This window comes from Glycine soja, chromosome 19 (assembly GCF_004193775.1).
Source record: "Glycine soja cultivar W05 chromosome 19, ASM419377v2, whole genome shotgun sequence".
Classification (NCBI taxonomy): Eukaryota; Viridiplantae; Streptophyta; class Magnoliopsida; order Fabales; family Fabaceae; genus Glycine; species Glycine soja.
Genome location: NC_041020.1, coordinates 33,410,352 through 33,473,483, shown reverse-complemented (window position 1 = coordinate 33,473,483; position 63,132 = coordinate 33,410,352). Strand labels below are relative to the sequence as shown.

The 63,132-nt window shown below is 36.2% G+C and overlaps 2 protein-coding genes and 1 long non-coding RNA gene across 10 annotated transcripts; 1 reads left to right on the top strand and 2 right to left on the bottom strand.

Moving 5' to 3' along the window:
- Positions 1-5,162: 5,162 nt before the first annotated feature.
- On the bottom strand, positions 5,163-8,072 carry LOC114399983. Of its 2 annotated transcripts, none has more exons than XR_003663878.1 (3): positions 8,003-8,072; positions 7,848-7,910; positions 5,163-5,966 (listed from the first exon to the last, which is right to left on the bottom strand). It is a non-coding gene; the product is annotated as an uncharacterized LOC114399983 (long non-coding RNA). The 2 variants fall into 2 exon arrangements; XR_003663879.1 differs by having other exon boundaries at positions 5,163-5,625.
- A 7,083-nt stretch (positions 8,073-15,155) lies between these two features.
- On the bottom strand, positions 15,156-53,745 carry LOC114399540 (ABC transporter I family member 11, chloroplastic). Of its 7 annotated transcripts, none has more exons than XM_028361744.1 (10): positions 53,466-53,743; positions 53,220-53,299; positions 53,007-53,058; positions 52,753-52,886; positions 50,578-50,692; positions 50,322-50,408; positions 50,105-50,153; positions 40,078-40,162; positions 24,610-24,730; positions 15,156-15,533 (listed from the first exon to the last, which is right to left on the bottom strand). In XM_028361744.1, the coding sequence occupies exons 1-9, from the start codon at positions 53,601-53,603 to the stop codon at positions 24,652-24,654; spliced, it is 819 nt and encodes a 272-aa protein (XP_028217545.1). In that variant the 5' UTR covers positions 53,604-53,743; the 3' UTR covers positions 15,156-15,533; positions 24,610-24,651. The 7 variants fall into 7 exon arrangements, 6 of the variants coding, with proteins under 6 accessions (XP_028217545.1, XP_028217543.1, XP_028217542.1 ...); XM_028361742.1 differs by lacking the exon at positions 15,156-15,533 and adding an exon at positions 18,955-19,266 and having other exon boundaries at positions 53,466-53,742; XM_028361743.1 differs by lacking the exon at positions 15,156-15,533 and adding an exon at positions 22,554-22,936 and having other exon boundaries at positions 53,466-53,742.
- On the top strand, positions 20,618-23,935 carry LOC114399539 (protein LAZY 1-like). The gene is made up of 5 exons (XM_028361740.1): positions 20,618-20,795; positions 20,875-20,941; positions 21,543-22,312; positions 22,674-22,959; positions 23,742-23,935. The coding sequence occupies exons 1-5, from the start codon at positions 20,790-20,792 to the stop codon at positions 23,759-23,761; spliced, it is 1,149 nt and encodes a 382-aa protein (XP_028217541.1). The 5' UTR covers positions 20,618-20,789; the 3' UTR covers positions 23,762-23,935.
- Positions 53,746-63,132: the final 9,387 nt, after the last annotated feature.

Here is a 63,132-nt window from a genome sequence, read left to right as displayed (position 1 = left end):
TTAAGATTAAAAATAATAGGCAGATGAAATTAAAATATTTAAAAATTCAAATTAAAATCTTATATAACCATAAAATCTTTAAAAGATTCATGAAACAAAAATTAAAGCTATATCTCAACTATCACTTCTTAAAATATCTCAATTATCATGTCACTATTCTTCAAGATTATCATAAACTCATCACCATCAGAGCTTGGACTTCATTTATTCTTCATAGGATTCGACAGGTCCTAGGAGAATCTCTTTACAAAATAGATCTCAGACACAAAATTAAATGAAGTCTTAAATGTCATCTTTAATATCTTATCAGATCATGATTTCATCTTATTATCGTTTGAAACATTAGACACAGACTTGTGAAACATGTTTTGATAGCGCTTAAGATGCAACTTTTAACCTTTGTACTTGTGTACATATAACCAAAATAATTAAGGGTCTTGATTCATCTTAAGACACAAATGTCTTTTGACTTAACAATCTCCTCCTTTTTGATGATGTCAAACAAACAAAAATTTAAAAGTTGAAGATAGACTTATAAGATTGTACATTAAAGCGTTAGTCAGTCTTATCATATGTAGATAATATATATCATAAACAAATCATAATGCATCATAGGACTTTGAGATAAAGTTTGAACAAATAACAGAAAACATATTTTTTTTTTCATATATCAATTTTCACATCAAGAAGATGTGTTTTGAGAGTAAAGTAAAAAGTTTTAGGGCAAAAATTTAGACTCCCAATCCTGGAAGTTTAGACTCTCCTTAGGTACCTCTAGAAAGATTTCCTTAGTATGAAAAGACTCTCTAAACTTGGTGCGATCCCATGGAAGAACAACATTGAGGGCACAAATGAGACCCATCAATTGTTGAAGATTCAAGGGACTAGAGAAAGGCATTTCAAAAGGCTTAGCCTCTCTAATTTTCTAGACAGTGGCATTAGGAGGACAAACTTTTCTTCCTGTTGACTGATGCTAAAAAAAATAAGATTGTCAGCATTAGGAGCAACAATTTGTCTTAGAAGAAACTCCTTGATCATTGGTTCACTGTCTCTATATAATCTAAGTGCGTATTCTTCTTCTTCAGGAAAGGTATCCTAAGATGAGTAAGTAAAAGGATCAATACTTGGCAAAACCTGCCTTCCAAAGCTTCATAAGATTGAGCTTTTCCAACTCCACTTTATACCTCTCTGGGTGAAGAATATGATTTCCAGTGTCACTTTTTATTTTCAGAATTTGTTGCAAGTCTGCCATTCTAGAACTTTATATCCTTTGAACCTATGATACAATCTGGTGTGAAGATTGGGATGCACTTGAATGTCCAGTTGCTTATGAACAAGTGGTATTGAAGGTAAGATCCATGTTGTGGCTTCCTGTTTGGCTAGCTTCATTAGTCTTCTGTCAAGCCTATGAAAGAATTCTGACACTTTAATAGGCTATTCACTTATCATTATTGTCTTTCTTGCTTCTAGACATTCCTTCATGACTTTGATGGAGACAAATTGTGCTTCATATATCTCTTCTAAACGTCTAAGCCTATCTTCATCTACTGTATCAAACGGAGCAACAATGATTTATTCATTAGCATCACCGTGGACAAATAGGAACACTTCTAAAGTCTGTCTCAATAACATCATCCTTGACTTCTATAAGAGATGCCTTCAACAATAGTAGCCTTCTCCATCTATCTCCATCATAATAGCCTTCTCAACACTCTTCCTTTGCTTTTCCTCAACAAATAGAGTCTTTAAAGATTCTAGAATGACATCATCTAGGATTTCTTCAAATACCTAGCCTACTAAGGCAGCAAGCTTAGTCTTTAACTAACTCCTTTTTGTGATCCTTCTTAGATAGTGTCATCACAAACACAATCACTCTTTCTTCCAACTTAAAGGCCTCATTCTTTTCAAGAGTCTCATCCAACTTGGACTTTTTACGTGCTTCATTTAGAGACTGCTTTTTGGCCTTATCAAATGATGCAACTTTTGTTTTGCTCAAATAGGTCAAGTTGGTCTAGGTGAGGGTTGAGAGGTTTGAGGTGGAAGGGCGAGGGAAAGTGAGGGTTGAGGTGTAGGGGTTTTAAGAATCGCATCATCAGATTCTTGGTTGAGGTTTAGGTGGTGAGGGAGGTGTAGGTTGAAGTTGAGGATGTTTGAATTTGATGTTTGGCTGTTTGGTTGTTGGTCTAGATTCAGGTTTAGACTTATAGTTTGGAGCCTTCCTCTTTTGTATGGTTCTCGAGTCTAAGGGTTTAGGGTTAGAGGGAGGTTGTTTCTTGGGATTTTTGACTGGGTATGAAGGATTAGGTTCAGATGAAAGGGGGGGGGGGAGGGTCTTTTCTTTTTGTGGGTAGTTTGGACCAAGGTTGGTTGGATTGAGGTTGGGATTTCTCCCCTTGTGCCTGTTGAGACGTAGTTTTTGACTCAGGATCAATAGGTTAATCCTGAGTGCCCATTGTCTGTCCGACCGTAGAGTGTGGTTCTTCCTTTGGTTCCTTCTTGACCTTTTTCTTAATATGCTTTTGAGCATATTTTGGGAAATTGTCAACAATTCCCAACTTCACAAAGGTCACTCCTTCAAGATGTGAAGCTCCAACAGACAATTCCATGGTAGAGACATTCACTCCAACATTCCTTAGGATTTGAGTGAATAACATTCCAAAATGAATATGGTTCTTCTTAACCTTGGGGTTGAGCTTGTCCTTGAAGGCCCGCATCTAGTAATAGAATATGACTTCAAGCAGATTCACCTTCTCTCCTACCATAACCTTGTTCGTGTAGAATCTATCCCTGTCACTGACATAGTCTTGCGACCACAATTTTGGCATCACCATGCTGAACAAATAGCTATGATTCAGTCTACACATGTAGGTTAGGTTAGTGGTTTTATGGAAACTGATAATCTCCTTCTTATTGTCTGTGACTGGGCGTGGACCACCATAAAGCATAATGTCCATGGTTTTTTTGGGTCATCTCCTTCTTTTATTCTTTGTAAAAAAATTAGACCTTCTTAAGCACATTTGGACGCAACAACAATGGTTGTCGGAGAGATTACCACTTCTTTTCCATTGAAGGTTCCCCTAATGTTGGTTTTTTTCTGTTGCATCATTCCCTAGAACAAGGCATATGGGCCATAATGCTAGGTACTGAAGTTCTCAAGGAAGGTAGTCCATCCAACACAGTTAAAAAGTCCTTTGATAGGGAAACCCTCTTCTTCTAGGCTTTGGAAGTTCACCCATCATCTAGGGATGAAGGAATCCAGTAAGAAAGCATTCTTGGCCTCTTCCTCGATGTTGATTCATGGAATCACATCAACTTCACTTCTCTTTGGTGCCATTGTTCATAAAGATTGAAAATTTTTGAAAAAAAAATGGGAGATTTTTTAAAGTTTGAGTTCTCAAACGCAAGCAAAGACAAATAGCTCTTTGTTCATCAAGACAATCTTACCACATAGTCTTTTCTCTCAAGATAATCAAAGTGTTTTGAGAGAAATTCTAAACTTTACAATAATTTACACAAAAATATTTTTACAGAAAGAATTTGAATATGAGCGCTTCAGTTCGTTCTTCATGTCTTCAAAGTTTCTGGCATTTATAGGCCTTCTTCAATCAAGTATCAACTGTCTCTAAACAAATATATTTCTTCTATTAAGCTTGCATATGAAGAATTTGATTGTTGGAGCATTTAATTCTTGCATTAAATGCACATACTTCTTCATGTTGGAAAACCATTCTTCTTCGCTAACTTGTTGAACACTTCAACAGGAAACCACTTCCTTTTGCATCAGAGTAGGTCTGTGCAGTAGAGCGCTCCTTTTGATGGTGATTAAGGAATTTCAGAGCTTGAGCTTCATTTACTCTTCATAGGATTCGACAAATTCTAGGAGAATGTTTCTACAAAATAGATCTTAGACATAGAGAATTAGATGAAGTCTTAAATGTCATCTTTAATGTCATATCAAATCATGATTTCATCTTGCTATCGTTTGAAACATCATACACACACTCGTGAAACATGTTCTGATAGTGGATAAGTTGCAACTTTTAACCTTTGTATTTTTTTACATCCAATCAAAATAATTAAGGGTCCTAATTTGTCTTACGAGGTACATATCTTTTGACTTAACATATAAAATGAACAACAAATTATATAACAATGTTATAGGTTTGTCTTGCATGTTAGGGAGAGGTTGGGAGGCCATAGATAGTGATGGACGAGCATAATCGCTAGGGTCAGAATTCTGGAAAATGCACTTTAGCTTAAGCAAGAACACTTCCATAGAGCAAGCCTTAGAACTCTAGCATATGGCAAAGGATAGCAAATTTAAAAATATATTTAAAAGTTTCTTATGTTATTTATTATTGTTCATAAAATATACTTTAAATTAAACTAATTAAATAATCAACATGTATCTTTTTCTTTGGTATAGACCACATGTATCTTCCACAAGAGACAATTTTGCTTAAGCTGGATAGACTATCATGGATCACTTATTATAATTAATTAAATGTGATAAAATTAAAAATTTATATAAAACTTAGATGAATAAAAACATTTAATTGATTGATATTGAATTATATAAACTTTATAATTAAGAGTAATTTACGAAGTTAGAGTATAATATTAATAATTAAGGTTACAAACAAACCTCTTTACTAAAAATCATTGCAACTTTAATCATTTATTTATTTATTTTTTAGGTTTAATTAATATTATATTTAAATTCATTTAAGTAATTTAAATAGAAAAATTTTATTTAAAAAATAAGTATTAATTAGATTTTCATATGTATTTTTATCCTTTTCTATTTACTCATATATTACGTGTTAGAGTTTAATTTTTATCCACTAACAATGTAGAAAAACTTACATGATCAATTAATTAAAAATGATCTTTGTAACATCCTTAATATAACCTTGCAATAACTCGTTAATTTTACTTAACCAAAAGATATACTCAGTTCTTATTAATGTTAACTTAAATGTTAGAAAAGGTAGGGGAAATTTTTGTCAAAAAGAGAAAAACTTTTAAATTCATTTCAAAGAACATCATTTGATTTTTAAATCGTGCAAGGTAAAACGTAGTAACCATTTGGCGCATTAAAACTTGAATCGACGAGTAAACAAGAATTAAAATAAATTGTACATGCTTACAGAAGAAATAGATGAAGATAAACAGGTGAACCTCCATGCCCACCAAATATAATAATAATAAGTATCATATGCCTCAAATGAACCTAGGAGTAACAAATACAACCGAAAATAATAATGTAAATAGTAATGATTGATAATTACAAAAGGTTTGAGCCTAGGTCTATCCATCCCCAAAATACATATATAAGGGTAAAACCTAGAAATCCAGAGCAATCACCTACACCCAAATCCCATAATCAGTCGTATCCACAAAAAGAATCAGTTAAAGTTAGATAGAGGAAGGTCTCCTAGTAGGACTCCTCAAACAAATCTTGTGAGGAATCTTCCTACATGATCTTAGGCTATGTGGTGGGGTCCTCATCGTCCATAGATGGATCCTCCTCGTACGACGTGTCCTTCTTCAGATTCTCTCCCTCATCCTTCGACACGAGATCCACCAAATCCACCCCGAGTGGTACCCAAGCCTTCAACAACACTGAAAAAGGAGGCATCAAGGAAGAAGAGGAAATATTAGTACCTTGGATAAGGAGTTAGAATCAGAAAAAGACATCGCAATGTTAGTAGACAACGAAAGCATCTCGGGCGAAATGACCACTTTGAGCATGGGCATTGTGAAGGATGATAGAAAGGCATAAGCTGGGTCCATGAAAAGAAAAAGTCAATGATACGAATCCTATCTCCTGGTACATCTGGCTTACGATGGCTATGTAGGAACCCAGAGAAGTGATCCACATGGAGCATGTCATCATGTTCCCACTTGGTCTCAATAACATCAATGTAGAACAGGGGAGACAACACCGTGTTTATCATCAGGTCCTAAAAATGGAAATAAGGGAGTGAGTACTCCATCCCTTTCGGAACCACAAACATGGACATCATGTCCCACACATAACCTAACAACCATCACATGCAGTTAACTAGCAAACAGCACTCACGACATCCTACTCTGCATTTTACTCTCACAATGTTCTTACCTCGGGCCAAACACTGCCACTAAGCCTCCCACACCTTCATGGTCTTACGCAACATATGGATGACGATTAGGAGAATATATCACATGTGGTACATGACATGACACTCTCACTAACCATGGATATAACGCCGCTTTAGTCAGGAATGCCAAGTGTGGCCTGTGAGTCCCCCACACTAACTGGAAATAATGCCCTTAGTTGGGTTATCACCATTCAACATTTCCCCCAGGTTCCTTGGAACTATTCGGACCATCCCTCAGTGTACCTATTATATGTCATCCACCCTCACTTAATGAATCCTCACTCATTCTTCATGATGAGCAATGTGAACGACGGTTGTGTTGGTACTTGTGACTAGACATTAGAAGATGTACTCCCACTGAGTTAAGGTTCGTGCCCCACTCCCAATACAACATTCACTTTAATTCTAACACAATTATGCTACCTCATTTTTTATCCTTTCCTCGTAATATGTGTTGGTCCTCATGAAGTCCCTGATTGTGAGTATTCACCATTGCACGCACACACAAACATAATAGGAGAAGAGGGGAATTAATCCTCTTCCCTCTCTAGGGTCACCATCAAAATGGCCCCTTAAGTGGACATGAACACTTGCACATTCATCATTATCAATCCAAAAGCTAATCCATCACAAGACATCCAAATAAAATTTTCCAAGGGTTAGACACCTTCGGACCCAATCCCAAACTACAACAATTCATGAACATCATAATAATCCATATCATGCAACATGCCTCGCCAAGTGGTCACACTCACTTGATCTTACAAAACTTAATCATAACAATTCAAATCATGCAACATGTCTTGCCAAGTAGTCACACTCACTTGGTCTTACAATTTAATCATAAAAATTCCACATAATAATTCTCAATCAAAGAAATTAATTAAGCCCACAAGCTATTATCACAATTTCCATACAATTCTACACATACAAACACTTTCTCATTTGGAATTGCACCTAATCACCCACTTTCAAAATCAACATTCCCATTATGTAAAAATATATTTGAGGCAAACCATATATGTTTCTCAAGGTTTTTGGATTTAAGGAATTCTGTTTTGGACTCAAAATCCTCCAATTCAACTCCCATTTGGTCAGATTTCAAAAATTCCAAGAGTTGTTTCCTAAATTCCAAGAGTTGTAGAAATTCATTTCATGCAAAGTTTATATCAAAACCTATGTTTTAAAACATGAGGAAATCAATTCCATGGTAAAAATCTACATAAAACAGGTTCATATATACAATTCATTCAAAACAGTGCAGGATTTACCGAAAAGGCAGAAAACTTGAAATCATAGTTCCATAGGCTATACTAACTCAAATGAGGTATATTTTATGTCTATTCGTAGGCTCTTGGACCTAATAAGTTTAATTTTTAGGTCCATATCAACATATTACAACTTTAAATTCAAAAGGATACGAAAACAGAGCATGATAAACATATATATTGCCCTAACTTGAAAATTAATTTCCCAAGGCTACACAAATCCAAATGAGACATATCATATATGCTTTCCTGGATTTTTGGAGTGAAGGAGTTCAAATTTGAACCCAGAATTCACAAATTCAATTCACAAAATTCATAGCACCACAACTACAGAGTTACAGGATTTGTGTTAAACATGCAAAATCATCATATAAATGAAGTTCTAGTGCCTAGCAACATAGTATGTGTCCTACGAAATGAAATACCCCTCCCATACCTCTTTATTGACTCAAGGAGGCAAAGAAAAGAGTGTGGGTTGGGCTAGAAACTTGAGTCCTTCCTAGTCATGAAAATGGAGAATGAAAGGGAAGATAAGCACTTAAGCTTCAAGAGGAGAAGAAAATGGTCATGAGCATGAAGAGAAGGACTCACCTACACCTCCAAGAAGCTTGGGCTTCCAACAATGGAGGAAGAAGAGAAAGAAAAATCAAAAGGGCTCCTCTCTCTCTCTCTTGGGTGACGGCTCAACAACAGGGGGGTTGCTTCTCTTTTATAGAGGGAAGGGTTTAGGTTAAGTGGGGGCCCCACATGTGGATCCCCAAAGGTTTTTCCTATTCAGACTAATTACACTTACAGGCTTAAGCTCTCAATTAGTTCCTAATTAATTTCTAACTTCTAAATTATTTATAGAGTGAAAAGTTCATTTATTAATTTCCTTTATTAATCTTAAGTAAAAATAATTAAAGAGGATGATAAAATAATTCTCCTTTCCTTAATTATTTAAACTAATAGTTTCTCACATTTAGACACATACATGTTCTAAACTTCTATTAATTTGTCTAAATCTCTTTGTTTGGCATAAAAACCTTTAATTACTAAACTACCATTAATAAGAGATCTCCTTACTTTGACTTTCTAAATTATAGTTGATTGATGGTTTGACTAAGGGTTCTATGTGTCTAAACCACTGATCCCTAGACAAAGGACTTAAATCTAAGTCACTTGACTGTCTAATGATGATTCTATCTCTTATATGCATGATTACATTAAGAGTAATACTACTACAGTGCATATCAAACACAAGCAATTTCTACATTGGAGTTCCCAATTTAAGAAAATTGAGTTGTTACAATCTAGAACACAACTTTTAAAAGAAATACACTATCATTCAATCACATATTAACATATATGATAAGTTTCTTGACTTTAATAATAACTATAAAAAGTCATACTTACCATGATGTTTTATTAGATAATAGTGTAAAAATTGTTATACTAATAGTGCATATAAATTAAATTAATAAATAACATAACATAATTAAATATTTAACCCATTAACATTGAGACTTGTTTAAGAATGAATAATGATTTCATTGGTACTATATTTTTTAATAGGATTTTGACTGGTAGTATTTTTTTAATCATAGGAATCAAAAAATAAATACCAAAGAGTTTACAATAATTTTCACACCCTGTTCAACCATCTATTGACTCCCTTGGTTGTATTTAACGAATTGAATTTGGTGACAAACGTTTAAGTTTGAGTATTTATAATGTTGGCTAAATTTTTTATTTTATTTTAAAATGAACTTGTCTTTATTTAATGATTATATATATATATATATATATATATATATATATATATATATATATATATATATATATAGTTGGTTGGTCAACTTTTTAACTATAATTTTTTTTAAAAATTAAGTCCCCTTACTATCATAAATACTCTCTATACCCAAAATACCCCTATATCATTATTTTGGAAAATAATTTCCGAAATACAAAAATTTAAACATCATTCCATATAGTAATTTTCAAAATACACATGTTTTGAAGAGTACTTTTTGAGATACTATTTGAATTTTTGTATTTTGGAAAGTACTTTCTAGAAGTAAAAAAATTTCTAGAAAATAATTTTTGGAATTTAATAAAAACAATGTTTTGCATTTGTTCCAAAATCTAAAAAGACAATCATCTCAGTAAAGTGGCACACAAAGAAAGCATTCTAATGTGTCTATACCCCATCTTTTGAACTTCTAACCAAATTACACAACATGTGCAAACTATGTATGGAGATCCAAAGCTTGTAAGTATTTTTCCTAGTTTGTGGCAAGAGAGTAAAGCTATCAAATAATTAAAACCAAGAAAGTGATGAGCAAAGGAAGATTGAAGCAAGATATCAAATTGGAGTGACAAATGGAGTGAAAGAGAGGAAGGATTCTAATGAAAGAAAGGGAGAATGTTTAGTTGTCATGGAAGGAATACATTGTTGGGAGGGGAGTGTGCGACTATGTGAGGGAAAGAAGAGCATTTGAAATAAGAAGGTCATTTAAGTAATTTGAGTTTAAAAAAGAAGGGAGTTTACTTAGAAAAAATGGAGAGTGGATATTGTTAGTGAAGGTTTCAAATAACGAGATTCTCTTATTGACAGTTAAGCAATTAGTTAGTTGAAGGGGGGTTATTAGTATCTTTGTTACTTGTTATATAAGGCAACAATTCTAAAGTGTGTTGTAGAGTGTAACCTCATCTATCATAATCAATATACAATTACAATTTCTACTTTAACTCACTTAAGTGTATGTGTGAGTGTGTATAAAGTTGAGTTTCTTTCCCAACAAAATGGTATCAAAGCTTGTATGATGTTGAAACCTGTGAGGCACGCTGCAAGAGTGATTAATCCTATCATGGGGAGGGTGTGTGTCAAGCGCGTGTATCTCTAAGTGAAGTGCTTGCAGAATTTCAAGAAAAGTAACATGACAAGTGCGAGTAGTGCAGTTCCTGATTCTCTACCAGTACTTGATGGAAATAATTTCAATGATTGAAGGGTAAAAATGAATGCCATATTTGGCTTTCAAGATGTTGAATATGTTGTAAAGGTGGGATTTCAGGAACTTGGGAAGAATGCTACTGAAGAATAAAAGGTAGCCCAAAGAGCTCAAGAGACTTGATAGCAAGGCATAGTTCTTGATCCACCAATGTGTCGATGCCATAGTATTTGGAAAAATTTCCAAGGCTAACACTGTAAAGCAAGCCTGAGACATCTTGATAAAGAGATATGGTGATGTTGATAAGACTAAGAAGGTGAAGTTACAGACCTTGAGGAGGCAATACGAGTTGTTGTCAATGAATGATGTTGCTGTGGAAATTGAGGAATCAAAGGATCTTGATTTAATGAGTGTTGAAGAGTTGCAAAACTATCTTGAGGCACATGAACAAAGAATCAATGAGAGAAGGAACACTGAAAAGGCTCAAGAATAGGCTTTGCAGGCTCATAATAGCTTCAAGAACAAAGGGAATTGGAAAAGGAAAATGGAAATGGGAAAGAACTTATGAATCAACAAGTGGCCAAGAACAAACTGATCAAGATCAAAGTGAATCATCCAATAAAAAAAATGTTGGACAATCAAAGCAAAAAAGGTGGCAGAAAGAAGTTTGATAAGAGAAAGATTCAGTGTTACAACTACAACAAGTGGGGGCACTTTCCATATTAGTGCATAAGTGGAAAAGAAGGTAAAGGAAAGTCCAAAAACTAGACAAACCTTGCCCATGATGATGGATCAGATTCTAATCCTGTGCTATTGATGGTTACCATAAGTATAGAAGCCGAAAGCACCTCATCTTGGTATCTAGACACAGAATGCTCCACTCATATGTCTGTCAGGAGGGATTGGTTGATTAGCTTTGATGAATCAACAAAGAACAAAATAAGATTTGTTGATGATAGCACACTCAAGGAAGAAGAAATTGGTAAAGTGCTGATCAAGAGGAAGGATGGTAAGAAATCCTTCATTTCTGATGTCCTATATGTGTCTGGTATGAAGAGTAATTTTTTGAGTCTAGGAAAGTTATTAGAAAAAGGATTTGTGATGAATATGGAGAACAATTTTTTGAAAGTGTTTGATAGTAAGAGAAGACTTGTCCTCAAGGCTCACTTATCTCAAAATAGGACATTCAAGGTTGGAAATGATGTCATGAAACATAAATGCCTAGCTAATGTAGTATGCAAGTCTGAGCAGCTTTGGCATCACAGATTTGGACATTTAAATTTCAGAGATCTAAATCTGTTGAACAAGCACAATATGGTTTATGGATTCCCACATATGGAAGTTCCAAGTGAAGTGTGTGAGGAATGCTTGGAGTGCAAGCAAACCAAGAGTTCATTCAACAAACAGATTCCAACTAGGGCCAGTGATAAGCTTGGTGTGATTTACTCTGATGTGTGTGGTCCTATCCAATTTGAGTCTCTTGGTGGAAATAGGTCATTTGTTTCCTTTATTGATGACTTGACTAGGAAGGTATGTATTTACTTGATTAAGAGAAGGAGTGGCGTGATTGAAGTGTTTAAAAAGTTCAAGTGCCTAGTTGAGAAACAAAGTGGCAAATCTCTGAAAGTTTTAAGAACAAATGGCGGTGGTGAATATGTTTCTGATGAGTTCAATAGTTTGTATGAAAGAGAGGGAATAATTCATGAAGTTATTCCTCCTTATACACCATAACATAATGGAAATACAAAGAGGAAGAACATAACCACTATTAATATGGTGAGATGTATGCTTAAAAGCAAAGGTTTGCCATATTATTTATGGGGTGAGGTAGCTTCAACAACTATGTATGTACTGAACAAATCACCTACAAAGAGACTAGAAGGGAAGACACCAGAGGAAGCTTGGACTGGACTCAAATCTAGTGTTTCTCATTTTAGGATCTTTGGATCAATTTGCTTTAAGCATGTACCAGATCAATTGAGAAAGAAGCTTGATGATAAAGGAGAACATATGAAACTTATTGGTTATCACCCTACAGGTGGTTACAAGCTATATGATCCAAGGAATAAGCAAGTAATAGTGAGTAGAGATGTGGTGATTGATGAGACAAGAGGATGTGATTGGAAACTTGAAGCTGGGAGTGGATCAACCAGGATGATAGTTGATACTAGTAATCCTATTGAATCTGAAATGAACACAAGTGCCCCTACAGAACTCAGAAGATCAACAAGGGTAAGGTAGCTTCCTCCTAACCTGAATGTTTATGATATTGTACCAGATTCTTTAGTGGATTCAGAGGGTGAATTGGTGCACTATCCACTGATGGCAAAGGCTAAAATAATTGAGTTTGAAAAGCCAGTGCAGGAACCAAAGTGGATTAATGCTATGAAAGATGAAATCGGTTCAATTGAGAGGAACCAAACCTGGGAATTAGTAAGCTTACCTCATGATAAGAAGCCTATAGCCTTAAAATGGGTATATAAAGTGAAAGTGAATCCAAATGGTGAAGGGATCAAGCATAAAGCCAGATTGGTAGCTAAAGGATTCTTGCAAAAAGTAGGAATTGATTATGGTGAGATTTATGCACTTGTTGCAAGGATGGAAATAGTGAGATTGGTGGTTGCAATTGCTAACTTGAGAGGATAGTCAATGCATCAATTAGACATGAAGTCAACTAACCTAAATGGATCACTAGATGGAAGTATATGTGAGTCAACCACTAGGATTTGTGATTCAAAGGCACAAGGAGAAGGTGTACAAAATGAGAAAGACCTTGTATGGCCTTAAACAAGCTCCAAGAGCCTTCAATAAGAGGATAGACAATTTTCTTAGCCAAATTGGCTTTGTTAAAAGTATATCATAACATGGAGTGTAATTTGGCAACTGAATTAGGCTCAGCTTCAGACAATCAACAGACGCAAAAAGAAGACAAATTAGGCTCAATGATTACTTCTCTAGCAAGCCTATAAATACCATAAATTTGAAGTACTTTAGTTATGAATTCTGAATGAAATTATCTAGCAAGAATTCAAACTCTATGAAACTCTTTTCTTAAGCTGTAAAAAGCTCCCAAAACAACTTTATATTTGGAGAGAAAAAAGATTGTATGCTTAGCCTTGAATATTTGTCTGTTAGATGTTAGCTTAAGTCTATGGGTAGCCAACCTTAAACAAATTTGTTGATTTGTGTAGAACTAGAAGTGGCTGGGTAGAAAGCAACACTTAGGGATATTAGCTTGGAGAGGCTAGTGTAAAACTACTTGGGTTGATCCAGGAGTGGCTATGTAAAACAATACTTGCATATTTGTGAGAAAGATAGTGGAAACTTGGTAGATTGCCAAGAATTGGACATAGTCTCGGTGGTAGAGACAACCAATATAAAAATCTACGTGTTTTTGTTCTCTTATCTTTATAAGCTTAACTTACTTGAGTTGTGATTTCTATTTTTAGAAAAATAAGTTTTCATATCATCTTTAAACCTTTCGTTCGAACTCTTTTATCTAAAACTCTTGTTTTGTATTTATTTATCAGACGATAATTATCTTTGCGAAAAGTTTTCAATAACAGTTTAATCCTCCTTCTTGAGATTTTTGTCTTTATAGTTTGGATTAGTTTCATTTTTTTGAAAAATATTTTGGTAACCTAAACCAAACCAACCTGATCACGTTTGGGTGGATCACGTTTGGGTGGGTTCATATTTGATCATCGAATCACCTAATAAAATAAAAAGTTAAATAAATAATAAAATAGAAAATCACAATAAAATGAAAGAAAAATAATAGAAAGTGTTATAAGTGAGAATTATAAAATTTCACTACATAAAAATTATAGTATTATAAACTTACAAAACTTAAAAAGTTAAAAAATTTAATGAGTTCAAGTTGGTTTAGATTTTGCATTCTCAAATGTAATATATGAACTGATGTCATTGACTCTAATTTTAAAATCCAAACGAAACCGATCATTCAAAGCTAACACAATTTTTTATCTTTAGTTTAATTTAGATTCATTGGATCATTTGTTCAGGTTGAATCCATGACCACACTTAACCTAGAAGCACACATGCACATGCACACACAATGTCACCAAGCAATGCCGCAAGGCTAAAACACTTACATAAAAAATATTTAGGTTTTTCATGGAAGAAAAATTAGAACAAACAAGAGAGATATGAACTTGGAAGAGGAGTGTTCCAAGAAAAAACTTTGCAAAAGCATAGGAAAAGTTATTTTAAGGTTTCTCTAAAAAAAAGTTATTTTAAGGTTTTTTTTAAAGATTTGTAATATAATTACATTTTAACAACTTTTATATAAATAATGTTTAGCCAACTTCTCTTTTTAAGGAGAATTAAAATTAAAAACAAGTTAGACCAAATACCATATTAAAATAGTGTTCCATAAATTAATTTCTAGAAAGAGTATTTTCTGACAAATAAAATGTAATAGGAAGAGCAACGATAGGTCAAGATAGCAAGTTTAGGCTTTCGATATTTACACCTCTCCTAATTACTAAGTATACCCCTTCCTTTTTTAATATATTTTTATCACTAAAATATCCTTATTTTTGCACTCCATTTTTGTTATTCTTAAAATTCTATTTTTGCAAGTTAAGTTTGGACGACCATTTGCCCTTACCTTAGATTGTGATGATTAACAAAGAGTATAAATTGTTGATACATTAATGAGGTTTTGACAAGTGAACATGACCAACTTTGATAAAAGTTATCTACAAATCTCATCCATACTCAAAGAGGAAAATGTTCTGTTAATTATTAATCAATGTCTAATGAGCTATAAAACCAAGAGCATTCACTCGTTATATTAACCAATGTTATACACTGATCATGATCAACACTAGCGTCCACTTGGTATAAGTGTCATACATACTATCATTACGTCCAACATAGTATGAAAAGGTCATACTAGTCAAAAAGGAAAGTACACATATTCTCGCTCTTAAAAATTCATTTTGTCTCTCTTTATTTGAATTACTAACATTTGAATTTAAGGAAATGACAGAAAAGAAGAGAATAGAAGGTCTACACAAAATACTCCTTAAGCGCCGCTTTCATCAAGGACAAGGAGCACATGTAGCTGTCTGTAGCTTTGTTCCTTTCCTTATGAATCAAAGCATGCCACGTAGTCTCATCTCCCAATGTGAGACAACGATCACTTCAAGGACTCAGCACTGATCCTGTAACAGATCCTTCACTTAAGTCTATAAAAGGTAGACTTTACCCAAAAAGCAAGACAACTAAAATATTAAGATAAAACGAGAATATCTCATAAGCAAAACTCAGCAGAAATTGTTGAACAATTTATTTAAGCTTTCATTGTTTATCATTTGCTAAGCTATTTTACCTTGTAGTTAAGCTTTATTGTTTATCTACTCATTGAGTGTTATTGAATACTTGTATTCATTCAAACTACTGTTTGTGAAAGCCAGGAGTGGTTTAGTCTTAAACAATACTTGGGTTTTCTTAAATTTAGGAAGAGTCTAAAATAGTGCCAAAAGTTGCTAGAAGAATACTTGTATAACCAGGAATGGTAAGACATGATACTTGTTTTGTAATCAAGTTTTTGATTAATGGAGACTTTTATTATTGTGTAAAGGAGAATTGAACATAGCTCTGTTTGAGAGAACCAGTATAAATCAAGCATTTCTACGTCTTTCCTTAACGTTTTTTTATGCATTCTCTTAGCGCTATCGGTCATTCTTTTCATACCATGTATTTGCTTAAAAAACTATTTTAGAGCTCTATTTTATATAGTTATTGGATGATTAAACTTAGCTTTATCAAAACTCGTTTCCTTTCGGTGGACAACTCAACAACACACACACACACACACACACACACACATCTGTTTGAACTTTTGATAAACGTTTTAAAAATCATTATCTTTGATTAATACATTATTCAACTTTCCTTCTAGTATGATTTTTATTTCATTGCATCCTTTATCTTTGTTATTCTTTAAATCTTATTTTTTGCACCTCATCTTTATTAGTATTTAAATCCTACTTCTGCACCCCTCATGTTTATTTTTAAACTATTTTTGCACTCTTATCTTCATCATTCTTTAAACTCTTTACACCTCTTCTTCTTCTTCTTATTATTACTTTCAACTAAATTAACCACTTTTTTTAATCTTGATAAATTAGGTAGTTGGGTCTTATAAATTAAAATGGAGGAAGAGGAATTTTACCCAAATTTATTCCCTACATTGAATCGAGTGTATGAATTAATGTGTTTAGTACATTTTTCATCAATCTTGCTTTTGTGATCTTTGTAACAACTTATAAGTAAATGTTTATAGTATGAAGGATCAAATTGTAATACTACACAAGGATCATTTGAAGATCATATAATTATACATGAATTATTAAGATTTAATGTCGTATGATTACTTAAAAAGTCATGTGGCTTTCTAAAAAACTAACATAACTTGGTGTGTTTCAATCTTGACTATTCAAAATAAGATCTAATGCTCTAGCTTTATTTCTCTCCCTCTCGTATAAGAAAGGCCCTCTCCCTCCCTCTCTCTCTCCCTGTCCCTCCCTCTCTCTCTCTCTCTCTCTCTCTCTCTCTCTCTATATATATATATATATATATATATATATATATATATATATATATATATATTCATTCTTCCAAAGGAATGCTATATCTTGTTTGGAATCAAACTTGAGACAATTCCAATCATAGTACACCACAACAAAAAATTAGTAAAGAAAGAAATATGACAAAATGAAGAGTTAAATAGGGCAATACCAATGTTGCCTAGAAAGAGAAAATTATTGAAGATGAATTGTAGAAAAGGACAACTATTGCACTCCATGCATTAGATGAAAACTTAACATTTATTTTGTCCTACAATCTTTAGTTACAAGGTTCATCTTCTTTGAAACATTATACAAAGGAGTCAATTATTGAAGATGAATAGTAGAAAAAAAAAGAAGAGGGGGGAGGGGGGAGGAGGTAATGTAATTTTCATTATTAGAGAATGAATCAAAACAATTCCTCTTTGTACTCTTCCACATTCCTTCTCCTTTTGAGTTTTTAATCTGCGGATTGCTTAGCAAAATTGTTTTTCAAAATGTTTTTAACTTAATTATTTCAAAAATTGTATTTAGACCACCAAGTGCGTGGGACAATTGACATGAAGATGTTCTAACTTAACTAGTGGTATTGATTTTGAATCTTGAATATGTAGTTGTGTTAAATATTGAGGAAGAATTGTACCAATAGTGATCCTACTCAACTTGAACATGATTGCCTCTAATGGGGATACATGTAGTTTAGAAAAAAAAAACAAATTATATTTGGATATATCACGAAATTCTAGACAATCCCTTTTTAAAACTTCAAGTCTTTCAAACTTACTTCTAAATGACATTTGCACATTTGTTTTCAAGAAAAGCTTATTTTCTACAAAACTTTGGAAGAACAATTCAATTCTCCCTCCTGTGTTCAACTGATATAAGGAATTGACAATTTGACATCATAAAAGTTTGTAAGAAAATCACATTACATGTGTCGTGCTCATGGTCTAGGGTTGATAGCCATAAGCATCAATTCAATTAGTGAGAAAAAAGATTCAACTTTAAAATAAATAGTGGTACCTTTTTATTTCAGTAGCATAAAATAAGTATATAAATTACCTACAAACACTGTAGGAAAAATAATAGGCGTATTACCTTGATAATTAATTCCACATTCAAGGCCTTTTTATCTTAAGCAATAATAATTTCCATTCAAAAGAGTGGGAAAAAGCTTGTAACTGAAAGCTATTATTCAGTGGTTGCTAGAAAAGACTAAGTTAGACCATTATGTCAACCAAATCCAATTTCCTTAATCACGTGGAATTCACATGGTCAATATCTATGCTTTATATGGGTCACACCTACCCTGCACTGACTAAGAAGTGACCCATAATTCCGAGGACTTAGTGTTTGTTTTGGATATTACTTTTTGAATGGCTGACTCGGCTTTGTCCTTACTAGCAAATAATGTAAATCCTCCAAATGTGGCAACTTTCATGTTAATCTGCCCGACGTGTTGCTAAACTTGTAGATGCCATAACACAAAAGTTAAGCTCATTAGTGGGGTTTGTTTGAATCACCTTAAGCCTATCTGACCTCTTAATAATTGGGTTAGGACTTGGGACATATTTCCCTGTTGAAACGTAGTGAATTAATGTCGTGATGCCAATCAATTGTTTGTAAAATGGGAACGTCCTCAAGGTTAGTCAAGTATTACGCCTTGTTGCTGCAGAGTAAATAGAATATGTTGTCCATGTAAACCACTTGAAGGAAAAAATCAAGCACCAAAGTTAAATAAGATTTGAGACCATATTCCTGAGAAGCAGGTAAGCATATGACAAACAAATGCAGTTGATCCTGCAAGTGTGATGCCGACACTGCCCACTTTTTATCAACCAATCCAAAGGAGAATATATTTGGAATGACACATCAACAGTAAGCCAATCGTACTTAAATCAATAATTCAACTCTTTTTCTGACTTGTACAGGAGCAATCCAGTCTTCTGTAGCGCACTATTTTGCCGAAAATTATTAGTTGATGCCTCAAAAATTGACTAGAAAGAAAGGTCCATCATGAACTAAAGGTGTTCTAATTAAGTATGTTCAATATATTGAGCTAATTCAATTACAAATTACCATTAATGGAGAAACAATAGCTTAAGCATGTTTAGCTTTGAATGAGCCGCAACAATTATTTGTCCCTATGCATAGAAAAGTCCTCAAAGTTACTGCAGCACATTCGTGTATATCTTATAAATGAACATTGCTTAATAGTATTCAGGCCTGAACTTTACTACAGTTTTCCCCTGGGAAAATATGACACCCATCGCTTTCTAGGCATGAGGTTGAACTTTCAAGAACAGCAATTATCTCCTGCAACATGCTGTGCGACAATAAAGGCAGTTCAGAAGGCATAATTACAAAGAAAAATGGCTCAGATATAAATCCTAAAAGATTGAACCACGGATAGCGTCAAACGGGAAGCGTTCCTTGATTTAGAAAGATGCAAGAAGTCAAGTCACATCAAACAAAGTGCTGAGTGAGGGATTAGCATCCCTTCCATAATCTCGTTCCCAAGTGTAAAATCGGGAAGAGGACCAAATCCATGATCCCTTAAAATCTCATGGCAAACCATACCGACATTATTTTTGCTTTTCTAGAAGACTTTAAGTTCACTTTTAATTAATCTGCAATGTGCTTCTGTGGAAGTGTGAAGAACTAGAAAGGTATGAAGAGTTTTATCTAAAATTACCACAGTTAGACCTCACAACCAACGTCTATAACAATCCAAAATTAACACAATCATAGTCAAAGAGCTTTTAGCTCAGTTGGTATTGGTCTTGCTGTGATAATGATTGAAGGTTGATATTCCACTAGGCCATCTACCCCCCTTCTTTACCCAGGTACTTGCACCTCCTATCTAGTATATCTACATAATAATAATAACAACAACAACATGATGACGATGATAATAATATAAGCACTTTAATATATTAGCAGAAAACTTTCAGGCACATTCATCACAAAAAGAGATTTCTTAATGCTTTAAGCACATCCAGAAGCTTCGCACCCTAGCCTTGCAAAGAATAAAGTCTACCATTCTAATCCTAACTAATATTAGAAGTGTCCACTCAAGTTCTCAAGGTTCACATAACACAGTGACAGACAATTCAAAATACTGGAACTATAGACTTTATAAGTTAAACTTGGAAGAAGTTTATCAGTTAACAGCTAATACTTAAAGAAATATGGTTTGCACTTTGCACAAATAAAGTACAGAAAGTTTTAACCGTTTAGTAGAAGTAGGACTTTTGAATTGAACAGCAGTCTTTCCAACAATAGCATGTCATCAAAAGCACGTCCAACTACTGCAAATTTAAATTTTCACTAATTGCTTCTGTGATCCCTAACGGGTAAAAGTATATTATTAGGTACATTTGTAACCATAATAATAGAGTATATTTTTCTGCAACAGTTAGAGTGCTTTGGCTTCTTCATTCAAAATTAACGGTGTCTGGGATCAACGATTATGTATTTACATCTGAAGAGTGATCTAACTCCATTAAGTTCATACAGAGACAAAAATATAGACAAATAGCAATTTGTTGGTACCTATTCCACACCCAATTCACAATTCACCCTCATGATTAGATTTTGAAAAGAATAGCCAACCACATTGTTGTATCTATCTAATTATTTTTCTCTATGCACACATCTAACTTAGACTCTTCTAGTATAAATCTACTTCCAACACATAATGAATCACAAAGAAAAAGTATTTTGCTTTTTCACTTTATCCATCATAACCACCCAATCCTAGAGATATTTTTCCTTGCACATATATATCTACCAGCATAATCTGTTAACTAAGAAATATTTGGTTATCAAACTAGGAAAGAGATCAAAATGAAGGTGAGTCTAAACTCTGCCCATTGAAAATGAAAAATTTATTCCAGTCCTTACACTTCATCCCTGCCTTTCCTTATTGCAGCTATTTCAATGGGTGCATCGAAAACTTCGGCAGAATAGTATAGATCCTTTCAAGGATTTCACACTTGGTATTGAGCTGTCCTTACTAATCTCTTGGAATTCAATTTTTCCTCTTTTTTCTTAATGGGAGTGAATGAAAATGGAACAGAAGGTTGGCAATGAAAATGGTCTTTAAGGAACTCAGTGAAGGCTAAAAACTGTCACCAGTCACACCTAGACACAACTAAATTGTATGACTGACTGACTGGTAACTGGCCATCAATGCAATAGCACAATATGTGTATTGCATTGACTTTTCTGAGCTCTAGATTCTGAATAATAATCTAGTCAAAATGTTACGACTTTGACTAAATTAAACATAAGGTGTTTTGCACACTAGGCTTTTTAAACAGATAAAGACCACCACTGTGCTTGAAACATCTGCATCCCGCTTTATCAGTTTGGCTGCAACCACTAACCTACTGAAGATAAAAAAATTGCATTCATATCACTCTCAAAGACCCTTGTCCACATTCGATTCATCTGATTATTATCCTTTTTTTTTCTCATGTTCCGTATTCCTCTTTCCAGAGGACAAGGAGAGTAATAGCAAGAAATCAATGTTTCACCAAGTTATGTAGCATGTATATCTATCATTAATTGATAATTTCTTTTGGACTCCAATTTCAGGAAATCCCTGTACTTGCCTTACAGTGCAGCCAACACTTGACAATCAATATTCCCAGTCAAAGCCAAGCTTCAGCTCCACAAATCAACCCAGTTTCTCAAAGCCACACCATCAGGAAAATCAAACATCTTACTCTGGGTTGGTTGATAGCAGAGAAGATAAGTCTCAAGAAGAAACACCTGCAATAATCTCTGAGCTCTTTGAAGGTTTTCTAACAATTGGAACTCTTGGTGCAGAAACAGTCACCAATGAACCAGGAACACCAACATTTGCTATGCCTTCAGAAAACATAACATCGAGAAGTGAAGAGGTGACAGGAAATGAACTGAAGCTCATAAGTTACGAGCTTGAGAAATTTCTTGAGACTGAAAAAGAAGAAAGTTTGTATGATTCATCAGGAAGAAACAGCTATGTTAGCATTATCACACTTAGTGAAAAGGAAATAGATGGACCCAAAGCTGAAGATTACAGAAACAAAGCTGTATGTCCACTGCAAGGATATTTACTGGGGTCCTCATTTGAACTACCAGAAACAAAAGAAGTAAGGAAAGAAAGAGCATCTCTTGCTGAGCTACTTTATAAGACAAAGTCAACAAGTCAAGATTGTATAGACACAGGAATACAAGGAGAAACACAAGTCAAGAGAACACCTAAGTCTGCTGCCATGCATATTATGAGAAAGATATTGAAAAGGGTCCACAGTTCTTCAAAAAGCTGTAACACTTCCAGGAATGATGCTGATTCTGCTTCAACCAATAAAAAACTCCAAAAGGTAGGTCTATTACTAGATCTTCTAAACCACATTTAACAACAAATCCCTTGGTTGTTAAATCACCCATTACCTATGATTATTGCCTTATCATCTTAGCAAAATATAGCCAATGAAAATTGAAACGTGTGTTCATTTCTTTAGTCACACTAGAAATAATCTAGAAAAGGATGAAGCCCAACACAACCTATACAAACCAGATTGTGAGAATCATCTGCTTCTCAGATTTATTAGCAAAATAATATCGACGAGATAATAACAAATTTATTGATTGCTTGTTTTCAATACAAATGTCTTGAAAATATAGAGAATACTAACTATCATGTTATAATAAATTATTTAGTTCGTTCATCTGGATATGCAGGTTCAACGTATGTTTCACAAAAAAGTCTATCCTGAAAGCCCTGTAGACGGAAAAGATTGCATTCAATCCCACAAAGGTAAGATAAAAAATGTCCCTCATGAATACTTTCAGGAATATGAAAATGGGAAGTTCACAAACCCAGACAAAGGCAAAAGATTTCATTCAGATACCAAATCAAGAAAGTGGTCCCAACACTGTATGACCAATTGGAACCCACCACAGCATGGGCTAATTTGCAGTAGCTCAACTGGAAACAATGAGCACTGGATCAAAACAGATGCAGAGTGTAAGTACTTCATTAATCTAGTTAGGATGCAATTCCTTACACTCTCACAAATTTGATAAATATCTACCATTAGAATCATTTCAAGTATTCATAAAAAGTCTAATCTCAACAACACAGAATATACAGTACAAATTGCAAAAATAAAGGAATGCCATGTTAGTCCTATGATGGACCTTTCGCACATGTATATAAGACAAGAAAAGAGAGAGAGAGAGTTGGACCAAGGGAGTGTTGAGTATTATTGTGCAACAGAGAGAGAAAAGGAAACTGTTAAATTAGAAGTGGGTGAGAAATTGTAGGGAGGCATAACAGAGTTTTGGAGAGTGATTTGGTTGCTTAAGCCAGGGAGGGCAGAGTCTGTGCGTCAACTCTGATTGTATGCTCTTCTGCGGCATTTTTCTGCATTTCCTCTAGTGAATGCTTTCAGCATTACTGCCAATTACTGTTATCCTACCATTATTTACTTATCCAAAATACAAATTACATTAGAAATTCTTGTGCTTGGATACTTATAAAGATAAAAAGGATCTACCATCACTTCTCTTTTCCACTGCCTTTACAATGACCCTACTAAATCTATCAAATTATACCCAAACACCCTATCAATAAGTATTTTGAGTAAAATGTTTTACAAGATGTAACATAACACCAATCTGAAACTAATCCTCAGCAGGTTTCTAGATTTCAATACAAATTAATATATCATGAAGTATCATAACATATGCACCACTGAATTATAATTAGTATATTTATGTACTCATTAATGATTTTTGGCATTGTAGATTTGGTGCTGGAGCTGTAGCAACTTAAGCTGTACTAAAGTCGTGATGAATTGAGCCTCTATAAGAGAGACTTGTCAAAACTAGTATTGATAATTTGATATTATGATCGTGTTATGCATGTACTTGGAGTGATCATGTATTCAATAAATCTGAGTTTCGTGAAAGCTTCTTAATAAATAGACATGTTTGGTTTACTTTTACTAGTCAGTTATAAATGCTTGAGAATCATTTTTGCTTCACAACTCAAGTAAGACCAACCCTAATTAGGAGTTTGTACAGAAGTCAGCACAAATTATGTCAGCTGTCAAACTTGATGAAGGTGAATGTATCAATATCACTACTTTTAACTGTGTCATAGAAGAGTAGAGCACAAATGAAAATGAACAAATCACCCACAAAAAAAATAAATGAATTATTAACCACCAGAATGGATTTCCAGAATTTGTTATTACTTATCAGTTCAATACAAACACTCTCCTCACTAGGGTTTAAGAGAGCACGCAATTGACGCTCTGATAGACCTAATGATACGATTGTACTGGCAACTAGTTATGACAAGAAGCGTAATTTACTTTTTAAATGTTAAAATTTTTAGTTATCTTACACACATATTCTTATATCCTTATTATACAATTATATCACTATAATTACCCCATTCTTTGGCCTTTGGCTTGAAACATGGGTAGAGCATAGGCATGCTGTAGGCATATGCTGAAATTTTAATTTAATTAGGAAAAATGAGAGTAGCTAGAATTGAACTCCTGACTACTGCTAAAGTACAGTTTCTTTTTTCTTTTAAAATTTTCCAATCTAAGCATCAAAGGTATAGTAGAAAATATATCAAGCACTTGAAGATAAAGGTTTAAACCTCATGGCATCTCATGCTGATTAACAAGGCAATGAACATAAATCATAATGGTAGAAATTCCTCTCTAAGGTTGCCACCCATTTCCATTCTCCATGATCGATCAACAAGACTTGCGAACTCTCTGAAATGCACATACAAATCTCCATTAGTATGTAACAAAGTATTGGGATAGAAAAAGGGAGACAAAAAATTCTCTTTCTCTCTCTCTCTTGATAAACAGAACTTATTATGATAGAGGTACAAATGTAAGAGGACAAAAACTCTTAAGAACTATATATACCATATTAGAGTATTGTAAGGAGCTGCAGTTATTCAACTGCAAACTCACCTAGCTATTAGTATAAGTCAGTTAGATAGTTAGCAGTTAGTTAGATGGTAACTGTTAAACTCTCTTAACAAAACTGTCTATAAATAACCTTTTGTAAACTTCAATGACTTGGGTTAATGAATAACATTTTACTCCTTTCATCTCTTACTCTCTCTCTCTCTCTCTGTCTATTCTCTTAGATTAGGAATTCTATGATGGTATCCAGAGCTTAGTCGATCATCAAGGCAACAAACTCTGTTTCTTCTGCTTCCGCTTTTCCGAGTTCAATCTCACAGAAACTTGATGATTTGAATTTCTCACTATGGCGACAGAAAATTGAGCCTGTCATCAAATCCTACAAACTTCAAAGGTTTGTTACGAATCCGCAAATTCCGTTACAGCTCCTCACTGAGGTAGGCCGCGATGCAGGGATTGAGAATCCTGCATATGAGGCCTGGGAACAGCAGGATCAGGTTCTTCTCACCTGGTTGCAGTTGACACTATTTACATTGATTTTATCTCGAATCATTGGATGCGTCCATTCATATGAAGTCTGGGAACTAATCCATGATTATTTTCACAAACAGATGTGAGCCAAAGCAAGACAACTTCGAACTGAATTGCGTGCGACGATGCTTGAAGACAAGTCGATGCGTGAGTTTCTGCTTAGAATCCTAGCCATTTCCAACTCACTTGCCTCTGTCGGAAATCCAATTTCTCTTCAGGAACACATTGATGCTACACTTGAAGGCCTTCTGCAAGATTATTATTCAGTAATCTCGATTATTGAAAGCAAATTCCAACCTCTTCCTATTGAAGAAGTTGAAGCGTTGCTTTTAGCTCACGAAGCTCGATTGCGGAATTTTCGAAAACACATCTTTGATTTGCCTTTGACTATTGGGAAAAATCCAAGTCTCACATCTGCTAGAGATACTGCCAAGATAGAGTATATAAGTGGGGGCAACCCTCACCCTATAAACTAGCTTTTGGGATTGAGTTAGGCTTAAGCTCACATTCTAAGATGGTATCCAGAGCAAAGTTTTTGTTAAATTAAGAAAAGTGTAAGGCAAAAATTGTTTCTTTTCCTGTGTATTCCCTTATAAATATTGCTTATTACAAATAAATACAAGCTGATTTTCAGCCCTGTAAATTAGCAAAACTACCATAAATCCCTATACTTCAGCTGTTATATTCGAATTAAGGAAAGAATCATAGATTTGCAATTACAAATAGGCTTTTAAATGGCTTTAAATATCCAGCTGTATTTTGCTGCAATTAGAACATTTCAATTTCCATTGATACCCTCAAATTGATGTTGGTGAATCTAAAAGCATCAGTTTTCCAACTAGGAAATCGTGACCCTGACAAGTTAATGATTTGGTGAAGATGTCAGCAAGTTGGATAGAAGCGGAGACATGAGGTAGAGTGATAACTCTGCGGTCATAGGCCAAGCTGGATAGAAGTGGAGACATAAGGTAGAGTGATAACTTTGCGGTTGTAGGCCTCGCGGATTGAGTGACAATCAACTTCTATGTGCTTTGTGTGTTCATGATAAACTGGATTTGATGCAATTTTAATGGAACTGGTGTTGTCTGCATGTAATGGAGTTGGTTGAGCTTGCGTAAAACCAGGTTCTGTAAGAATGCCACGCAACCAAATTATCTCAAAGCAGGCAACAGGCATGGCACGATACTTAGATTCAGTGGACGACTTAGAGACAAAGTCTTGTTTCTTGGATTTCCAAGAAATTAGAGCATCACCTAGAAACATACACCAACCAGTAGTGGATTTTCTTGTGTCCGGACATCCAACCCAGTCAGCATCACTAGGCTCGAAGTTGGAGTGAAGAACCAGCAGGAAAATGATTGGAGGTGCCAAGAAGATATCAGATGATGTGATGGACTGCTGAAAGGTGGAGATGCTGAGGGGATTGCATGACCCCACTCATTGTGTGGATAGCAAATGACATGTTAGGGCGAGTTATGGTTAGGTAGATAAGACTACCAACCAACCTGTGATATAAAGTCGGGTCTTCAAGAAGATAACCTTCATCACGACTGTATTTGATATTAACTTCCATGGGGGTATCAACAGTGCTTGCATTGGTGAGACCGGCTAATTGGACCAAATCTTAATTATACTTGTGCTGATTAAAGAAAAGGCCTGCTGGTTGATAACAAACTTCTAAACCCAGGAAGTAAGTGAGTTGGCCAAGGTCTTTCATGTGGAAGGTGGAATGCAACAACTGGTGAGTTGCATAGATAGCTGTTTGATCAAAACCAGTCACCACAATGTCGTCCACATAAACAAGAAGAATCACTATGCCTTTAGAAGTTCTTTGTAGAAAAAGAGAATGGTCATACAGGCTTTGAGTGAATGAAAAACCAAGAAGAGTGGACCGAAACTTCTCAAACCACACTCTAGGTGCCTACTTCAAGCCATATAAAGAACATTTTAGTTTGCAAACAACATTAGGTGAGGGAGTTGTCATACCAGTGGAAAGTTTAATGTAAACTTCCTCCTTGAGGTCACCATGGAGGAATGCATTTTTGACATCTAATTGGTGTAGTGGACAAGATTGAGAGGCAGCAAGAGCAAGAACAATGTGTACAATAGTCATTTTTGCAACAGGTGCAAAGGTCTGACCCAATGTTGTTAATGGCGGATGGCGATTCATGGCGAAAAACCAAAAATCCGCCATAAAAATATGGCGGATGGCGTAGCGGCAAATGGCGGACGTCATGGCGAACAAAAAAAAACTATATATATATATTTATATATACATATAAATATTAACAAAATAATAGATAAAAAATAAATATAAATAAAAAATTAAAAAAACAATGGATTACATTCATATAAACTAAAAAAGTTTCGTGAGTTCACACAATAACCAACACCCAATAAACTCATTCAAGAGTTCAAAATAACAAAATGATAAAAGTATAATGCAAAGTGTAAAGTAAAGGTTGAGGCTCTAATCATCTTCTCCAATCCCAACATAATCCTCTTCATTGTTATCATAAGTGTTATAATTATGTGTATCTTTTGATAGATTTTCTGTTTTTAGCTTCCCTAGTCTCCTGCTTAGCTTGTGGTAGAAGACAGCAGTATGGCTTGTCTTGTCAAGCTGTCTCTATCCCTTTTTGATGTATATATATATGTATTATTTGAATGTAATAAAGTAAGCAAGTGAGTGAACAGTTTTCTTCCTCACATATTCAAGCTTCAAGTTGGCATCAGAGCTGGTTCTCCGGCCACCATCGTCGCCGCCGCCGTCCGCCGCCAGCCGCCGCCGTCCGTCGCAGCCGCCGTCAAATTCGCCGGCAAGTTCAGGGTTTTGTGCGCCTCGAGGAGCGCGACACAACCCCGCAAACCGCGTGGCCAGATTCGCTGCCACGCGCCGCTCTACAGCAGCGCCTCTTCCCGGTGCGTGAAGCCCACGCGCCGACCTCCGGCCACCGGAATCGCGCCGGACTTGTCTCTAACGGAGTGCCGTCTTCCCCTGCATTCGTTCCAGCCTCGGGTGCAGTGTTTATGTGTCATTTTGTGCTTCCTCCTCTCTACTCCGTTAGGTTTTTTGTTTTTCCTTGACAAAAATGGCTTCTTCCGGTCCTGTTTTTTCATTCTCTGGAACTCCCACCATTACTACTGCCAAACTCAACTGGAAAAACTATATGTCTTGGTCTGCTTCCGTGGAGTTATGGTTTCTCGGCCAAGGATATCATGATCACTTGGAAAAGGGAGTTGATGTTGTTCCGAATGACAAGAGAGCTGAATGGGAAAAGCTGGATTTTCAGTTGTGTGCAGTGCTATGGCAATCTGTTGAACCGGATGCTTTGGAGATCCTTAGATCATTCAAAACATGTTACTCTTTTTGGAAGAAAGCACAAGAGATATTTGCCAACGACATTCAAAGTTTGTTTGATGCAACCCAGAAAGTTGCTGCTCTCAAACAAACCAGCCATGATATGATTGCGCATGTAGGTAAAGCTAGAGCAGCAACTGAAGAGATTTCTTGCAGCAAAATCGTTGGAGGAAGTGAATAGGAAGCTGGACAAGTTCTACATGGTCCTTATCTTGAGAAGTCTACATTCAGATTTTGATCATGTGCGTGATCAAATTCTTGCAAGTGACCAAGTCCCGTCAATGGACTCCCTCATTACTAGACTTCTTCGCGTGCCTCAAGCCTTGAAAGAAGAAAATTTAGCTGAAAGTGTGGAAACATCAGCTATGGCTGCATCTCGTGGAAGAGGGGGAGGTCGCAACAATAGAGGAGGCCGTGGTGGAAGGAGTGGACACCCTCAATGCACATATTGCAAGAGGATGGGTCACACTCAAGAGAATTGTTATTCCTTGCATGGCTTCCCTGACAAAGTAGCTCAGGTAGCTCAGACCGAAAAATCAGAGCCTAAGTTCTCTGATACAGAGTATCAGGAGTATCTAAAGCTGAAATCCGAGAAATCCAGTAGCCAGGCTTCATCTTCCTCTGTACCATGTTATTCAACAGCATGTATTTCTCAATCTATTGACGGTCTCAATCCTTGGATACTTGATTCAGGTGCCTCTGATCATATTTCTGGTAATAAGTCCTCTTTTACATCCATTTCTTTTCCAAAAATTCCTCATCTTGTCACTGTAGCTAATGGTTCCAAAGTTGCAGCTCAAGGAAGTGGTCAAGTATCTTTATCTTCCTCATTGAAGTTGGACTCTGTTTTGTTTATTCCACAATGTCCCTATAATTTAATTTTATTGAGTCAATTAACTCGTTCATTAAATTGCTCAGTAACCTTTACCGCTAATTCTTTTGTTATCCAGGAACATGGCACGGGTCGACTGATTGGAGAAGGACATGAATCACGAGGACTTTACTACTTGAAGTCCAACTTGTCTGTCTCCTGTTCAGCAACTTCAAATCCCAAACTTTTGCATGATCGTCTAGGTCACCCAAGTCTACCAAAACTAAAATTGATGATCCCTGGTCTGAAGAATCTTCGAGTCTTAGAATGTGAATCTTGTCAACTAGAAAAACATGTTAGGTCATCATTTCCACAAATTGTTCAAAGATGTAATTCAGCTTTCTCTACCATTCATTCTGATATTTAGGGACCAAGCCGTGTTACATCTTTTGGTTTTCGATATTTTGTAACTTTTATTGATGAATTCTCTAGATGTACTTGGGTCTATTTAATGAAAGACAAATCTGAACTTTTGCCTATCTTCATGTCCTTTCTCAATGAAATTGAAAACCAATTTGAAAAAACAATTAAGATTTTCAGAAGTGATAATGCCAAAGAGTATTTCTCTCATGATTTCTCTTCTTTATTATCTTCAAAAGGCATTCTACATCAATCTACATGTCCCCATACACCACAGCAAAATGGTATAGCAGAAAGGAAAAATCGTCATCTCCTTGACACCGCATAATCACTAATGTTAGCCTCTCATGTTCCTTTACACCATTGGGGGGATGCGGTGCTCACTGCTTGTTTCTTAATTAACAGAATGCCTTCCTCTTCCCTTGAGAATCAAATTCCTCACTCAATCATTTTTCCTCATGACCACTTATTCCATGTTCCACCCAAAGTGTTTGGCTGTACTTGTTTTGTCCATGATCTCTCCCCTGGTTTAGATAAACTTTCTGCCCGAGCAATCAAGTGTGTCTTTTTAGGTTATTCTCGTTTTCAAAAGGGTTACAAATGCTACTCTCCATCTACCAGGCGATACTATATGTTTGCAGATGTAACCTTTGAAGACACACCTTTCTTTCCATCATCTACGGACCATTCTTCTTCCATCCAAAATGTTCTTCCGATTCCCTCTCCATGTCCTCTAGGTACCTTAAACCAAGATGTCAGTGAAGTTCCATCTTCTCCACCACATCCACCTGAAGTTGCTCCTCCACCTCTTCTTACATATCAACGCAGGACACATCCAGTTGGTTCTACAGTATCTGAAGCTTCTCCTCCTGATTCTCATCCTTCTTCAATCAATCCTCAAGCCATGGATCCTGCTACTTCTCATCCCTCTGATTCAGACTGGCCCATTGCCATCCGCAAAGGTACTAGATCCTCTCGTAATCCTCATCCTATCTATAACTTTCTAAGCTATCATCGTTTGTCTCCTTCATATTCTTCCTTTGTTTTCTCTCTATCTTTGCATTCTGTCCCTTCTAATATTCATGAGGCACTGAGTCATCCTGGATGGCGACAGGCTATGATTGATGAAATGCAGGCTCTTGAACATAGTGGTACTTGGGAACTTGTTCCCCTTCCTCCTGGCAAGAAGGCTGTGGGTTGCAGATGGGTTTATATAGTTAAAGTTGGGCCTAATGATGAGATTGATCGACTTAAGGCTCGCTTAGTGGCTAAAGGTTATACTCAGGTATATGGCCTTGATTATTGTGACACTTTCTCTCCAGTCGCTAAGATCACTACTGTCCGTCTGTTCCTTGCTATGGCTGCCATGCGTCATTGGCCTCTCCATCAGCTTGATATTAAAAATGCATTTCTTCATGGTGACTTTGAGGAAGAGATCTACATGGAGCAACCTCCTGGGTTTGTTGCTCAGGGGAAGTATGGTCTTGTGTGTAAGCTGCGTCGATCCCTCTATGGGTTGAAGCAATCCCCTCGGGCTTGGTTTGGTAAATTCAGTCATATTGTTCAACTCTTTGGGTTGAAACGAAGTGAAGCTGATCATTATGGTTGAAGCAATCCCCCTCCTGGGTTTGTTGCTCAGGGGAAGAGATCTACTAAGATTGTCCAGCTAAAGGAACACTTATTCAGTCATTTCCATACCAAAGACCTAGGGTATTTGAAGTACTTCCTTGGTATTGAGGTGGCTCAATCAGGAGATGGTGTTGTGATCTCACAGAGAAAGTATGCACTTGACATTTTGGAGGAGACAAGCATGCAGAATTGTAGACCTGTTGATAGCCCTATGGATCCGAATCTGAAGCTCATGGCAGATCAAGGTGAAATCTATCATGACCCCGAAAGATATAGGAGATTTGTGGGAAAACTAATTTATCTCACCATTACAAGACCTAATATTTCCTTTGCTGTTGGAGTAGTCAGCCAATTTATGCAAAATCCCCGTGCTGATCATTGGAATGTTGTTACAAGTATTCTTAGATATGTAAAGAGAGCTCCGGGACAAGGACTGCTTTATGAAGACAAAGGTAACACACAAATATCTGGGTATTGTGATGCAGATTGGGCTGGCTGTCCCATGGATAGGAGATCCACATCAGGATACTGCGTCTCTATTGAAGGAAATGTTATCTCTTGGAAAAGTAAGAAGCAAGCTGTTGTTGCTCGATCTAGTGCAGAGGCTGAATACAGATCTATGGCTATGGTTACATGTGAACTTATGTGGGTTAAACAAATTCTTGAAGAGTTGAAATTCTGCAAAGTGGTGCAAATGAAGTTATATTGTGATAATCAGGCTGCTCTTCACATTGCTTCAAACCCAGTCTTCCATGAGAGGACCAAGCACATAGAGATTGACTGTCACTTTATTCGAGAGAAGCTACTGTCCAAAGAGATTGCCACTGAGTTCATTAATTCTAATGATCAGCCAGCTGATATTTTGACTAAGTCTTTAAGGGGGCCTAAGATTCAGTTTATATGTTCCAAGCTTGGTGCATATGATTTATATGCTCTAGCTTGAGGGGGAGTGTTATAATTATGTGTATCTTTTGATAGATTTTCTGTTTTTAGCTTCCCTAGTCTCCTGCTTAGCTTGTGATAGAAGACAGTAGTATGGCTTGTCTTGTCAAGCTGTCTCTATCCCTTTTTGATGTATATATATATGTATTATTTGAATGTAATAAAGTAAGCAAGTGAGTGAACAGTTTTCTTCCTCACATATTCAAGCTTCAAGTATAAGGTAGTGGAGCATCTCCCTCTCCCTCTTCTCCATCAGACGCCTCAAAATTAACCACGATGTCTTCTTCTTCAGATTCAAGTTCAATATCCTCAAACTCTAGATCCTCATCATTTTCTTGGATTGCTTTTTGCTTCCTTGATGAAGATCCAACAACCATTGCCTGTTTTTTAGATGTGTGGGCAGCAGCAGCAGTAGTAGTAATACCAGCACTTGTTGATTACTTTCTTTCCCCTTTTTTCTGCCTAGTATACATCCTACGCTCTCCAACCCCCGAAGCCTCATACACAGTTGCCCAATTTAGTGCATCATCATCTTCAAATACCAAATCATTTCCAGCATCATTATCATTATCTTCATCCATCTCTCCCACGAGCCATTCATTGCACACATCAATATCATTAAGAGAAATTGAATCAATTTCATCTCTTGCATTATATCTTTGCTTCAGTTGTTGGTTGTATTTGACAAACACCAAATCCTGCAACTTCTTGTGCTCAAGCCTATTTCTTTTTATGGAATGAATCTACAACATAACAAATAAATCTTGATCTCAATCTCAAATACACTCCAAATAAAACTTGACCATCAAAATTAAATAAAAAAGCATAGTTAGAGTTTTGTCACAATTTCTTGCTCAAATACACTCAAATTTCTTTCACATCCTGAAGCACTGCAAGTCAAACTCAAAATTTTAATAGCTAACTTCTGCAAATTTGGAGTTTGTGACACAAACATTCGCCACCAATATGCTACAATACCAACCAAGAGCATAACTTAGAATTCTGAATTGTAATATTAATACATAAAAAAAAATAATATAGTATTTGTCATTTGGTAAAAGTTTCTTACTAGGAGAATGGGTTTTCCTTTGAGCCATTGCGAACTCAGAACCAAAGTGCTCAACACCAATCTTGTAAAGATGCAACTCAGTTAGAATTTTCTGTTGCACATCAAATTGTGGAACCAACTTCTTAATGCAATCAAACAATCCATTGGTGACCTCAAAATCAAACTCCAAATCAGTGTTGTTGTAAAAGAACTCTGGATTTAAGAAGTGGACAGCTGCATGCAATGGCCTATGAAGTTGACAATTCCATCTTTTATCAATGATTGCAAACACATCTTTGTACTTGCTTTCGTTGTTGTTAAAAGACTTGATAATTGTCTCTTTTTCCTTGTCCATTGCTTTATAAATATAGCCCATGGCTGATTTCCTTTCACCATCCACAAGACGAAACACTTTGACAAGTGGAGCCATGACTTTAAAGTGTAAACCACACTATTCCAAAAAGAAGGCATGAGCACTACCTTTGCAGCTTCTTTCCTCTTAGGCTCCTTAGATAACTTGTTTAAGATCCATTCATCAGAAATAAACATCTTTCTAATATTAGCTTTCTCTTTGTGGAACCTTTCTAAGGTTAGATAAGAAGTGGCCAATCTAGTAATAGCATGTCTCACCAATTCCCTCTTGTTTGTATGATTTCTCAACAAGCTTAAGGTACTAGAATGGGCATAGATAAACCCAAATAGATTAATTGTCCTTCTAATTGTCTTCCTTATCAAGCGAAGCTTCCCAATGTCTTCAAGCATCAAATCAATACAATGAGATGCACAAGGAGTCCAATAAATATGTTTCCTTTTGTCCTCTAACAACTTACCCGCTAAAACATAGTTGCTCCCATTATCAGTTACAACTTGAACAACGTTCTCTTCTCCAACTTCCTCCACAATAGCATCAAGCAACTCAAAAAGCTTTTCACCTATCTTCACAAAATCAGAGCCATCAACAGACTTCAAAAACATTATACCAGCTTGAGAGTTAACAAAAAAATTAATGATGCATCTTTGTTTCCGATCAGTCCATGCATCGGACATAATAATACAACCATACTTGACCCATTGCTCCCTGTGGCTTTTCATCAAATTTTCAGTGTATTCAACTTTCTTCTTCAGGAGTGGAACTCTGATATCATGATAGCTTGGAATGGAAAATGTGGCCCATATTGACCAATGGCTGCAACCATATTCTCAAAGCTTTTCAATTTAATGAAGTTGAATGACAAACTAGCTTGGTACCAAAAACGAGCAATATATTGATGCACCTTCAAGACTTCATTCTTATCCATTGACTCTTATGTTCCTTTGCCTCAACATTTTCATTTTTCTCTAATTGATTGCATTTTTTGGATTCTTACAAAACCTGTCCATTGGTCCTTTTTTAGTCTCACACTTTGTCTTTGCGGCCAAAGCAGTAGCATTGCAAGAGTCCTCAAACTCATCTTCACTTTCATCACATCCAATTGGTTCACCAAATTCAAAATCTTATATTTGGCACATTACCACTACCAGTACTACTGTAAGTGGTCCCACTCTTTTTGTTAGCCATATATCCCTTGAGCTCTTTGACTACATCTGGTGGAGTTTTCTTGCAAGATGCAACGTTATCCGACTTCCCAACCAAGTGTTCTTTGGCTCTCGTTATTACAAACAATGGTGCTTGTATCCCTTTCCACAAGTGGATGACAATACTTCCAACTAAGGCCTGTCCTATTTTTTCTTGTTGCAGCATTAGATGATGGTTTAGCCATTGTAATTAGTAGAAGAGAGCTAAACAATTAAAAAAAAAAAACAGAACCAAAACTTAAAAAAAGGAAGAGTGTCAAACTTAGAATAGATGATGGTTCAGCCATTGTAGATAGTAGAAGAGGGCTGAACAATTAAAAAAAACATAGAACCAAAAAAACAAAAAACGGAAGAGAGAACTAGTCACTGTCGAGTCACCGTCGCGTTGCTGTTGCTGCTGCGGATGGGAGAACTCGCGTGGTGCTCGTGCTGCTGCTCATCTCATTTAGGATTCCAAACCTAGAGTTTAGGGTTGGGTCGGGTCAGTCCAAGATGGCCAAATTTGTCATTTTTGAAATTTTTTTTTAAAAAAAAAACATTTCTTCCGTCATAACCGCCGCCACCGTTAAACCTATGGCGGCCGCCATGGTGCCGTCATTTGAAACCCGCAACGCCACCGCTATTTGGTGGCCTTTTATCAAAAATCCGCCACGCCATACTGTCATGGCGCCGCCATAACCGCCATTTGACAACACTGGTCTGACCATAATTAAGACCACATTCTTACTTATTTCCAAGAACAGCCAAGCGAGCCTTGTAACAATCTATGGATCCATCTGAACTTTATAGAGAACACAAACTTACTGCCAAGAGGTTTAATTGATGGAGGACATGGAACAACATCCCATGTTTGATTTTCTTCAAGAGCTAGTAGTTCTGTTTCAATAGCTTTCTGCCAACAATCATTCTCCATTTCCTGTTTATAAGAAGATGGAATAGAAACATAGGATAATGTGGTTGTCAATGATAAAGGAGAGGTGAAACCATACATATCTGGGGGTTTACGAACGCGGGAGCTGCGTCGTAGTGGAGTTGGTGCTGGTTCTTCCAGCAACTCTATAGCTGGTTCTTCTTCTGTCAACCCCACTGCTGATTGAAATACTGATCCTAGTCCTAATATTAATGTTGATTCTAGTCCTAACATTGAAATTGAATCTGCTAGTCCTAACATTGAAGCTGAATCTACATCTGTACAAGTGAATTCTCCTCAATCATCAGATCTGTCTCATTCTGCTACTTCACACAGTGTAGCATCAGAAAATGTTCCTGCAGTATCCCCACCTGCAAGACCAGTTAATTCTCATCCAATGCAGACCACATCAAAGTCTGGAATTCATTTACCTAGAATTAACCCAACTTTGTTACTTGCTCACTGTGAACCAAAGTCTGTAAAGCAAGCTTTGGCTGATCCAAAGTGGTTCACTACAATGAAACAAGAATATGAGGCACTCATACATAACAAAACCTGAGATTTAGTTTCTCTTCTAATTGAAAAGCAGTGGGCTGCAAGTGGGTATTCACGGTCAAGGAAAATGCAGATGGGACTGTAAACAGGTATAAAGCTAGACTAGTAGCAAAAGGGTTTCATCAAGTGGTTGGTTCTGATTTTAATGAAACCTTTTCTCCTGTTATCAAACCTGTTACAGTAAGGTTGATTCTTACCTTGGCTCTAACTAATAATTGGGAAATGCTTCAACTTGATGTCAACAATGCTTTCTTAAATGGTTTTCTAGAAGAAACTATTTATATGCAGCAACCTCCATGTTTTGAAAATACCAATACTTTGGTTTGTAAACTAAACAAAGCTCTGTATGGGCTTAAGCAAGCACCAAGACAGTGGTTTGACAGAATTAAATCCACTCTTTTGCATCTTGGCTTTTTTGCAAGCAAATGTGATCCATCTCTCTTTATTTCCAAAGATGCTTCTCATATCATTTATCTCTAGGTGTATGTTGATGATATCATAAAACTGAAAGTTCTGTCACCCTAGTCCAGCAATTTACTGTCAAGCTTCGTTCTAATTTTTCTCTAAAACAACTTGGGAAGCTAGATTACTTCTTGGGAATTGAAGTCAAGTCTATGGCTGATGGCTCTATTCTTCTAACTGAAAGAAATACATAAGATATCTTCTACAGAAAACTAAAATGGCAGAGGCTCAACCTATATCTTCTCCCATGGTTTCTGGATGTAAGCTCACTAAAACAGGAGCAGATATATTCTCAGACCCCACTCTGTATAGATCAGTGGTTGGAGCACTCCAATACTCCACCATAACCAGACCTGAGCTTAGTTTTGCTGTGAACAAAGTATGTCAATTCATGGCTAATCCTCTTGAAACACACTGGATAGCTATAAAAAGAATCCTCCCATATCTAAAAGGCTCTTTACATCATGGTCAAGTACTTGAGCTATACAGGAGCTGAGTATAGAAGTTTAGCTCAAGCTACAGCTGAAGTGATGTGGATTCAAACTCTGCTGACTGAACTTTCTATTCCTTTTACCAATCCAGCAGTTTTCTGTGATAATCAAAGTGTTGTTGCCATCACTCACAATCCAGTTCTTCACTCTAGGACAAAACACATGGAGATTGATATTTTCTTTGTTAGGGAGAAGGTTTTAGCTAAGAAGCTGCAAGTTTATCACATTCCTGCCATTGATCAATGGGCAGATGCTTTAAAAAAATCTGTCTCCAACTAGACTTCTTTTCTTGAGGTCCAAACTCAATGTCCTTGAACCTCCTTCAAAGACTCAACCCCATTGAGTTTGAGGGGGATATTAGAGTATTGTAAGGAGCTGCAGTTAATCAACTGTAGACTCACCTAGCTATCAGTAAAACTCAGTTAGTTAGATGGTAACTGATAGACTCTTTAACAGAACTGTCTATAAATACTCTTTTGTAAACTTCAATGACTTGGGTTAATGAATAACATTTTACTCCTTCTTTCATCTCTTACTCTCTCTCTCTCTCTCTCTCTCTCTCTCTATTCTCTTAGATTAGGAATGCTATGGCACCAAGAAACTAAGAACAAGAATCATGCATCACAGCATGTCAATCTCTCTGAGGATCACACAAGGACACTGCAAAAAAAAAAAGAGCATTAGGTAAGAACACTGCAAAGACTCTAAGTGAACTTCTTGATCCCAAATGAACTCGAGGTGATTTCAAACAAAGACTCTAGTTTTTTATTCCTACCACATACACCAAATAATGCAAATTTAGAACAGGACCAAAGCCTTTTAGCACTTCTACTGGTGCAAATCCTTTAAAATAAACATCAAGAGTTAAAACCCTTTGTTGTGTGGTAAGACTCTCCTGGAATCACCTTGTAATCCTTGCAAACCCTTTTATTAGTACTTCCCACCTTGTAATCCTTACAAACCCTAAACCTGTCAAAGTACCAATATTCCGAGTAGCAAACCTAAAACACTTCTGAACTAGCTTATTTGCTCACATCCGTCCATGAAAATGTGAGGACCCTTACTCATTTAACACTGCATCTGGGTGCCTATGCAGTGGCTCTAACTCATTTGACACTGTCCTTGAGCTATACAAAGCGTTATTTCTGAGAAAACCTAACCTTAGCAAAAATCTGTTATGAGTGATTCATGTTCATTATATTGGCAAGTTTTACATTGATTAGCGAAGGCCTAACACAATCCTTGCTCATTTGGCCTCAAGAACATGAAGTTAATACTATATTAACTTAACAATTGTATCTTAAAAATGTCATATCCTATAATTTCTTTAATTTGTTGTCTCTTGTCAATGTTGTATCATATTTGCATTTCATTTCTGCATATGGGCATTCTATCCTAGATCATTAGCTTCTCAAGTTTGTCAGTAATTCTATGAAAGTGGGTTATGGGCCTAACTCAACCCTACAAAACCAGCTTGTAAGTTGAGGATTTCCCCCACTTATATACACTATTTTGTCCATATCACTAGCCGATGTAGGACTAAACCATTAAACCACCACCCTTGAGGTTGCACTTTAGGCAACCCCCAAAGAGGTTGTAACTTAGGCGGCTTTCAATATTAATCCAAACAAAATTCTTGATCCCAAGATAACTAAAAAAATATGGATATGTTGGAAAGTTTCCTTAATAGTGGTAACCCCTAAACCTGCCTTAATGTGGCCTCTTCAATCTGCCTTCATTGAAGCCTTCAATAGCTCCATTGTGTTGGATGTGAAAGGGCGTCTTTAGTCCACATCACCAAGAGATATGGCCTAAGTAATGCTTATAATGCTTGCGCAGTCATAACCTTAGAAGTTGATTTTGTGGGATTGAGTCCTACGACCAAATTCTAATAGGATAAAAAAATGCTTATAAATTAAGGCAATGAAAATATGTAAAAAACCTCTCCAACCATCAAGGCATTTTGTATATTCTTCAATTACGCAATCTTAAAAACCCAAACATCATGATTTGCACCCTGAAGTCAAATCAAGAATTTTTAATTGCAAACTCTGCATGATTAAGCATAACCAAAAAGTAGAAAAAGCTCAAGATTCCATTTACTGACTTCCAGCCAAACATTATCACAAAACTGATTCTTGAGTTCATGATGTGCACGAGCTCATAGCCTCCACATTTTAGAAGTTGTTACCTACATAAAACCAAGTGTCTACATTGAAGCACCAAAGTCATATAAGTATCAACGTCATGTGTTTATCCATCTATATATCAGCACAATTTTGAAGCTCACATTAAATCAGTCTTTTGTAACAATCGAAGTTAGAATTTCTAATGGTATTCACAAATCATCAATTACGAAAAAGACAAACCCATACATATAACGATAAATGAGCATCAATAATGACTAAAAAGCCAGATAAACAAAAACTAATAGAGTAAATTGAAACAACCTCAAATCATGGCTGACAACTAACACAGTTAATTCCTTTTTTAGATGCTTCAGAAGCTTCACAACATCTGCACGTGCTTTCCAATCTGACCAGTGGGAAAGTATTAGATACAGCTTAAAAAATATAGTATAGTTCATTTGAAAAAAGTTATATATTTCTTGAAGGAATTAATATTCACATCCTTCAAATTAAAACAACTATAAACATGCCCCCTAGCCTTAGCTCAAGCGGTTCCCATTGATGCCACTTTGCCCCAACTCTACCTTACTCTCCCCTCCCATCCTCACACCTCATAAAACTCCTTTGTACAATCAAAATAAAAGTAAAGGGTCTTGCTAACAAGTTTCCTACAGGAACTGGTTAAAAAAATTAAATACATCCTGTTGTGATACATTCCATAATTAGCACAGATTTTATTCTGTAATTAGTACAGATTTGATTTTTTTTTTATTTGTACAGGTTTTGTTCCATTTTATTTCTTTCCTTAATTAGGTCGCTGACAGCTTATAAATAAGTCTTGTATTCACTCTTTGAAAGACAGAATTACAATAATATTCAGATTATTATCTTTCAAGTTGGTATTAGAGCCTCCGATCCAAGGGGCTCCATTTCTACATTCTTCCAAGCAGTCTTCATTGCTGCAGTTGATACTGTTTCAATGCCCAGTCACTGCGTATACCACTAGTCGCCATTTGACGCTGTCCTTCGTCATCAACCACCTTCCGCCGTCGTCATTGGAACGTCTACGAGCCTTTATGGACCCTTTCAGTAAGACATCTAGCTCTTGTTCCCTAACCATGGCTGGTAAGAGTTCTAGCTTCCTATCCTTTAATGCTTCTGGTACTGAAAATATCTGGATTATAGACTTTGGTGCTACTAATCATATGACACCTCACTCTTCTTATTTTTCATCCTATAGCTTTTTAACTGGTAACCAACACATCACTGTTGCTAATGGTTCTCATACCCCCACTACTGGTTGTGGTAACATTCAACTTCAATCTTCCCTTCATTTGAACAATGAGCTCCATGTTCTCAAACTATCTAATATCCTCTTGTCTATCCATGAAATCACCCAGGACTTAAACTGTGTTGTGACATTTTTCCACTCCCATTGTGTTTTCCAAGATCTTGCCATAGGGAGGACGACTGGAATTGCTAAAGAGCAGGGCGGGTTATACTACTTGCAGCATGAGGACAATAAAGAGTGTACCAGACAGAAGGCTCTCACTTCCAATCATCAGACAAGTTCAGAACCTGGTCATCCTCCCAAATATGGCTTCAGCACAGGTGTCTGGGTCATCCTCCGTTTAGTGTCCTTAAGTCTTTATTTTCTTTTTTGTTTACAAAAAGGTCAGTCGAGTCTTTTCATTGTGATGTTTGTGAGTTTGCTAAACACCATCGAACAACTTTTCTTCCCAGTACTAATAAAAGTTCTAAACCTTTTGATCTTGTTCATTCGGATGTGTGGGGACCTGCACCTATCAGTAATATTTCTGGTGCAAAGTGGTTTGTTTCTTTTATTGATGACTGCACTCGGGTTATCTGGATATTTCTCATGAAAGACAAATATGAATGAAATTTTCCAATTGTTTGCAAACTTTTACCGTATAATTCAAACACAATTTGGGAGCCCGATTAAAATATTGCATTCTGATAATAGGAGAGTATGTGATTCAAAACCTTTCCAATTTCCTCAAAGATAATGGTGTTGTTCGTGAGTTAACTTGTGTGGACACCCCTCAACAAAATGGGGTTGTAGAAAGGAAAAATCGACATCTCCTTGAGGTTGCCAGAGCTTTACTCTTCCAAATGTTTATTCCTAAGTCTTATTGGGGGGAAGTTGTTCTAACCGCTACTTACTTGATAAATAGGTTACCTTCTCGTGTTTTAAATGGTGTTAGTCCTACTCAACTCATGACCACATTTTATCCGTCTGTTCCCATTATGACTAGTCTTCAAAGTCGTGTCTTTGGATGTTTTGTCTTTGTTCATGGTCCCCATCAGGGAAAGTTAGATCTTCGAGCTATCAAATGTGTTTTCATAGGTTATGCCTCAAACAAAAAGGGGTACAAATGTTATCACCCTCAAAGTTGTTGTGTCTATATTTTCAAAGATGTCACTTTTCATGAAACAGAGTCTTTCTTCACTAGTACTCCGCTTCAGGGGGAGAATAGTCTAGAAGCTGAGATCCCCAAGTTGTCATGTTTTTTCTTGTTATAGGATTCCACTCCTACAGAGGATGACAAAGACCTTGAACCAGCATCATCACCATTCAACATAAGGGGGATAGACGCTTTGGGAATCAATACCAGCGAAGAAAAAAACCCAACCTGGTCCAACAACAACTTCAATCATCCGAACCGGAGGTAAGAACCCATACTCTTGAGGACACCTTAGATGCCTCTTATGAATCTAACCTAGATGATTTGACAATTGCCTTAAGAAAAGGAAAAAGATCTTGTGCCAAATATTCTATATCCCAATTTGTGTCTACTAAATATCTTTCTGTACAGCACCGGAGTTTTATTTCAGCTATTGATTCTATCAGAATCCCTACATCAGTACAAGAAGCCTTAAAGGATGAGAACTGAGTTCGAGCCATGAATGAAGAAATGGGTGCATTGGAAAGGAATGAGACTTGGGAGATTGTAGAGAGACAGAAAGACAAAAAGGCAGTGGATTGTAGGTGGATTAAATATCAGACTGATGACACATTGGACCGGTATAAGGCGATGTTGGTTGCAAAGGGATACATCCCTATGGGATTGATTATGAGGAGACATTTGCTCCAGTGGCAAAAATGAATATAGTTAGGATCATCATTTCCTTAGCAGCGCACTTTGGTTGGGAGATGCATCAATTTGATGTTAAAAATGCCTTCTTACATGGAAGCTTGGAAGAAGAAGTGTACATGGAGATTCCACCTGGATATGGTGCCACTAATGGAGGAAATTAAGTTTGCAGACTAAAGATGGCCCTATATGGTCTCAAGTAGTCTCCTTGGGCTTGGTTCGGTAGGTTCACTCAAGCTATGGTATCTTTGGGGTACAAGCAAAGTCAAGGTGACCATACTCTCTTTATAAAACACTCCCAAGATGGTAAACTTACTTTGCTCTTGGTCTATGCCGATGATATAATTATTGCAAGCGATGATGAGCTTGAAAAACAAACCTTGAGGGAGAGGTTAGTTGTCCAATTTGAGATGAAGGATCTCAGGAAGCTAAAGTACTTCCTCGGGATAGAGGTTGCATACTCTAGGCAGGGTATCTTTATTTCTCAGAGAAAATATATACTTGATCTCCTCAAAGAAGTTGACAAGTTGGGTTGTAAAACCACTGGAGTGCCCATAGAGCAAAATCACAGGATTGGAAATGATGAAGAAAGCCCAGAGGTAGAGAAGACACAATACCAGAGACTTGTGGGAAAACTTATCTACTTATCCCACACTAGGCCTGATATAGCCTATGCAATTAGTGTGGTTAGTCAATTTATGCATGACCCAAGGGAGAGACGCTTGTAGGCAGTAAATAGGATCATTCAGTACTTGAAGTCTTCTCCAGGAAAGGGGTTGTTGTTTAAAAAGGAGAAAAATTTATCTATGAAAGTATGTATTGATGCTGACTATGCAGGATCAATTGTTGATAAGAGATCTACCACATGATACTGCATGTTCTTGGGTGGAAATTTAGTAACATGGAGGAGTAGGAAGCAAAATGTGGTTGCAGGATCAAGTGCAGAAGCAGAATTCAGAGCTATGGCTCAAGGTGTTTGTGAGTTGTTATGGATGAAGTTCATACTTGATGACCTCAAAATAAAATATGAAGCTCCTATGGGACTGATTTGCGATAATAAGTCCGCCATCAGCATTGCACACAATCCAGTTCAATATGAACAAACAAAGCACACAGAGATTGATCGACATTCATTAAGGAGAAATTGGACAGTGATCTTATAGCCATCGAATACATCCCTTCAAAGCTTCAGTTGGCAGATATGTTCACCAAGGGACTTCCCACGGAGCAGCTTCAAGACCTTACTTGCAAGCTGGAAATGATAGATATACATTCACCAGTTCACCTAGAGACTTTAGTCAAACCCACAAACACAAGTAGTTCTTCCTTGGCATTCTCAGGTACTTCCCAAGCCTATGCTCTCAGCGTTCTACAATCTACTGCACAAGGGACATGGGTTGTTGATACTGGAGCTACAGATTGCATGACCCATTCCTCTACTGAATTTATCTCATATAGACCTTGTCCCAACAATAAAAAAATTGCAACTGCAGATGGCACATTTATTATAGTTGTTGGAAAGGGAGACATTCTCTTGTGTCAGGATTTAATTTTGAGAGATGTTTTACATGTGCCCAAATTATCTGCCAAACTGCTTTTTGTTCAGGATTTATAATGTTTAGTGATATTCTCTCCCACACTTTACAAATTTCAGGATCAGGGAACGGGAAAGATGATTGGACTTGTTAGGGAGAAAAATGGGCTCTACCTTCTTGAGGAAGCTCGTGGGACATGTAGCAATAAGAGTCAACTTCCATTGTCTTTGCTGTCAGAGTCACCTCCTTCCCACAATAAAGACATCTGATTGTGTCACTATCGTTTAGGTCACCCTTCATTTAGTACTCTAAAAATTATGTTTCCTAGCTTGTTTCAAAGACTAGGCATAGGAGTGTTTCATTGTGATGATTGTGAATTTGCAAAACACAAATGTGTTAGCTTTCCTATCAGTAATAAAAGAATGTCAATTCCTTTTTCCTTGGTACATAGTGATGTTTGGGGTCCATCCAACATTCCAAATATATCTGGGGTCCGCTGGTTATTCATTTATATTGATGACTGTACTCGGGTATCCTAGGTGTATCTCTTGAAACAGAAAAGCAAAGTCAGTCAAATATTCCAAATTTTTTTTCAGATGATAAGAAATCAGTTTGGGACAGCCATCAAGCAATTCCGTTATGATAATGCTAAAGATTATTTTAACCAAACATTGTCTTCCTTCTTCAATGAACATGGAATTATTCATGAATCATCATGTGTCCACACCCCACAACAAAATGGGGAGGCTGAATGGAAAATTGGGCATCTTCTAGCTGTTACCCGAGCATCTTTATTCCACACAAGCATTCCAAAACAGTATTGGGGGGAAATTGTCCTTATTACTGCCTACTTTTTTTTTTTTTTTTTCAGCAAAAATAGTAATTATATTAATTGAGTACCAGGGGTACTAAAAGATACAATATAATAATCAGTGTTAGGCTCGAGATTAACGATCTCTGAACCAGTAACTGATAAAGAGTTACAAGCTACATCCGTATGCTTAAATAAAAATTCTATACATGACTGCTGGAAAAAGCTGCACTAATATTAGAAGACCAGTGGTTGTAGTGAATACTAAAATCTTTCTCCAACTGCGTGAGCCATGTCCATGTCAAGAAAATAGCTTCATCTAGTATTCTGTTGGCATTAAAAGTCCCATTGGAGAAGATCATATTATTCCTTTGCTTCCAAATACTCCATGTCAGTGCTAGCCACCACCATATTATTACTGCCTACTTGGTTAATCATTAACCCTTTCAGACTCTTCAAAATAGCAGCCCCATTCAATTGTTTTCCAAGTTTTACTCACACTTTAAAACTTCAAATAACCTTGTTCCTAGAATCTTTGGGTGTGTGTCCTTTGTCCACGTTCATTCTCCTCATCGAGGAAAATTGATCCGAGTTATTAAATGAATATATTTTGGTTACTCCCCTACCCAAAAAGGATGCAAGTGTTGTCATCCTGCCACAAAAAAGGTCTTTGTGTCTATTGATGTCACTTTTGTTGAAACTGAATGTTTCTTTTCCCAACCTTATCTTCAAGGGGAGAACTCATGCATGGAAGATAAGGATGATTTGTTCAAGAATCTTTCATTCATCTCCCCAAGCAAATCCAACATACTTGAGTCAAGTCCAATACACATTTCTTCCAGTTCTACACACACTCCCCCTGCCCCTGCTTTGAGTCCAAAGACAACCGGAACACAAACTACAAGTGCTGCCTGTCCACTACAAGTTTACACACAAAAGGAAAAACCTATTATCCAACCTGTGCAATTTCCAGATTCTGAACTAATACCTGAAACTAAAACTAATGAGACTGTCTTGAAAGAGCAGAATATACTCCCTGAAACTGAAACTGATGGGATTGTTTTGGAGGAGCAAAATATGTCCACTGATGCTGAGGATTTTCTGATTGCAATAAGGAAAGGAATTAGAACATGTACACAAAGGCCAAGGTATCCATTATCTCACTTAATGTCCTATGATAAACTGTCCAGCAATCATAGAAGTTTTCTTACTCATTTAAACACGATCACTATCCCAAAAACCGCTAATGAAGCACTGGATAGCAAAGAGTGGAGAGAAGCTATGAAAGTTGAAATGGATGCACTAGAGAAAAAAGAAACTTGGGAGTTGGTAGAACTTCCTAAAGAAAAGAAACTTGTTGGCTGTAAGTAGGTATTTACTGTTAAATATAAGGCAGATGGGACACTAGAAAGGTATAAGGCAAGGTTAGTAGCTAAGGGGTACTCAAACATATGGGATTGACTACCTTGAGATTTTTTCTCCTGTTGCAAAAATGAACACTATTAGAATATTGTTATCTTTAGCAGATAACTATGGATGGAGTTTGCAGCAATTTGATGTCAAGAATGTTTTCCTACATGGCAACTTTGAAGAGGAAATTTACATGGAGGTCCCACCTGGGTTTAACTTTGAGAAAGGAAAGGTTTGTAAGCTAAGGAAGGCTCTCTATGGATTGAAACAGTACCCTAGGGCCTGGTTTGGCAGGTTTGCTATGGTGATGAAGGCAATGAGCTATAAAAAAAGTCAAGGAGATCACACTTTGTTCATTAAGCATTCAGCTTCAGGGGGAGTTACTGCACTAATTGTCTATGTGGATGATATAGTTGTAACAGGGAATGACCAAGCAGAAATAAACATCCTAAAAGGGTGTTTGATAAGAGAGTTTGAGATTAAAGAGCTAGGCAGATTAAAATACTTTCTTGGCCTTGAAGTGGCACATTCTCGTCATGGTATTTTCATCTCCCAACAGAAATATGTGCTGGATTTATTATCTGAAACTGGTAAATTAGGATGCAAACCAGTAGAAACTCCTATTGAGCAAAATCACAAACTGAGTGAATATGTTGAAGATGCAACCATGGACAGAATCCTATCAAAAATTAGTTGGAAAATTAATCTATTTGTCTCATACCAGGCGAGACATAGCTTATGCAGTAGGAGTGATAAGTCAGTTCATGCATAATCCCAAAGACAATCATCTTAGAGCAGTTTACCGCATTCTGCAGTACTTGAAAGGTATTCCTGGAAAGGCAATTTTATTTTAAAAAGGGGAGAAAATGACTTTGGAGGCCTATACAGATGCTGACTATGCTGGATCTGTAGATGACAGAAGAATGTTTGTGAGGCACTTGCTCACCCTAGATGGCGACAATCCATGATTGTTGAAATGTAGACTCTTGAACATAGTGGTTCATGGGAGCTAGTTTCTCTTCCACCTAGAAAGAAGGCAGTTGGTTGTCAGTGGGTATATGCTATCAAGGTTGGTCCTAATGGTGAAGTTGATCATCTTAAGGTTCACTTGGTAGCCAAAGGCTACACCCAAATATATGGTCTTGATTATGGGTGCCCTATAGTTAGACACTCTAGTACAGGATATTGTGTGTCTATTGAAGGAAATTTTATCTCTTGGAAGAGCAAGAAGCAAAATAATGTTGCTAGATCTAGTGCAGAAGCGGAATATAGGGCTATCACTTCAATCACATGTAAATTAGTGTGGATCAAACAACTTATTTAAGAGCGAAGTTCAGCCAATGTAGTTGTATTGTGATAATTAGGCAGCTCTCCATATTGCCTCTAATCCAGTGTTTCATGAGAGAACTAAACATATAGAGATTGACTGTCATTTTGTCAGAGAGAAGCTGCTGACCAAAGAGATTAGTACAGAGTTTGTCAATGCAAATGATCAACTTACTGATATTTAAACCAAATCATTGAGGAGGCCTTGGATTCAGTTTATATGTTCCAAGCTTGGAGCATATAATTTATATGCTCCAGCTTGAGGGGGGATGTTAGATTAATATGTGTTGTTAGACTTTTTCTTTTTTTTCTTTGTTTTGATCGGCAAAAGTAGATATATATATTAATGAAAGCAGTACAAGTGGTACTGATATACAAACAGCCTAGCATCAACGAGAGCAGACCTATGGTTAGCTAATACAATATACAGAATAAGTATTAGAGAACCAAAGATCTGGCTATTAGCTAGGTAACCACCCACCATCAAAACTGTACATTTTATATACTATTCCCCCGAGTACAAAAAACCTCCCTAATACTACTAGACCATGAGTGAAATGGGATATCAAATCCTTTTTTTTAAACCAGGTCCAGCAGAAGAATAATGCATCCTCCATCAATTTATGACCATTAAAGCTTTCATTTAGGAATACAATTTATTCCTATGATGCCAAGTACACCACGTGAGTGCGATCCACCAACTCTGCCATCGTTGACCCCTAAAACCATTAGAATTACAATTAGAAAATTGAAGGAAATGGTTTTTCGGAGTTTCTGAAAATACCCCCACAGTATTTATCCACGACATTGACTCCCACCTCAACGGCAAGACTTCATCACAACTGAAAAATAAATGAGATGCATCCTCCTCATGACTTCTGCAAAAAGGGCACTAGCATCATTGATTTCCACGCCTCTTCTTAAATTATTCCTTGTAGGAATCTATCCCGAATTAATCTCCAAGCATAGATTGAGGCTTTACTTGAGATTTTTAATTTCCATATTGCTTTAAACACTTCATCCTGGGTCACAGATGAGAAGACTTTGTTGAGAAGTATATAAGCATTTCCATGTGTTGTTAGACTAATATGTATTTTTATGTGTTTTTGTGTATGTTTTATTATCTTTCTTATTTTACACTCTTTCTCTGCTGTACAAGGGCTGCAGTCTAGACCCTATCTTTTCACATCTTGTCATGTAATTATTTCCTCTTTTTATATGCAAGTCTCAGCTGAGTGGGACAAGTTAAGCTCTCCAAAATATTAAGTTCACAGTCTTAACTAGTATATATTTTAATACAAGCTCTAATCTCCCTTTTATAGGGTAAACAGCTAAAAAGGGAAATAAGGAAACAATATATAAAAAAAAAAATATTAAGATACAAAGACATCTTTTCATATCCTAAAATATCTACGATATTTATAATTGTAGTTTGTTGATTTATTCTAGGATAGATGTGTGGCCACACAAGAAATGACAAGATACAAAATGTTTGCATACTAGGAGATATATTTATGACAACTATCAAGGAAAAAATTAAAGAAAAATTGGTTAAGGTGGTGTGGACATATGCAAAGAAGACCATCAAAGACACCAATGAGGAGAGTACATCACATGGTTAGTCCGTTAAAAAGGAAAAAATGAATGGCGGGTTTGTTTCCATGTTCACACCCTTATATTCATCTGTAGTTTAATAATTTTGAACAAGAAAAACTATGAAAAATATCTACTATTTATCTGCGATAAGTAAATAGTGTATACAAGCCCAACCCATTAACACTAACATAATTAAGATTCTCAAAACTATAAGAATCCTAATAAAAATTAAATTAAAAGGGCAACCTAGTGCATGAGACTCCCACCTATTGGGATTCAGGGAGGGTAAATGCATGTAGTTTTACCCCTGTTGATTATTCACGGGATTTGAAATCATGATCTCCAAGTCACAAGGCAACAACTTTAATGTTGTGCCAAGGCTCACCCTCCCTAATAACAATTACTTTACAAAGGAATAAAGGTTTGTAAAATTGTTGCAAAAGCTGGATTTTAATACCACTTAATGGAAGAGTTCAATGGGAAGAAATCAGCAAGTCATTGAGTTCAATATCAAACAGCAAAACAGAATCAAGAAATCAAGGATTGCATTTTACCAAGTCCTGCAAGAGGTTCATCCAATATCAATAGATCAGGGGTTTGCACCTGAAAAGCACATTTGGAAAACCCATAAACAATATGCCAATTGATGCTTGGTTGATTGACAGCTAAATTTAATAGATTGCATCCATCGGCTACTGAGGAGCCAATCAGGTGAAGGCATGAACCAATAAGCCAATAACAAACAGGCATCTAAAAAAGAAAACATCTTACTAATTGTATTGCTAAGGCAAGACGACGCTTGTAACCACCACTGAGGGAGTGAGGATTTTTATTCAATGATATCCCACTTAATCCAACCTACAGTAACAAATAAGAAAGACCATTGCACATGAAATATATAAATACATTAACGGAGAAGAAAATCTTAAATAATATATTAAATAAACATACAAATGACCATGAAAATCAGATAAAGTCATATATACAGTAAAAGAAGACACTTGGTGATATACAGAGGCATAACTACCCAGTTAATTGCCCTCTGTAGCCCTAGAGCAAGATTCTCCCTCAGGTGATGATTACCCTTTTGCCTTGGCCACCCAAAAGTGACTTCATCAAGCACATTATCAGCCACAAAATACCTAGGTCGTAACACCAATATTTGTAGAACTTTACAAATGACAATCCAATAAAAATGAAAAATGATCAAACAAGATTTACAAATGACTAATGGAAACATTTAGACAATTAAATAACATACCACTCAATTTAGTCTAATTAGGCATATAAAAGGTATTTGAACAATATAAATTGCCATGAATGTTTTGAAAATAAGAATATAAATTGCCATGAATGTTCTGATAATAAGATCAACAGAAGTATCCTTCAATGTTCAAAATATTTCAATTTAATCTAATTAGGCATATAAAAGGTATTTGAACAATATAAATTGCCATGAATGTTTTGATAATAAGATCAACAGAATTATCCTTCCATGTTCAAAATATTTCAATTAGAAACAAGAAACTAATAACAGAAAGTTATCTCTAATCCTACAAAAGGTATTGTGCTGCTGCTGTCTTTTGTTTGACAAGTGGCCGGAAAACAGATCTGCATAAATCTCTTATTAGCATGTCAGACAGTGATTATAACATATTTTTCTGTGACAACAAAAAATATATATTATTATAAAGTGTTGGAAAGTTGCTTTAAATGTAATTTCCCTTAGCCCACCTTAATTGCGGTCTCTTTTGGGGCTGCCTTAAATGCAGTCACAAGAGGGTGTATTTTTTTTTTTATCAACAAATGTTAATTGTTAGTTTTTTGTTAGTGAGGGGATTCAAACCCACGACCTCTTCCCCCCCCCCCCCCCCCCGCTCCCTCTCTTTTCTCCCTTTACCACCAAGCCAACCTTATAACCCCTAAGGGGGTGTATTGAGTCCCACATTGCCTCGACATATGGGTTAAAATAGAACTTACAAAATTACACAATCCTCACCTTACAAACTAGTTTTTGAGGTTAAGTTAGACCTTAAGCCCAAATTCTGAGATCATACTGGAGTCTATCCAATATCCATTGTTGGGCCACCCGCATTGCCATGCTCCACGCCCATAGCCTTGGGTGTGAAGGGGTGTTGGAAAGCCAGCTTAATTGCGGCTTCTTGGGGCTGCCTTAATTGTAGCCTCAGGGTGGGTGTTTAGTTTCACGTTACCTTGATATTTGATATATGACTTAAATAGAGCTTATAAAGTTTGGGTAATTCTCACCTTATAAACCATTTTTGTGGGGTTAAAGCCCAAACTCTTAATAGAAAGACAAGAAGAAGATGGTGAGCCGGTTAGTCAGTAATGTTGCTGCCTTGTGATCTAGGGGTCATGGATTCATGGTTCTTCTAGATACAGAAAAAACCTTTGTCCATAGGGGTAAGGTTATGTAAATCTGACCCTCCCCAAGCCCAACAATGGTTAGAGCCTCAAGCATTGGACAACCCATTTAGAAAGACAAGAAAGAAAGAGGAGACATATGGATGATAAGAATTCTCCACAACAGACTAGAGAAGGACATTGACAGTAGAAAAATAATAAAGAACATACATAAACGAAACATTCTGCCATCCCTCCACAAATATGACAAAAACTTCATGAGAAAGTCCATGTGCTAAACACCAACAAGAAGCTTGAAAAACACATCTATCTCATAACAAAGGCAGACAGAAACCTGTCTTGAAAGCAAAAAACAAGTCCCTCTTTGATCCTTCTTGATCCTCAAAATAATCAGCAGAAATTGAACAAAACTCTAAGGGCACAATCATTTCAACAAAACACAAAAGAACTGTTTCCACAGGCATATGCATTCATTAATACAAAAGTCATTTTGGTACTCATATTGTCATATTAACATATTGATTGATATCTAACTAATGTATGATATTAGTTGTTATTGTTATGTGCGAGTCTCTTTCCATATGTGTACAGACTTATATTTGGGAATTTGGTCAGCAACACATTAATGTCTAAGCTTCATTTCTTCATGTTTCCATGTCTAGTCTTCTTGGATTGAGCCACAAGAAATTTGCATGGATCCCAAGAGTCAAACAAGGTAGTTGACGTGTCGGTCAAGATTTACAACATAAGATTAAAACAAATGCAAGCCAGAGAGTAACAAAATCTCTCACTACATGTAATTAGTTTATATTCGTACCTCTCGGGAAACTGGAAGACAATACCAACCCTTTCCGGCACCAAGGGCTCTGGAGGTTGACTGGGATTTCCATCACTCTCATATTCTTGAATGTAAATAGATCCAGAGGTTGGTTTGCTTATTCCTGCAAGAAGCTAAATGGAGAAACGCGAGCCCAATTGATGAGCTGTAACAATAATCCAACTAGAAAAGCATCATGCACGAATATTCAAGAAAACCAGATTCACTAAATGGATAAAAAAAGTAAGACCGACCTGCAACAGAGTTGTTTTTCCGCTTCCACTCTGCCCGAAAATTAAACCAAAACTGTTGCAATTGACAGAAATAAGCTGCCACAGATATCCAAAAAAAGAACTAGGAAAAAACATTATTGACAAAATTCACACTCAGAACGAACAAATGACAATCATCACAACATTGAAGTTATTAACACGATGAAATAACGACACACACAATCATTTAAGTACCTCTTCTCTGGAAGTGAAAAACTAACTGAATTCAGAAGTCTAAGCTGAGTCCCCGGGGGTTGATAGGTAACGTCTCTAACCTTAAGCAAAAATAATACAATTTTTTAGTACATAAATACGTACATTCCTGAAATTTCCACCATATATAACATAAAGCAGCAATCAAGAAAGTAGCTAAATGTGAAACAAGACGTTAAAGCAAAATCAAAATGAAGGGACAGTGTAAGTCGATAAGAGCATGCGTACTTCGAAAGAGGAGTAATTAGAGTTGATTCTGGGAAGCTTGAGTGAGAGGGAGAAAGAAACACACGATGTGGGAGAAGGGGAAAGCTGTGGTGGTTGGAGGAAGCGCAACCCAATCGGTGGCCTCAAAACGGTCGTCATTCACGGTGGCTCCGGGTGTGTTTTCCGGGTTCCAGCTACGGCAAACCGGCAGGATGGGACGATGGAATATTTGCTTCGAACTACAGAAATTTTAACGACCGGCTAAGGGTAAAACATATCTCTCTTTTTAATTTCTCTAGTTTGAATCTAATTTGAGGATTAGTTTTCTTTTTGTTAGTTTTTATTTTTTATAAATGGTCTTTCTCATTATTTATTTATTGATGATATATTGTAGGTGTATATGTTAATTTAATATAATTAGCCACATAACATGTTTAAATACATTTATATTATCACTAAATAATGAGAGATTTTTAAAAAATATAAAACATATATAACTAATAAAAAAAACTTTAGATGATAAATTAAAATTAACCATTTTTTATATAAAAAAAACATATTTTAATTTCAATATATAAAATATATCCTAGTTTAACTAAAATATTCAATATATAAATTGTACTTTAATTATACTTAAAAAAAGATCTTTTGAATTGTTCGACCAGAATAGGTTATGCCTTTAAACTTAACATTTGATGGATTATAAATCATCTACCAAATAAGCACTTATACCTTAAAGTGTAACATTTAAAGGATTGTGAATTGTCTCATCAAGCAATTGCTTATGTTTTTAAGTTTGATATCCAGAGGTTATGATTATTTTGTCGATGAGGAAATTGTATGTCTAACCAAGAAAAAGGCTTTTATCAAGTCCAACCTTGTCATGGGTGTGCTATGCTGAGACTATCTAGACTCGTTTTACACTTTCTCTCATCCATACACCTCGCCCCCAACAAAACCCTCTTCCCCAACAAAACCCTCTTCCCCTATGCCTTATCAACATGTTGCAGCAAACACCCAAACAGACGATCAACATGATTGTTCTGTAAGTATCTTTCTCTCTCTCTCTTTGATTGTATAATTGTATTGTGTACATATTATTTTTTGTAGACGATGTTTCTGGGCATCTCTCTTTCCCTAGCATCAAGGCTTATGAGGATATAGAATAGGTAATAAGGTGGACACAACCAAGGATCAAAAGTATGCACAACGGAAGGGGAAAACTTGTTGAAGATTTATGTTTTGAATTTAATTATATATTTTGTAGTTGAAACTTTTGTATTTTGTTACTGAATGTCGTGTTATGTATCTATATGATTTTAGTACAATTTCTTTTATATCATCACATCCATCTATATTTATTAAGTTAATTTTTTAAAGTAGTTTACAAAATTGTTTCAATTCAACCCCTTTAAAAAAAATACATTAAAATTAAAAAATTAAAATTAATTTTTTTTCTCAAGTATACAGTGAAAACAAGTTTCCATTATATAGTAGGGGATGCGAAAAAATATCACAGTTTACATTGTGAGGTCAACATAAATAATAGCGGTTTTTTTTTACCGTACTACACCTTTCTCCAAAACATGCCTGATATACACTAGTTTGGGAATTTTTTCCCAAATTACATCAGTTCATGCTTTTCACGGAAGTCGGGTTCTGGCACCCCGACTTCCCTTCTTCCTTTTTTTTTATAAATAAGTTTATATATTATTAAAATTAAATATTATATTATATAAAATTATTTTTAATTGATTTTAAAATTATTTATTTATTAAATTAATTTATGTAATATTATTTTATAATTTAATTTTGTTATTAAGAAAATGGTATTATTAAATTTAAGTATTTTTGTTATATTATTTAAATTATTTAAGATATTTTTGGGGTGAATATATGTTTTAAAATCTGAATTTTGTATAATAATATATTTATTTTAGTAAATATTTATTTTGTATAATAATTTGAATTTTAAAATTTTTAATTTAACTATTTTACTAAATATAATTAGTTTGTTTATGTTATTAGATTTAATTAAAAATGATAAAACTAAAATTTTTAACAATTTATTTATATAAGAACATTATACTACATCATCAATAAAATATTTCAACAATGACATTTGTCTAAGGAAAAACTAAGATGAGGATACATTAGGACAATTATTTCTGTTATGACCATGTTGCCGGCAAAGTCCACATTTTTTTCTACTTGCTCGTTCATTTTCGTCTTCGTCCATCTCAGTAGGAATGCGAGTTGAAACGGGACGACCCTTTGCAATCCTCTTTCTCCTTGGATCAGGACCCCACTGATCTCCTTCATATTCTTGCCGCATTGATTTGTGTGGCAATAAACCAAAGGAGTTGTCGTAGATGTGCAAAATGTGTTATAAAGTGAATATCATCGGCACATAGGTCATGGGATCAACATTGACAGATTTACAGGCAACCATGACGTGAGAACACGGTAAATGTTTAGCCTGAAATTCACCACAATCACACTTTTGAGATTGTAACATTACTCTAAACCTTCCAGGTGATTTGGGTGTTTCAAGTGGGGATTGAGTCTCTGTTATAATAAAAGTGTGATTGTGTCTGTCGAATTCATTTACAATGTGTGTATTAGATTCTTGTTGACCACTATTAATTGCATCGAAGACGACTTCATAATACTGTGAGCCGGAGTTGATCATTGCCTGAGTTTGTCGACCTCTATTAGCAAAGAGTTGTGCGGTCTTGAAATAGGTCTCCTCAACCAACGATGACACCAGCAAATGTCTTGTGTTTTTGAACATGGAATTAACAGACTCCGACAAATTTTTAGTCATATGTCCTCAACGTTTCCCCTCATCAAAGCATTGTACCCATTTTTGTTTGGGTAATTGATCAAGCCATTCAGCTGCACTTGGCTTATTCGCACGAATATCCCCAAGATGTCGCCAGTGCATCTTCTCCGTGTATGCGTACCCTGTAAATATTTAATCAATGTATTATGTTATAAAATTTGATTGAAAGAAAATTATAACGAATAAATAAAATAGATTCTCACCAGCCAACATAAGTGGTTTCTTTAAATGTTTGCAGTTTGAGTTACCACGAAGAAAGTTTTGTGCAATGTGGCGCAGGCAAAAGAAATGGGATGTGTCCTGGACTCATAAGTTACTTGGGTTGTTGTAGGCACTTATAATTGAGGGGTGTCGGTCAGAAATAAGAGAAATGTTAATTTGTGGAGTAACATGTCTTCTCAAATTCTTTAGAAAAACCCCTCAAGCTGAAGTTGTCTCCCCTTCTACAATGGCATAGGCAATCGGGAAGATATGGTTAGCTCCATCTTGTGCGGTAGCTATCAACAGTGTGCCAGTATACTTTCCGTAAAGCCATGTACCATCTACTTGTACAATGGGTTTGCAATATGCAAAACCATTAATGCATGGACCAAATGACCAAAAGACATGTTTAAACAATCTTTTGCCTAGTACTATTTCTCCCCCCTCATACAAGGATTCTGTTTGAGCAGCGACCACAGTCCCGGGAACACAAGATTGCAAAGCTCCGAAAAGTTTTGGCAGTTTGGCATATGATTCTTCCCAGTTTCCATGAATCATCTCCAATGCTTTTTGCTTTGCTAACCATGTCTTCTTGTAGGATGGGGTATAATTCATGAACGTTTTGATCTCTACAATCAACGTCTTGATGGAGACAGTTGGGTTTGTTTTGACAATTGGTTGGATAATCTGTGCTATGACGTGTTTGTCAAGTTGGCGATGATCTTGTCTGAGCATCGGCACGAGACAAGTGTGATGACCTCTGATACTCTTGATAATCCATTTGTTATGCCTCTTTGAATTGCATGCGCCCAAGCTCCATGTACAACCATTTTCATGTAACTTGCAGATGAAGTTTAGCCTTCTTTGTTCAGAGTAAATTGTTCTGCAATCAAAATGATTTCTGATGTTGTATTCTTTGATTGCTCGAATACATTGTGCTTTGTCATCGAAGGTCATGCCAACCTCGAGTACACCGACTGGTGGTTGTACATTGTGTTGCTGATGAACAAAATGGTGTCGATCAATGTAGTGTAGTAGGTGGTCAAAGTTCAAGTCTACTGGACACCTAGGTTGCTAATATTGCAACGGAGGTGACGGAGGTGTCGTTGGTCTGCCAACACCCTCGTCATCGGTTTGGTCATCACTTTGGTCATTGCTTTGTTGATTGATGTGATCAAAGAAATGTTGATCCTTATCCTCAGTAAAATCATCCATGTTTTCATGATGAAATCGTATAATGGGATCTTCGTTAGCAATGGGATGTTCATCTCGGTTTGATGTTTGCGTTTGTGGTAGTTGTGAAGGTGGCGTAAAGGGGGATGAAGGATGGTTTTGTTGGTCAAAGGAGGTTTGTTGGCCATGAAAAAAGGAATCGTTCTCGGATAATATTTGTGTGTATGAAGTATAAATGTCAAAGGGGTCTTGCGATTCAAGGTTGTTGTATGAAGATACTGGATTATTGAGGTCTATGTTGTTGTACGGTAACTGTTGTGGAGGCGGTAGTTGTAGTTGTGGACATGAGGGTTGTGGAGACGATGGTTGTGGTTGAGGAATAAGCTCAGTAACAGCATAGAATTCGGCAGAATTCAATTGTGGATTCTGGATAATTGTTTCCATTGCGCCTCTAAGATCATCATTGTCGAATAGCTGAGCTGAAATAAAACGTGTCTGACCGAGATGAAGTGAAATAGGGACACGAAATAACAATTGAGCAACTTGTTCAGTTGCTCGAGTAGGGAGACGATTGTTAATTTTTTGAATGAATTATGTAAACGTAATAGAACGACTGGCATAAAATAATATTGGGGTCGTACATTGGTACGTCGATCCTTGAACTGGATCGTCTACAATGTGACCATTGTGGTAAATGAGGGTCGAAATTTCTTTAGGTAGAGCCATGGTGGTGCTTATGGGATATGAGTGGAAATGGTGTGAGAGTTACAAATCGAGTTTTGTTTTGTGAGAAAATTGTTGTGTGTGATATGTTGTTGTCAAATGGTGATATTATATATAGGCTGAGAAAGTTTAGTACCAAAGTTAGATTGGAATGTTAGGTGGGAGAGTTAGATTGGAAGGTTAGGTTGGGAGAGTTAGTTACGAGGGTTAGATGGGAGGGTTAGGTGGGAGTGTTAGATTGGAAGGTTAGATGGGAGAGTTAGATTGGAAGATTAGGTGGGAGAGTTAGTTACGAGGGTTAGATGGGAGGGTTAGGTGGGAGTGTTAGATTGGAAGGTTAGATGGGAGAGTTAGATTGGAAGGTTAGGTGGGAGAGTTAGTTACAAAGGTTAGATGGGAGGGTTAGGTGAGAGTGTTAGATTGGAAGGTTAGGTAAGATAGTTAGATCGGAAGGTTAGGTGGGAAGGTTAGGCAACAAAGTTAGTTACGACGGTTAGGTAAAAAAGTTAGGTAGGACATTAAGTGCATGTGAGTAAATTAGTGTACACATGTGAGTGAACAATATGCAACCTCACACATTAATATACATGACAGACTGTTCGTTTAATCATGATTGTTGACCGCAGTGTTCCGTATCGCATGCCAAGGTCACATGGATTGTTCAGAAACATGTTAATGGGATAAACATACGCATGTGAGTGAACAGTGTGCAACACCACACTTTAATGGGGTGTCAGTGCATGTGAGGGTTAGGTCTGACATTGCTCTGCATCTCTGAAATGATGCATATGTAGACTATTATTATTGAAGTAAATTAAAAATAACAACTTCAAAGCATGCAACAACTACAACTAGATAATAAAGACGGAGAAAAACTTCAATGCAATACAACAACAAAATATGTTAAATTATTCATTCTAATTTCATGGTATTCTCCAGCTTATGCTCCATGTCGGCCCAACTTAGGTCATTAACTTGAGTAGGTGATAATGAATTATGAACATCAAATTTAAGTTCCATACATATTACACTTCTCATATTGAGAAATGTATGAAGACACCTTCTTCGTCAATAATTTGAATTGCCCTATATTGAACTTCACCATTTAATTGATATACAAGACAACGATACCAAAGGACATTAATTATAGGCGTAACACCATTATCTGTAATTGATGACTGTATTGTAGTGATTATATTTGGCAGCGTCATTGTTGGATTCAAGAGTAACGACTTTGTGTTGTCACCTCTGAAAATTGCATTTGCACTTGAACTTTGAATGATTTCACCATTGATATAAACGTACGCACAAATAGGCTTTGACCTCATTGCTAGCCCTCTCTGTTTTCTTTCACAATTTGATTAGACACAACAGTGCAAAGTATTAGGTGACATGGTAGGTTTATATATGCAATCAATCACGGGTCCATGGTTCATGTGAATTAGAATCTCGATGCATCACAGTACCACAGTTGTGTTAATGTGCTTTGGAATCTCGAGGCCTTACAACGAGACAAAATAAAAATGTGGTTTGGAATCTCGAGGCATTACAATTACATTAAGTGTAATGTTGAGGCCATGCAAAATGTTGAGAACAAAGCTAATGCGGTTATCGTACGCATGCGGGTGAATAGTGTGCACGAAAATGTCATTGGTTCACGTGTATTAGAATCTCGATGTGTGACAGTACCACAGTTGATGTTAACGTGCTTCGGAATCTTGAGGCCTTGCAACGAGACAATTTATAAATGTGCTTTGGATTCTCGAGACATTACAATTACCTTAAGTGTAATGTTAAAGACATGCGAATTATTGAGAACCATGTTAATGTGGTTAACGTACGCATGCGGGTGAACAGTGTGCACGAAATTTTAGTGATTCACGTGAATTAGAATCTCGATGCATCACAGTACCATAGTCATGTTAACGTGCTTTGGAATCTCGAGGCCTTAGAACGAGACAAATTATAAATGTGCTTTGGAATCTCGAGGCATTACAGTTATCTTAAGTGTATTTGTGCTTGCAAAACCGAACATAGTGTAAATGATAAATAGATGAGAGGTGCATGTCAATACCACATTTGCATCACCCAACTTCAAATTTTATATCATTTGTATTCGGTTTACCATTTGACATCATTCTCATGGATGATAAACCTCTATTGCATCATCAACACGTTCATCATTCACGTACTATGATTAATGAGTTAATCACTTCCTATTACCATACAATACCTGAACCAGAACCACAAATTATACCATTATTATCGTCTACCGGGTTCCAACATATTGCCCTAATCAAACAGTGTAAAATTGATCCTGCATTGATCACTGCATTGGTTGAATGATGGAGGCCTGAAACACATACCTTTCACCTGCCATGGGGAGAGTGCACCATCACACTCGAAGATGTTGCACTTCATCTAGGCATTAGAGTTGATGGTCATGTTGTGGCTGGACCTAGCTTCTTACATTGGGATGAGTTATGCCACGAGTTACTAGGGGAAGTCCCTCCCGAAAATGCACGTAAAGGAGCCGCACTGAAGTTGACATGGTTGCTAAACATGTTGCGCGCACCATTGCCTGAAGAACCAACAACGCACCAACTACAATGTAGGTGTAGAGCTTACATAATGTACATGATTGGCGGTGCTTTAATTCCTGATAAATCTGGAAATAGAGTTCATTTAATGTATTTGAACCTATTACATGATTTGAACAACACAAAAAAATATAGTTGGGGTTCGACTTGCTTAGCAAACCTGTATAGAGAACTATGTCGAGCATCATCGGAGGTTGGTAAATCTATGGGTGGTTGTGTCATACTATTGCAGTCATGGGCTTGGTACCGCATGCCTTTTATTGCACCAAGAGTCCCACGAGAAACAACTTTTCCACTAGCTAAAAGGTTATTTACATATAGCGAAATGTAATTTTTTTTTTATTTCAATGACGTGTATTATAACATTACAATGAATACTGATTTTGTATGTTTTACATTTTAGATGGAGTGGTGGTAGATTAGAATATAGGGCCACACCGCATGGTGATTTAGTCGGATATAGGTCTCGTATAGATCATATGGAGAGCCATGAGGTATAATACTATCATGATTTGCACCTTAAATATAAACATACATACTAACATGTTGCCTTGTTGGCATATATTTCAGTTTTTTTGGGTCCTATATAGAGGATTTGAAGAACACCTACCCATACGTGCATATAGAGACATGGAGATTTGGTCTGCATGTACTGCAATTATTTGTTTCTCGATTGTCGAATGGCATCAAACAAATCGGGTGAAGCTACAATTTGGACTACAACAAGATATCCCTGTTGATCCCATGAATCTTGATCTACTTCTCCAAATTGACATGCGAGACAATCATTACACTGATTAGATGGAATATCATGCGGAGTGGATTAATATCTGGAAAAACAAACACAACGATATTTTAGCTAGGCAATGGGTTGAAGGAATAGTGACACATACACCAGTGTACATGGAATGGTATAGGAAAAACACTACTTTGTTCTTGTCTGTTAAACAACAACTACATGATCCACGCACAACAATTACACAAAATGTTGCAGGGTTAGGTGTTGAACAAACACATTTTGAAATTCCACATCCTCAGTCAATGTATTCTACTCCTTCACCTGTTCATCAAACTTTTGGCCACACTGGCGAGTCAGTCACCGCAACCACTCATGAATAGATGACCGATTTATTTGGTGTCGATTTCAATACACCAAATTCAGCAGCATCATATTTAGCTACTTTACAACTGTTCGATGCACCATATTCGTTTGGAGAACAAGGTCAAAGTTCTTCAGCTGCAACAACCAACATTGAAAATACTAACATAGAACAACAACATGATCATGACGTGGAAGAACCAGTCATACTGGAAAGAAGAAATCCGCGACGTAATCGGCGTCCACCACCTTGTGGGATTGGTCATCGTCTTGGTCATTGAAGTATAAAATGTTGTGATAATGGGATCAAATATGTTTAAGTACCCCTGTAACGACATCATCGAATATGATTTGGACCCTTGAAACTATGGTTAAGTACCCATGTTCTGCATTTTTTTAAAATTATGTCGAATACATTAATGATATTTGTGACTCATTTTTTCTATAGCTTAAACGTCAAAGAATCCAAAAAAAATTATTTCGTGCACCAGTTCCATGGACTTACACCTCAAAATACAAGTACAAAATAAAAAAAAAAACTATGATTTGGACCCTTGCAACTATGCTTAAGTACCCATGTTCTGCATTTCTTTAAAATTATGTTGAACACATTAATGATGTTTGTGACTCATTTTTTCTATAGTTTGAATGTCAAAGAATCCAAAAAAAATTATTTCGTGCACCAGTTCCATGGACTTACACCTCAAAATACAAGTACAAAATCAAAAAAACTATGATTTGGACCCTTGCAACTATGCTTAAGAGCCCATGTTCTGCATTTTTTTAAAATTATGTCGAACACATTAATGATATTTGTGACTCATTTTTTCTATAGTTTGAACGTCAAAGAATCCAAAAAAAATTATTTCGTGCACCAGTTCCATGGACTAACACCTCAAAATACAAGTACAAAATCAAAAAAACTATGATTTAGACCCTTGCAACTATGTTTAAGAGCCCATGTTCTGCATTTTTTTAAAATTATGTCGAACACATTAATGATATTTGTGACTCATTTTTTATATAGTTTGAACATCAAAGAATCTA

What these genes read in the sequence shown, in the direction of transcription:
- LOC114399539 (XM_028361740.1), top strand. An exon ending in TTTCAAGGATTTCACACTTG is followed by an intron (nt 20,942 to 21,542) that starts GTATTGAGCTGT and finishes CTCCAATTTCAG; the next exon opens with GAAATCCCTGTACTTGCCTT. An exon ending in GATCAAAACAGATGCAGAGT is followed by an intron (nt 22,960 to 23,741) that starts GTAAGTACTTCA and finishes TTGGCATTGTAG; the next exon opens with ATTTGGTGCTGGAGCTGTAG.
- LOC114399540 (XM_028361741.1), bottom strand. Translation starts at nt 53,603, where the DNA reads ATGACGACCGTTTTGAGGCCACCGATTGGGTTGCGCTTCCTCCAACCA. An exon ending in TACAGAGGGCAATTAACTGG is followed by an intron (nt 50,409 to 50,577) that starts GTAGTTATGCCT and finishes TTGTTACTGTAG; the next exon opens with GTTGGATTAAGTGGGATATC. An exon ending in TGAACCTCTTGCAGGACTTG is followed by an intron (nt 40,163 to 50,104) that starts GTAAAATGCAAT and finishes CCCACTGGTCAG; the next exon opens with ATTGGAAAGCACGTGCAGAT.